This window comes from Ischnura elegans, chromosome 2 (genome assembly GCF_921293095.1).
Source record: "Ischnura elegans chromosome 2, ioIscEleg1.1, whole genome shotgun sequence".
In the NCBI taxonomy this organism is placed as follows: domain Eukaryota; kingdom Metazoa; phylum Arthropoda; class Insecta; order Odonata; family Coenagrionidae; genus Ischnura; species Ischnura elegans.
In genome coordinates this window covers 109542848-109614936 of record NC_060247.1, presented here as the reverse complement: position 1 = coordinate 109614936, position 72089 = coordinate 109542848, and the positions used below count along the sequence as shown (strand labels likewise).

Sequence of the window (72089 nt, the reverse complement as noted above, 5' to 3'; positions counted from 1 at the left end):
CACTCTATGTTTAATCATCTAGTTATTTTAAAAGAAATACGGTAAGAAACACGCTAGTTGGAAGTAGCCCAGGACGTGCACTGGAGACAAACAGTAGACTTACCTGGCAAGGGCGTACCCAGGATCATAACTAGGGGGGGGGCAAGCCATGGTCTAGGGGGGGCAAGCCAAGTGATGACCTTTCAGCATGGAAGAGGTAAATGAAACCCACATTTTATGAAAGTTATACCAGCGCTATATTAGTTATGAGATTATTTCCTTGAAAAAAGTTTTAGTTAGATATATCTTCTACTAATACATATCGTTTTTTGTGAGTTTAAAGAAAATTTTGCTGAATAGGTACTTTCGTTTCAATGCAGTACTGATTTTGCTTAAAGACTTTTGCGATTTTTGCTTCTAGGCCTCCATACTGGGTACCACATGAAATAATGAATGATTGAATTTTAAAGAATCGTTTAAGGCGTGAATCTGGTGGAAGTTATAAATATTCACAACGAAACAGCAATAACTTCACACTTTAAGGTCGAGTGATCCGGTCGCCATTAAATGAAGTCGGAAGTTCGCTACTATATGTTTCATTGTGAGACGTAATTACTGTACCTATGTGAACTTTGGGCTGATCAACTTTCTGCGCTCCACCTTTAAAATGTGTTTGTGCTTTACTCCGTATCATCATCATCTGCAGTGCTTCCAAGACTGCCGCTTTCAACCTTGATGATTTGGGAGAGGCGCGCCCCCAGGAATCACTCGAAAGAATGTGCAATGCGGGCAATAGTAAGTATCAACACTCTAGCGTTGCATTCTTATAACAAGTTTGTTAATTAATTATATTATGCCTATCATGAGACTGTGTGGTAAAATTTCAATTTGATAACCGTTCTTCCCCTTGAATTCTGTAGGTGAAAAAGATAACTGGTATAGAATGGAGTAGTCTAATTTTGACTTAATCCTGCGTTGGTCCGGTGTGCTTTTTTTGCACCGTTCCTACGGTGGTGTGAGTGGACACCCCAAATTACTTGGTGACTTTACAGTCGATACTTGACCCCTCGGTGCTCGGACCTTTGCTTCGGTTAGCTCTTCAGATACTGCCCATTTCCATTAATCAATTCGTTTTGCAAAATATTGTCTCAGAACTGCTAAGTAATTCAGTTGTCAATTCGAAGGACCTCATTGTACGCTGAAATCCACTTCAAAAATAGAAACTAGATGGCGGAATGGGCATCACCTGGAGTTAATTTATTTTCTGAGCTCATGCATAAAACCTTCGATACATATGTAATGGTTTACGTCAGAGCTAAATACGAACACAGCGTCAATATGAGAAATACTATATAAAAAAAGCAATTTTGTATTATCATACCTTCGTTAGTGCAGCTGGGTGTTTGAACACCCCAACAGAAAAACTTTATATTTTCGCACATAGATCATGAAAATGGATAAAAAAACAAATTTAAACATAAAATTTAAATATAAGGTATATGGTGTAAAGGGCAAAGCCTGAAGAAATACATGAATTAATTTTCTGAGCTCAAACATAAAATCTTCGATTTATATCAATTAGGAAATTGGCTAAAATGCTGGCGATAACTTCATTGTTAATTAGTCAGGAGAAATGAAAAAAATCATTTTCTGCAGACGTTGTATTTCTCGAACCTTGAAGACGAGCTTTAAACCTAACAGTATGGTTATAAACATAAATTACGATTAATATTAGTGTGAAAGGCATGGTTTATATTAATATTTATTCTTACTCAATAATGTTACAAACTGATCAGCAACTGTTGCTCTCAACAGGTAAATCAAATATCCTCCTGGAAAACATAGATGCAAATGGCGCAAAGCGGTTATTCGTGTTTTTGACCGTGTTTCACCAATTTTAAAAACAGAAAAAAATTAAGATTTAAGTTTCATGTAGGGGTAACAACATATATTTTTCGGCGTGCCTATTGTTTCATAAAATTTTTAATTTAATTTTAAAATTTATTTAAAAGTTAAGTTTTCAGTCAAAAACTTTTGACAAAAATCAGGATGGTAGAACATAAAAGTATATTCATTTTAGAACCAAGAAAACCATTTTACAAAAATAAAACTGGAGACATGGTTAAAAAAATAAACATAATGTTTAATATTTTTGGTTCATTTCCATTTATAAGGCCTGAAACTTTGGGGAAACATAATTTTTGATGCACTTCAATTGTATATTTTTTATATTTTCAAAATATATGGGGGGCACTTTTCACCGCCGTAACCCTCTAGACCTTTTAATTCAAAACGCCAAATTTTCGAAAAAATTTTCTTTGAATCCTAGAAAAGTGATGGTAGTATTAACCTTTTAAGGTCCATGATGATTGAAACCGATAGACTGCATAACAAAAAACATTTTAGGTGAACATTAATGCGTAAGTTCTAATAACATTTATGTGAAAACGATATCTGTAATAGTTTCTGAGATACAATTTGGGACGTCAAACATGGGACAAACGTGTCCCATAAAACACTAATTTTGTGAAAATTAAAGCACAAATGTGGAGTTTTTCGTTCTAACTCCCCAGGCGAGGTACATATAAAGGATAAATCGAAAGTCCTGTTGTAACAGACCTTCTCATTGATTTGTCATAAACTGTCAAATGTCCAACTTCGTTAACAGCATTTCAAGTGAAAGTTAATAATAATGTGGAAACTACAATATCTTAAGAATATCATAAAAAGAATTTAAAACTAGAAGCCAATCGCTTATTCTTCAATAGAACCAATTTTTACAATCATACACCTTCTCATTTCATTTTCAGAGAATTTAAAAAATTTGGGACATATATGTCCCTTGGATTTCAAAGAGTTAAACGTAATTAAAATAATAAAAAATTCGAGCAAAAACCGATAAAGCGCGGCTATAATTTTCTTGATGTTTTGGTTCCATAACCTTTCCTGTGCTACAACTTGAACGACTACGGCATGCCCACCTGTAGTTTTTACCCTGGGCACTCCCTGGTACTTTGTGAGAAAAAAATTTCTTGTGGCCACAAGAAATATGTCCAGACTTTTAAAGCACCTAATGAGTTTTTGAGACCAAAATGAAATTTTCTCAACCATGCTGACAGCAAAATGTTCAAGATCAGATAATTATACTTCAAGCACTATCATTTCCATCTCAGTTGACTTTTATTGCATTACTTTTTTCGTTTTGAATTTCGCAGCTTCTTAAAATTAAAATTATTTTTCCGAGCGAACGATTTACAAAAACCGATAAAGCGCGGCCATAATTTTCTTGATATTTTAGTTTCCTTAACCTTTTCTGTATTACAACTTGAACGACCACGGCTTGCCTCCCACTAGTTTTGATGCTGGGTACGTCCTTGTGCTACAGGGGTGGGGTTTTATGCGTTCGACGCAGAATTACTGCACGCACAGTTTAGACTAGTCCGTTTTCCAATTCGCAATTATTCACAATTCGTGCACTTTTCAATCGTCAACTTACGGATGTGACGACAGCAAGGGTGGATCCAATCGGTGAGGGCGTAGGGGAACGAAGGGTAATGCCTCATTCACATTACGATTGTTCCAGCGATTGTCGGAACTATCGTGCATTCACACGACGATTGTTAAAACCTGTGCTGCCCTCTAGTGCTGAAATCTAAAGTGAACGGGGAATTGACGGTTAGCAAAGCTGTTGAGGTATGCAGGGTCAACATATTACTGTGTTCAACGTGTATTTACCGAATAATTTTTCTTCCTCCCACATTCTTCCTTCCTAGGACAAATCCATGAAAAAAATAGAGCACGAGTTTTTGTCTTTCTCTTGTCGCTTCCTTTTCCGGTCTCCCAGCGCCTAACCATCGTTAAGTGGCAAAGTTCGGAACTACGCCAACTATTGCAAGGACATGCATTCATACGCCTAGTTCGGCCAACTATCGTTAGGACGATTGCTCGGACAATCGTAATATGAACGAAGCAGGAACGAGTGAACGAGGGAACGCGGATTCGCGGGAAGTGGACGTGAAAATGGCGGCAATGGAAAACTCGGAAATCTTGAACTGGAGTTTTAAGTAATTTTGTGTTTATATTTGAGCTCTTTTACGAAATATTATATCGGCATTGTGAATGCTTGCTCTTCACCTGCAAAAAAGTAAGTATAATTACCATCTCCGAATGTGCTAGATACCGAAAACACTTTTCTCCACAGCACGAGAAAATCTAAAGTCGTGCTTTCTCTTGCTGTCGATCGTGCAAGTCGTGACTAAATTCTTACTTACTATTTGTCATGTAAATTATCCATATTCCTGGGAGGGAAGATAGAGGACCAGTTAATTAATGGAGATCAATATTGAAGCCGCTGGGTGCCAGAAAAGTCAAAATACTAAGCAGTCTAAATTACAAACGTAAAAAAACACAGAAGCTGGGTGAAATTGATTCTTAAATCAACCACCAGATGTCCTAACACTACCCTGCGCTTCCCATTCTATACTGTCAATAGTTAGCATTATTTCCGTTCACACTTTATGGCACCAGTAGAGCATTAGTAAGGGAGCAGGGCAGGGGCGGATCCAGGATTTCTTTCTGGGAGGGGCACAAGCGAGGCCGTATCCAGGATTTTGTTCTGGGTGGGGCACAAGGATACCTCGTAATACAAAACGAACGCAATGATAATGGGACCATATTAAAAATCATGCATATTTTTGAGGATCTGGGGGGGGGGCACGTGCCCCCGTGCCCCCCCCCTGGATCCGCCTATGGAGCAGGGTAAAAGGAAGAAAGGGAACGAGGGAATGAGTGCATACTACGTGGATTGGAAAACGGCCTTAATCCCAGCGCTGTATATCGGCATTGCGTAAAGCTGCGGGAAAAAAACGTGCAAAAGCAGACCAAAATAACCTGCTTGACAAACAGTGGAGGGCAAGTATTAAATCTTCTCTCCCCACTGCAGTGGTTCTCCTTTACAAAACTATGGCAACCAGCAGCAGGTACAACACTACGACTTAGTGATGAGCGGAACTGTGATTTTCCAATCAATTCGATACCTGTGACTGCAACTCATCGTTAACGATGATTCTTAACTGTGATTGGGATCACCGAGGTGAATCACTCTTAAAAGTCAGCTGTGATTTGTGGCGCTGCTATTCCTGCTACTTTGTCCAATTCCAAGGAATGAGCTCTCCTCAAAAGGAACGAAAAAACTTATAGAAAATTGTAAAACTAGGAAAAATATTTATTTTGAGGGAAAGTTCTGATTCTGAGTTTCTATTACGATAGTTAAGTAAATTTGATATGGTAAAGGAATTGATAAGGGGCAATCATTAAAATCCCGTCGGCATTTTTAAAACATATTTTATAATAAAACCATCATGATTCAAACCGTTAGCTGTATATTTCGTACAGAATATGTTATTCATCATAAAAGATGACTAAGACATCCTTATTTTACTGTTGGTAGCATCATTGTAACTGCCGAAGCTAACTTCACCGTATTCATAGTCGCAGTGATTTCGAGTATTTGGTGATTTAGTCACCGGCAATAATCGGCTACTTCTCTTCAATCTTAGGTAGCGATATATCGCATATCACTTGGTAGCAGCCGATGGAAAAAGCCAGAAATCAGAGGGTAAAAATGCGGCCTGACTGGGACAGAGCACCTGGCCGGCAACCAGGAGGTTCTGGGTTCGTGTCCCAGTCAGGCCGCATTTTTACCCTCTGATTTCTGGCTTTTTCCATCTACCACAGCACCGTTGTCCTTGTCCTTTTTCTATTCCATGTTCCTTTCCCTTTCTTTCCTTACCTGTGAATTTATATGTATATTTGCGCTTAAGGCGTCGTGTGAATGAATGAAGTAGTATATATATATATACACAATGTTTTGGAAAAGACAATGTGTAGGAACTGGTAGAGAGGAGTGGGGGGAAGATGGACAACAGGAGGCGCGATGATTGTTAATTCTGAGATTGAGAGGGGTAGTGCATAGGCCAATATAGAAAGCAGGGCAGAAATTACAATGAAGAAGGTAGATGATGTTGGTGGAAGTACAAGTAGTGGAGGGGAAAATCGGTAGGCATTTAAGCTTGGGGAGAAAAGAGGCAGGGGGTGGAGAGAATATCTTGCAGGTTTTACATCTGGGACGATTGCAAGGTGAGGGTGTGGAGATAGTGACTGACTGCGACTTTTGGAGAGGGCGGGTGGCTTTAAATATGGTGTTTAAATTCGGTGGTCTCTTAAATGTTATCCGAGGAGTGGACGGGAAAATCTGAGAGGTGGACTTGTGTTTGGAAAGGATGGGGTACAGGTCCTTCAATATGTTTTGTAGCAAATGAGCACCAGGGAAGTAGGTTGTGAGCAGAGAAGGAGAGCAATGTTTGTCTGCGCGGGGTTTATTGAGAATAGCCGGTTTTTTTCTTATTTTGTTCATCAAGAGTTTTTCCGGGTAGCCGCGGTGAAGAAGAGAGGTGTGGAGCTTGGAGAGGAATTTTTGAAGGTCTTCGGGGTTCAAAAATTCCTCTCTACGATGAAATTTTTTTATGTGGATGCATCTCCGAAAATATTGTTTAAAACGCGATTCATGAACTAAGGAAACGATTGAACTCATGATTGTGGAACATTTTTTTCGGTCCCCTTACCAAGATGATCTTTGGACTTCGTTTTTGGCGCCTACGATGAAATTTTTTTATGTGGATGCATCTCCAAAAATATTGTTTAAAACGCGATTCATGAACTAAGGAAACGATTGAACTCATGATTGTGGAACATTTTTTTCGGTCCCCTTACCAAGATGATCTTTGGACTTAGTTTTTGGCGCCTACGATGAAATTTTTTTATGTGGATGCATCTCCAAAAATATTGTTTAAAACGCGATTCTTGCTCGAAATTACCATAACACTCTCCACATACCTTACGATACCACACTAAGCTTTCATGTACTCTAAACGCATGATAAACAATATTTTCTACCGAATGACCCTACCTGTTCACTATGAACCGATATTTTGAACTGTTCTTTTTACTGAACAGGATCAAAGTGAACGGTTCATAAAAATGAACAGTTTAACTCACCTCTACTAAGCACACCACACTTCAATTGTGGCCACCAGTGTAGTGACAGGCCAGGTGCGTAGGAATTAAGAAATGAAGTGTCTCTTCTGCAATTTCTTTCGTCTTTTCACCAGAATATTGAAAAAAAATAAGTTTTATTTACACATTTATAGCTACATATTATATTTTTGAAGTCTATTGTGATTTATGTAGTTCAAATAACAGCGTGGTATGTTTACGTGTTTAGGCAGTGGAAATGATTTCATATAAAATGGCGGTCGCTCCCAAATCGTACCACGTCTCTCCATACCTGTGCGATATAAGACGTCTTAAAAACGCTGCCGTGAAAAAATTATTCCAAAGCATATACACCTCTACAAAAGGATTGTAATTTCGTTTCAATTATTGCAGATTTTTTATCAAGCAAAAAACCTCCATCTATAATTAATGTCAAAGATGCGACTTATTTAACTTTTTTCGTTCCTTATGTTACGGGTATTTTAATACACATGTTTGCTCCTTTAAGGGATCTAAAAATAACTTTCATCTCTGTCTCTCATTGTCGTTGAAACATCATTTCCTAATTTTGGCCTCCAATAGTGCGATTTGGGAAACCGGTTGCCTAAATCGCACCGTTTGTAGAGGTTTGAAATTGAATTTTTATACATGTGTTAAACTTGGAATTGATTGTCCCCAGAAATAATGAGAAAAGTAGACATTCCTCCTCATATTAATCAGCATTAAGAACTTAAATTGCATCATTTCTTTTTTTAATTAATTCGTTTTTTTTCATAATTGGTGCGATTTAGGAAACCTTCCCCTAGGCGACGAGGCAACGACCTGTAGCGCAGCAGAGTCAACCTGGCTGTGGAACATGTAGGCTGGCTGTGGAGTAGCTAGGAATTTCGTTCACAGTGGTCCCAATTGCGAATCTAGCGGGACAAAATTATTTTTCCCAAAAAACTTAGAGCTTTTGTCGTGTAAACATTTAGAATTGCCTAATTATAGACAAAAACACAAAATAACACTATCATAGGTCTTTTCAAGGTGGTTTTTATGAAAAAAATTAAAATTTTATTTATAAAAAAATTTCGTTTTACTCAACACTTAGAAAAATATGCAGAAAATCATTTTAAAAATCTATAGTAATGCGCTATTCTTAATTTAATGAACTGATTACTTTAAAAATATACTCCTAAACACTGGAGATACACATAAAATCGTTTTTCACCGGATGTGAACTGCGGAATATTAGTCACCTTCATCATTATTACTCTCCCAACTACCTTCATCTCCGAAATTTACCGACTTCACGTCCTCCATCTCTTCAACATTACTCATTTCATTAGGAACAGGTAACATTGGTTCCCTGAGAAGCTGTCTGACATCCATCGAGAGGGAATAACAATGCCTTGGGTTCAGCGAACTAATATTGGAAACATAAGGATCAGATGTGACTAATAGTAGGTTAAAAACATCTCTAATTGTGTCCTTTCTTGATTATTTTTGCGCGTGATTTTCTTTGAATTTACGAATATGCTTGCTTCTTGGGCCTCTTCGGAAAGCATTCCAATGTGAACTAATGCAATGCAATGGGGGTAATCAATCACTTTTGTCTCATGAATTATATTTCATGTACCGTGAAAGGCATATAATACCATGAGTATGACGCATGTATATTTTTTCTGTTTTTTGAGCATACTTCTCAAATACACTTGTAATTATGGAGAAACCACAGTAAAGTGCGCTATGAATTGCTCCAAACCACTGAAATAATTCCACCCCTACTCCATTAATGCCTGATGAAATTTCAGGATTCTTTTAATGTCAAAATTCTGATACTATGTACAATTTCTTCCCGTTTATTTCGATGACCAAGGGCATCAGTAGAGAGATCTGCGCCTCTATCTTTTGCACTCCTTTCACAGTTATCTCCTAACTTTGATCTTCCAGAAATAATTTAATGGGTCTACAATACCTGATCGAAGATGGCCTAGTATTCTGCAATAAGATGTTGTTTTTATCATTTGATTTTAACTGACATAGAAATGGAAAACATATAGGAATCGTCCACTGGACGTAATTCCTTCCGAAATACAAATCTTTGCTTATATTGCTTGTGCCCGTCACTCCCATTTTAACGCCATTTAAATATCATCGTTAGTTTGAATTCATTACCAGACCGAAGGAAAGCGGCGATAACATCTCTCTGAGCCAAAATAGTGTTATTCACGAGAGCCAGTAATTTGACCTCGGCGGAAGTATCAGTATTGGTCAGTTCTTGTGATTGGGGATAGCAAGACAACTTTGAGTTCAAATTTATCTTGTATGAGGGATAAATATCGCACCGTCTCTGGTTGGCCTCTCTTCTGATGTTTACGCACTGTTGCTTGGCAGGTTTTTTCCCTGGAAAAGGACAAAGCTTCTGATGATGAATATGGTATTTGAATCAAAGGTGAAGACAATTAAGCCTTCCTATAGTTGGTAGCTCTCTTTGGTATGTTATCATTTATGTCTTTTATAATTGCAGCCGCATATTTTTTCCCAGAGCTTGGCAATGAAATCTGGCTTGCAAAACAAGGTTCTATTTTCGATATATCCTTCAAAAGAGACTGTTCACATCTACCAAAATCTATCGTATTTTCTGGAGCACTGTTTTTACTTTTTATCAAAATTACTTTAAAATAGCATCATAATTTTCCTGATGTCCTTTGAGGTATCTTCATTACGACTTTCAAATCCTAATTTATGTTCTACGCATTTAATAAATCATCTATAGTCTTTTTTCCCTCAGCAATTATAACAATTCCATGCGATTTACCGCCGGTACCTTGAATCGCTCTGAATGCGACATGATTTTCCCTATCGATATAAAAATGTAAACAATTGTAAGCCATGTAATAACTATACCATAAATATTAATAAAAATTTATACAGTACAAAACTGCAATAGTTAAAATTACAAATATTTCTTCTCTATAATAGCGTAATTTATCCCGATATTCCAGGCGTCGTCCGAGGAAATGCCCCCAGTCCCGCGTCTCAACGGTTCTCGTTTGTTAACTTCATGGAACAAAAAGGGCATTATTGTCAAAAAGCGCAAGTAGGCGCAAAATGTGATTAAAGTATCTATAACTATAAGGACGTTTCCACATGCCTTTGAAGGTTTCGCAATCCTACCTCGACATATATTTTTTATAAGTCAATTTAAACAATTGAAGTCGATAAAAAACGAGGTTTTAAAGACTGAGAGATTGCCATTTGAAATCTAGTATTTTAAAGCAATTATATTTGAAGAAAAATCACTCTAAATAATGCTATATACCGATGGCTATAAGATCCCGTTAGAAATTGTCGTTCCTTGCGTTATTGCTATCTAGCAGGTACGTGTTAATGCTAGCGAGTCAGCCACCGTCTGGGTGTAGGCGGATGGTAGGCAATCTCAATGCGTGACTTTGCAGCTGCATAACATTGTTATAACTTATATAAACGTTGTAAAAGTTACCAATCATGATGAAGCATTTAATTGCGGATATCGCGACACCTACGGCGACTTTATTTTTAAAAGTTGCAAAATTGACTTTTGTCCCGCTAGATTAGCGATTGGGACCACTGTGGGGGGGGGTCCAACACCAGGGGGAAAATTTTTTGAAAACAGGGTACCAGGCACTTGTGGAGCCTATTTCCATTGCCCTCCAAAAATACCCTTCTTCCTCTCAACACCAGTATGAATGCTGAGGTGTTCAATTAACTAAGGGAAATTGTCATAAATTTCAAGGATGAGGACAATGTTTGCACCTTGATTTTTTATGAAATGTCCCTTAAATCCTGAAAAGGTTCTGATTTGTGATAGAGGTTCTCTGGGTCGTTCTGTAGTCTCCAATGCAATTTTACGCTAATTGGTAGAAAGCCTATTTTTATTTAAATCATTTTAATTAATATCTTTTTTAACTTATCCATCCAAATTGTATTGTTAGTGAAGTTAACTTTATACATTTTTGCGTTGGTGTCATGCGAATTTTTCTTTATAATTTCGAATTTTTCTTTTTCTTTTAAAGGAATTACTGTGCTGTATTTATAGTTCCTTTAAAAATATTGAATAATCGCATTAACCATGCTGCCATTTTTTTATTTTATAGAACTGATTTCTGTGGATATCGTCTAAAAATGATGCTATACAGTGCAATACTCAGTTATGGTCAATTTAGTCATAGCTAATTTTGTTTGAAAGTCATTAAGTCCTACCATACATTTCTCATAACTTTCTTCAGTTTTTCAAAGGAAGGTGTAACTTTCCTTTAGCTTCTGAAACATTTTAAATGATGAACTCTAATTTTGCTTCTTTCTATCCTTTCTGGAGTTCATGAATCATTCGTCACAGCTACATCATGAAAAAAATATATAGCACTGAACTATTCGGCTAAGTTTTGTTATTCTCATAGATAATGTACTGGTTCGCAATGAATATTATTTTTTTCTTTTTATATTTGATTTTAATTTATGTGTGATAACCTAAGATAACCAATAACGTACTGCCCTGAGGTCTTGATGGCTCTTTCCTCCAAAACAAAATGCTATGAAACTACCCATTCGCTCCTGAGAATCAGTTATTTCGTGCGTAAGAGCTTTCGAACATTTTGAGCTGAATCAAATAGACTTGAAATAAAGGAATGGAAAGGGAGGTCGTGTTTTAGTGATTTGAATTTGGCGACAAATGCTAGGCTGACGACGCTAGTGCCATCTGAACTTAGTGTAGGCGAAACTCTTCCCTGTCAATGACGTTTTGCGTGGAGTTGGAGGTCTATGGTTTAAAAATTGAGGATAAAAATTGAATGGCCAGTTTGCGTTCACCATTGACCTGTTAGTGGTGAAAATATGAGTGCCCCATGCATCTAATGGCGGTAGGGCGAACCTCGATTTCATTCAACCATGCTTTATACTCGAAACTAAACTGTTCGAAGGTGAAGCACGAGGTCACTCCGGGGCGAAACAGAATCTGTTTCGTTACGTCCCAGAAGTTCAATTTAGCTTCGACCCGAAGTAGTTTTGACTTCGATTTATTTTCTACTTTACTTCTACTCTAAGTTTAGCTCTACCGGTTTAATTCTTTTTCGTTCTGTTACTACTTTTCGCTCCCGGCAACGAAACTATTGAAATTTTACTGGGTTTGACTTTCGTTTAGTATCTAATGCCATCTTTGGTCTTAACCTCAAGATCTCCTAGCATTCCACGACAATCACATGCGTAAGGCGTTTCCGAATAGTCATATTTTATATATATATATTTATATTTATTTAGAAATCATACAAATAGAAGTAGTGTAAACAATCTGATCATTTTTAACCACAAATCTTCTCTTACTCACAACATTTATTCAATAACCCAAGTGAAGTATTTCAAATTCATTTTTTTTTTTTTTTTAATATGTTCCCCACTCAATCGGGTGAAAACGGTCATTATTTTGCACACCGTTCCAGCTCAGATCTGCTCTTAATTCCAAATTTTCTCTTTTAAGCGACTTTTCGTCGTGAAAAAAGGGATCAACTTTTTATCAGTCGCCTTCGCTATCAACATTTCCTTGAGAGTACACACGGCAGGCTTCTGAATCTTTTATATCACTTATCATGGTAGTCATTATTTCTTCTAACTCCGGCTTTTCTGTCTTCACACGGGTCTCCACGCACTGCGCTACCTTGACTATATACCTGCAAAGAGGACAAAAGAAATTATTAAAATTATAATGTCATTTGATTGATGAATTTCAACAATCAACACGTTAATAGAGAATGCGTGAAATCTGAATTACTAAAGGAGGGGTTTCAAAGAATATTGAATACTAGCAGACCACCCGGCGTTTCTCGGGAAACATAGTACCCATTAAAGTGAGGTATAAGGACCATTATATTCATAGACACATGGCAGGGTTCGTAGGAAAGCTGAACAGCCACCAATAGAAAAACCAATTTCCTTATTCCGCACGCAGGATCAGCTTATAATCCCCTCCACAGCATTGATCGCCTTGTGTCCGTATACGTGTGTAGACCAAAAACGTCTCGTGAACTCATACCCCAACAAAAATTTTTGCACCGAGAGGTTTAATAGATGAGAGTTGTATTATTTGAGTTATGCTTTCCCTCTGGGCGAGTAAAGAGGTGTGCCTATTCGGCAGGATATCAAACCACAGAAGTTGTGTGACGTGACGTAACAAGTGGTAATAAGAAATCGACGCTAAGGACGCAACCGAAAGTAGGACTATGGGGTTCGGGAGTATGAGATGCACCTACGTACTAACCTTGGTTGTTTCTGGATTGTTGGAGTAATTAATCCATGAATAAAATCATATGTTGTTTTCATTCGACATAGTTATAAAAAAATTGCTGCTCTGCTCTTATTTTTGCATTAAACGATTTTGGGTTCCGTTTTTCGTTTATGGGAGGGGAGCGATGATGTTCAAGCATGGATGGCAAGTGAAGCGAATCGAAAATCTTTCGTTTGGACCCGGATGAAAACCATAATACGAGGCCTAGGTTTACTTTTGTTCCCGCACGAAATGACCAAGGAGCTTAGTTTCGACCCGGGACGAAACTTTACCCCGGGGAACGAAAATAAATTAATCGAAACTTCGCTGCTCATAGTTAAGATTCGATCCCATAAGTTGAGTGGAGGGGGTTAAGAGGGAAAAGTCTCGACCCATTACGTTCGACATGCGTGCAGAGAGGTTAAAACATTGATCCAAACAATCGAATGGCTATTTTCTGTTCACCATTCTCCTGTTAGTGGCAATAATATGAGTGCCCCATGCATCTGATGGCGGTAGGCCGAACTTCTACTCCATTCAACCGTACTCAGTACTCGGTGTGTTTGTCGAAACTAAACTGTCCGAAGGTGAAGAACGTGGTCCCTTCTGTGCGAAACATTATCTATGTTCCGTTTCGTCCCAGAAATTTAGTTTAGTTTCCACCCGAAGTAGTTTTGACTCCGATTTCATTTCAAACCTGAAATTAGATCCTTGGGTTTAGATCCTTTTTCGTTTAGTATCTACATTTCGCTCATGGGAACGAAACCATTGAAGTTATGATGGCTTTTCTTTCGTTTTCTTTCTATCGCCACACTTGTCTTCAAGTCGCCTTGCCGTGCCGTACGTTCCTCCAGAGTTCCCCTTAACCATCGGGTAAGGCACAGCGAGGCAAGGCGGGGTGAAATCCCCTCGCTGCGCCGTGCCTCAACCAGTGTGCGGCCGGCCTAATAGGTCCTGCAAGATTCACAGCAGCAACAGATACTTCGCTCAGCACTGACTTCAGTAAGAATAGGGTGGTTTCCTATTATTTTTTATCGCCTAAATCGAAAGATTATTACTCCTGTAGTACGAATTTAACTTTTTTAGATTTTCAAATGACGATATCTATTTTCTGCGATTAGTTGAAAAGTGAACATTTTCAAGCGTGCGAAAACGCGACGGCTATGTATGAATGCTGGGAAGAGCCTGTGTGACGTCAATCTGGTTCCCGCCTTCCGCAAAGTGGGGTGACCTTGGGGCGAGGATATGTGTGCCGCTGCGATGCAGGCTGCTAGCAGGTAGCAGAGTAACCTGCTATAGCAGGTAGCGCTTGACTTAAATAAGGATTATTAATACCTTATCAAACGAAGGAACCTTTCGGGCCATAGCCAGTTTTAATAGGTGATAATTTAGACATGTATCCCTGAGCTCTGTGCCTCATGCATGCATTGGTAATCTCAGACGATGTATAACTCCTATCTACTCGTATAGAAACTAGGTCCCCTGTGACGTCACGTGGAGTGGCATCGCATGGGAGCTAATCTGGTCTTCCTTGAATGCGGTTAAAATTGACCATTTCCATTCGTCTAAACTGGGATTTCTAAAACCAAATCATTTTTATATTATGAATACACTAATAATTAATCGGTAATGAATAGCAATCAAAGCCTTTCGCCTGAATTTCTCCGCTCATCAACCGGATTTATCGGCTTTTGGCGATGAATTAGTTTGCAATCAATGAATCGGTTGCATTCCGGCATTCTTTTTTGAATTTCACATGACCATCGCTTACCTGCAAATTTTTCCTTCTAGCCCTGGCAGCGATGTCTCACGAACATCACAGAGGTACTCATCAAGACTCCCAATGAGCTTAATTGGACTGCAGGCTCTCAGCTTCAGGTACAAATAGCCAATCTTTTCCGTATCACCCATAACTGTGAAAAAATAAGACCGAAATTAAACATGAAAGAACATTTTCATCGCAATCACATATAAAGATAAGATAATGATAGATCCCAAAAAGACTTACACTTAATAATGTCTGGACGGCAAAAAAATGGCATTCCTGACTCAAGCAATTGATCCGAAAATCTTGACAGTTCCAATCCTCTTTGAGACTCTATTATTTCAGTCATGTTATTTGCATACCTGCGTGTGCATTCTTGGAGTTCATCCCTTTTGCTTTGAGGAAAATAATAAATGCATCATTATTTTTAACGCGTTGCATACCGGGGTATTTACACGTAGAGTAATCTGAAACACTTAGGAAAAAAATGACGAGAACTTTCGCTATTCGCAGGTACGCTACGCGTTAATACACAATTAGGTAAGTTAATCATTAAATATATAATATAAATAATTACAGTGAACTATGACTAGTGCGGTGCTACTCATGATATCAGATGACATTAAGCTCAATCTGACATATCGATAGTACGGCGAATAAAAATAACAATCTTTTAAAGATATACTGCAATATTTTGAAAAAAAACCTTTTCCTTCGTGATATTTTCATGGCAATCAGACTTTTAATAGTAGGATCATAGAATTACAACGCTGGCAAAGGAAATTGTATCAAAAAATTCGCCCAAAATACTATAATAAGTAGGTCTTGATACCTGGGTTTTTCATATCCCTTCAAAGAAGAAAGTACCAGCTTAGTAAGAAAGGTATGAATCGGGCAACAAAAAGGAATTATATGTACTTATTTCCACATCCGAATGCGCGATAAAATTTTCAAGCTGATGTATGTCTAAGACGTGTTTTTCGAATAATTACAAATTGAATCTTCAGCCTGATTTTTTCTAAATAATTCTGGTTGATTATTATAATGACAGCGTACCCATTCAACAAAAAAAACAAACCCTCACCAGTTAGAGGAAGCGCATCGGTACGACACAAAAGTCACTATCAAACCAAAAATACAAAAGTTAAGTAAAGCATGCCTTTTTAAGAAACGATTATTCTATTACGCAAGTGTTTGCCAACGTTTAGGTATATTTATCTACAGTAGGCCGGCCCTTATTTTTCAGAATTGCGAAAAGTTATGTTTTCCTGGTCTCAAAATGATCCAAATGGTGTTCATATTCACGTGTTAAAATTTGGTTACTTTAAAATAACGGCAACCCGTGCCCTAAGGGCCCTAAGTACTAAGGACCCTCAATTGAGTTTTTTGGGGCCAAAAAAGCGCTATTTCTATGTAAAACGTAAAAGTAAAACCCTTTAGAACCGATTTTCTGTTTGTTCTAGCCTATATCTAAGCGTTTAGGAGATATCTTCCGTCGTAATGCAATCCCCCCCAGGGCGCCACCCCGCACCGCGGCACCGCTGAGGTATGTCCCGCACCACTTACTAGAGACTTCCCCTCAACCCGCTCCCCTCCCTCGGCAAAGACTTTGCTCCTGATGACAAGATTTACATGCTAGTGGTACAGTATTGAATAGGTTGTTCCTCTTGTGAAAATAAATTGATCTCTTGGATTGGAAGTATTGTTATGGCAGTTAAATTCTTTCTAAGGTAAGCACATTTCTTCAGAGGCTAGATCTTGACATCAGGAGCAAATTCTTTGCCGAGGGAGGGGAGGGGGTTGAGGGGAAGTCTCTAGTAAGTGGTGCGGGACATACCTCAGCGGTGCTGCGGTGCGGGGTGGCGCCCTAGGGGGGGGATTGCATTACTACGGACGATATCTCCTAAACGCTTAGAGATAGACTAAAACAAACAGAAAATCGCTCCTAAAGACTATTACTTTAACATTTTACATATAAATAGCGCTTTTTTGGTCCCAAAAAACTCAATTGAGGGTCCTTAGTACTTAGGGCCAATGGGGCACGGGTTGCCGTTATTTTAAAGTAACCAAATTTTAACACGTGAAAATAAGCATCATTTGGATCATTTTGAGACTAGGAAAACATAATTGTTCGCAATTCTGAAAAATAAGGGCCGGCCTAATATACAGTGATACCTCGAGATACAAGTGTATTCATTATTTGTTTGTGTGAACTAAGAACATATCCAGAAATTTTCATGGCTACATCTTCAGAGGTACCTATTTTGGGCTCTGTATTGATGATTAAGGGAAAATATCATTCCGTCTGGACACGTTGCTTTAGATGAGAGAAATTTGAAAAGATTTTTTTTTTCAAAACAAATACAACCCATGGCAAGAAACCCTTGATGAAGGCAAATAAATATACTGAAACCTTGGCTAACAAGTATATAGGAATATATAATTATATATAAATAATAAATGCATGATTATTTTTTTAACACGTTGCTTACAGGGGTATTTGCATGTAGAGCACTCCGAAACACTGCGGGAAAATTACGAAAATTCCCGCCATTCGTAGGTACTCTACGTGTTACTACACATGTAAGAAAGTTAAAAATTAAATATATAATATAAATAATTTCAGTGAACTATAACGAGTGTAGTGCATTGAGGGAACCTGGCTCCACATGATATCTGATGACATTAAACTCAATCTGACATCTCGATAGTACGGCGAATAACATCAACAATATTTTAAAGAAATACTGCGATATTTTGAAAGAAAAACCCTTGCCCTCGTCATATTTTAATTTCAGTTAGACTTTTAATGGTAGAATCATTGAATTAAAAGGCTGGCAAAGGAAATTAATTCCAAAAGGTCACCCAAAATACTATAATAAGTAGGACTTGATGCCTGGAATTTTCATATCCATTCGAAGAAGGAAGTACCAGCATAGCTAGAAAGGGATGAATCGGGCAACAAAATGGAATTCTATGTACTTCACGCACTTACTTCCAAATTCGAATGAGCGATTAAATTTTCAAGCTGAAATATGTCGAAGACGTGTTTTTTGAACTATTACAAATCAAATCTGCAGCCTGATTTTTCTAAATAATTCTGGTTGATTATTATAGTGACAGCGCACCTATTCAACAAAAAAGCCAAACCCTTACCACTTAGAGAAAACTCATCGCTACGACACAAAAGTCACTATCAAAACCAAAAATAACAATACTTAAGCCAAGCATGCCTTTTTACGAATTGATTATTCTGTTATTAACAAGTGTTTGCCAACGTTTAGGTACATCTGTATACAGTGATACCTCGAGATACGAATATATTTATTATTTGTGTTTGTGAACTAAGAATATATCCAGAAATTTTCTTGGCTACATCTTCAGAGGTATTTTGGGCTCTGTACTGATAATTGAGTGAAAATATCAGCCCGTCCGTACACGTTGCTTTAGATGAGAGATTTTAGAAAAGAATTTTTTCAAAACAAATACAGCCCATTGCAGGAAAACCTTGATGAAGGTATATAAATATACCAAAACGTTGGCAAATAAGTATACATGTATAGGTAAATAATTCTTCAAGACCTACCCTGCATGACACTAATCAGCGTTAACAGTGGAGGCTAAGAGAATGAAAAAATGCTCAAGTTAACAGTATGGGAATGTCTTGTTAAATGGCCTAACAGACCTAAATAAATTTGTAAATTAAAGAGCTGATTGATTTGTCACTTATCGACACGTTTCAAATTGATTTAGATTCAGAAGAAGAAATTTGGTTTTTTTATTTCGTTTTATGAATATACTTTTATCATTAAGTCTATTGTCAACTGAGTTAATTGATTTATTTATGAAAACATTTAATGTTCATTTAGTAATAATAGAAGTAATTCAGTTTTTTTCATGTTTTTTAATTACTTTTTGTTATCCCTTTATTCATTGTCAGCGCACACCTTGTTATTTAAATACCAACCTGCACGTATGACTGCAACGAGGACAAGGGCTATCAGGATACAACTCATCCGGATCTCCTCCGCTTTCAAGTACCCTCATCATGCATTGTTCTCTGTCAACTGATGCCATCTGTGAAAAAATAATTCCTGAGGATAAGCTGCTTCAAACTATATCCCATTAGTGCTTTCGAAAACTTAGAGGAAATCAATAAAAATCCTTATGGCGGTGTTTCTTTAAACAACACATAATTTCACGCTGGTTTTAATGCACATTCAGATAGCTTATAAACTGGAGTTAATTTTCCTAAATCTTTGAGTCGAAATTAATTTTTTTTTTATTCATTAGTTGGATTATATGCTTCGCTATGTGTGAAAAAAACTAGAGGTCATAAAAACTGGATAACAAGGTAGATGAAATAAAATTTACCACCATGCATATAATGCGTATGACGTGTATAACTACAGTTGTTTCAAGGCCTATGGACGATGGAAAATGAAGGGATAATGTTTAATATGTTAAATAACTAAAAATACGCGGAAATTATCCGAAAAAGTAGACTGTCGATTTCCACGTAAAAATTGTCAAAAAACGTTTTCCTTTTTATGCATATCAAAACGGCATCGATTCAAAAAACAGCGCGTATACTAAGAGATAAATTACGCGGCTTACGTAAGACGCGAAAAAGGACTTATTTATGAAGAGAAAGGGTGACATAGGTACCGTTTCTGGACCATGAATTTCAACAGGGTTATTAAGTACATTGGGTGCATTTCATTCATGCGATTCACGCGTCGACTAGTGTCGACTCACGGAGACCGTTAATAACTCTCCAATTCCTGTACGTAATGGTTTCTTGACTTGTGTCACAACAGTCGGCGATACACATAGAAAGGAACACGAAAACCGTGACGCAACTTCTACGTAGGTCGAAGAATTGAAAGCACCCATTGGGGGCGCAATACTGGGCCGCCGCTATTTGCCTTTTTCAAATAGCATCGATTCTGATTTTGAAATTTTCAACCATGTTCTATTACGCTGATTTTTACGGAGTAATGTATCACCCTGGTGAAATCTATAGTCGGAATGAAAATTGGTGTAGGGCAAATGATAGGGTACCTGATGGTCCTTGAGGACCGAGAGCAGGATACAAATTGACGATCGAAAAGAGTTCTCGAAATCGAAGATCGAAAATCAAACTCGCACAATATTTATGATCAAACTCATAAATAAACTCTATGATCGCACTTATCAAGCATAAAGATAAATTTAAAGCGGCGGAGAAGAGTTGGGGTCTCATAATGTAAATGTTGGTGATAATACATTGACAACGACATTAATGTCACTGCGGCTTTTATACTTAAATATGAAGTCGTACACATGGAATAATTAACTATGTTAGGGAAAAATTAGAGCAAGGTTCGATTCCTAATGCATGAGTTGAATTTGATGATTTATATTAAATATAACTACCTAACGTAATAGTATTTAGGCGAGGAAGAAGAACGCTCGTAAATGTGCTGATAGCACTGTCTAAACAAAAGTCTAATTTCCTTTGTATTGTTCTTTTTTAGACTGTTTTCATAGGGTGGCCACGAGGAATAAAGAGGTCAGAATCAATAACTATGTAAAACTGTGTGCAACTATGAACAAAATAATAAATGCTCTACGATTATAGTTACATGCTGATTTATATTTTTAGGCGGTGTAGACAATCTTGTATCGCCTATTAATTGGGTGTGTGTTTTTAAGCCGCTTTGAACTCTCCTCGTTAATGCCAGTTTCAATAGTTGGAACAAGTGTCTCCCTAGTTCCTTAGTCACACGAAAAAATCTGATAAAATCTTCTTTTCTGACGCCAAAGACATTCGAGCCTTTTCAGGCGGAGTAATTGCCTTTCCCTAAAGTGAATTTGCGCACGATGTGTAATCATAATAACGGACGGATAATTTTTTCCATCCCAACATCTCCATCGAAACAATTGAGTGCGACGTTCCGTGCGTAAAAATGCCCAGGTAGGGGGTCACAATCTGATTTACGCCAGCCTAATGCTGGCGTTATATTCGATGCTATATAGCAACGGATCCCAAAGTTTTTCTCTCCAGTACCCATTTTACCCCATACATTTTAGCTACGACCCCCTAAAAATGGTGCCATAATAATAGTTCACCATAATAATTGTATACATCTCGTGACCCCCAGTTTGGGAACCGCTGCTATAAAGCGACCCCAAATTCCGCTTGGGGACGCTATATTGCGATAGAGAATCAGTCTGGAGGCGTAATATTTCGCCACGAATAGCATATTCGACATAATAGCGCAGCCGCTATCTTTGACAGAATAGCCCTGCATGAGTATCACACTGGTTTATTTACTTACATGTCTCCTGTTCCTGCATTGTTGTTGCTCAATGGAGTCATCAACACGTGGTATATAAAATCCGAGTGCAGGGAGTGTGACACAAGCTGCCACTAAAATAACGGTAAGAGCATTCATTACTTTTTTACTATATTTTAGATATTCAGAGAACATAAACATTTGTTACAAATTGAGTTCCAAAATCTTCACTGTGTAACGGTGGTGGGATTATTTTTATCATTCCCAGGTAGGATACACGGAACAACATGTTTGAAGGAAATAATTTAACGGTTTTTCTTTCCCAAAAGATAATGCACATATAATAATAGATCGTAAGAGCATTCTATACTATATTTATTCGTTCAGAGAGCATGCACATTCGTTACAAATTGAGTGGTAAAATCGTTACTGTGTAACAGTGGTGGGATTTTTTTTCCCGCGTAGGATAAACGAGACATGTTTTGAAGAATCATATAACCGTTTTTTGTTCCCAAAATAAAAATATTGGGTTAATTTCATATAACAGTGTTTACCGAAGCAATACTGTGGAGCTAATGATATTGAACAAATCATCAACTGGTTAATCCAACTATTGTTTGTTTACTTTCAGAAAAGAAGCAACCACATCTCTTCTCAGCACACATTGGTACACGTTAGATTAGTCGGGGCAAATAACCAATTATGGAGCTACCAGCGGGGCACCGAGACGAATAGTTGAAATAGATATTAGCAGAATTGTGTTACAGGGGTTAGTCGACAGCAAAGGTGATTATGCACCTCCCTCTCTTAAAATTTCGAATAAATTTTGTCCCAGAGAAATTAAAGAAGATAAAATATCAAAATTGTTTTATAATTATTCCATTAAAATTTTATAATGCTATGATAACATTCTCAGGGTAATCACAGAGTTTATATCACCAGTTAGATTAAACCGATACAACATTTATCATCATCTTTACACATTGTATAACGCTCACTTCCATAAAATAGAAAGCCCATGATAGAAAAATTAATGAAATTGCCTATTTTCACTTAGAATATCGATGTATTTCGTAGTCCATAGAATTTTAATCCATCGTCGCAAACCCGTAACCCACCAGCCTTGCTGTGTAACGGTAGTTGTATTTTTTCATTCCCAGGTAGGATACACAAAACATGTTTTGAAAAAATAATATAACTGTTTTTCTTTCCCAAAACCGTTGCGTTGGCTAAGTACTATCATAAAAATTTTAATCTAAATCTTAAAAGAGGGAGGTGCATAATGACCTTTTCTGTCGACGAACCCCTGTAAAACAATACTGCTAATATCTATTTCAACTATTCGTCTCGGTGCCCCGCTGGGAGCTCCATAATTGGTAATATGCCTCCGACTAATATAACGTGTACTTCTGTGTGCTCAGATGAGATGTGGTAGCTTCTTTTCCGAAAGTAAACAGACAATAGTTGGATAACCAGTTGAGGATTTGTTCAATACCATTAGCTCTACAGTATTGCTTAGACAAACACTGTTATACAAAATTCACCCAATATTTTCCTACAAAACAGATTTGGCAGGCTAAGTATCATAGATGACCCATCTACGTATCTTACTACGCTAATTGCGCTGCAATCTTAAAGCATGGCTAGTTTTATATGTCCGATTATGACTTGATCCGGGATTAACGAGAAAAAACACCCTGGCTAAGCCACATAATTAACAATTCTCAAAACACGTTGATGAAAGATACGGTAAGCACTGAAATTCAACATAAAAAAAATATATATAAAAAATCAACAGATTATTAAAATTCCTGCATAAAAGATCCGTGAACAACTGAAAAAAATAATAACAACGTGAACAAGAGGAAGTAGCAAAAAGCAACTGAACTTTGCATTCTATCTTAACCCCACGATCAATGGTCAATCGTGATAATTTAGTCCGTGAAGTAAATAAAACGCAAAGGAAGGCTCTTCGGTTCGTTAAAAACTACTACGGGCGTAAAGATAGCGTACCCATATGTTAAGCGAATTACTCTAGGAGCCGCTGGAGACTCGGAGGTTGCGCGCTAGGCTTCGATTGCTTGAATTGCAATCTTTAAGAGCGACACGGAGAGCATAATATTAGAGCCCCACTATATTTCCAGGTACGACAGAAGCGATAAATTAAGATAGATATTTTTCCCCCGAACGATAAAGGACTTTAATAAATTCTAATAGTAATTTCGCATTTCCTTTTTGTGTGTAAACGGCTGGAGTCCTAACACCCCCTGCCACACGCCGTTTAGGTGGCTTGCGCGGTAGTATATAGATATAAATGTAGATAATAGCCTGTCCAATGAATGAAAAGGCGAGGAAGAAATAAAAATAACGTTCAAGATGGTGCCTTATCAAATACTCCATCCCTCTCGACAGTCAACCTCTTTGAAGCAGACATATATATGCACATAAACATTAACATAAATATGCACAAGGAAAATGGCGATATGCAAAGAATCCTTTACGGTTGATGTTTTCATAGTCAACACTTTGAAAGGACGCCAAAAATATTTTCATTTCATCACCGACGACCGCAAGCCGAGGTAGTCTCCTTGGCTAACACAATATATCCCATACATGTTTTAATGAGAAAATAAGTTGTTCTCAATTGCATGGCATATTATTCGTCGTATTATATGTGATCATATTTAATTTTAATAATGCAAATATTCCTTTTACTTTATTAGAAAACATGGATTTCAGTTGTTGGCCTTGATCAGGGTCATAGTGCACTTTAAAATTTCTCATTTTACATGCACAACCAAGCGCATAAAAATCTCTTACAATAAGATCAATTAACTTAAGATTAATGAATTAAGACTTGAAAAAACTACTCAAAATTAATTAGCATTTTTTATTATTGTGAACCAGATTACATAAATGCACTACAATAATTGATCAAACTATGGTAACAACCGAAGATGAGAGAAAGTTCCAGTCGGAACAGAAAGCATAATCAACTTCAACAGCAAGTGTAAATGCCACTTCCTTGATGACTTCGTGGTTATAAAAATAGCGACGGAACCGATATTTTTCCCCAAAATCTATCTTAGTAAATTCTATCATTGTAGCCACAAGGAAGAGGCTACTTCATTATAACGTTAATATTTGTATTTGCTAAAATAAATCCAAATGTAAAAAAATGGTCAAAGAACGACCATGTACCGAATGCAGTCGTCCAGTTCTTAAAGATTAATCACTTAATCCGTCATCGATCGATCACATTAGAGGTATTCCTTATCTTTAAAAATAATTTACTCACCAATAACTGTCACAAGTAATGAAGGCATTTTTCTAAGGGATGAGTTCCTCTTTCTCTCTAGTAATCTTTCACCCATCCACAAGACGGAGCGATATAAGTCCGATTTCTTATTATCCGCACAGCACACTGACATCCTCGAGCAGCGTGTCTAAATGAGACTTTATGCTGCAACAAGTATTTCCGGGATGATTTCTAATGTGCACATGTGGTGTCCTCTGTTTGCGCATGAGTCAACCATCATTTAGCGATGATTAGAAAAACCAAAGCATCACTTGCCTTATCGCTTGTTTATAGTACTTACCCTTGAAGATCAGGAAATATATGAACTTAGAAGATAGCTGAAGTGGAAAATGCGTTTTATGCCTTGAGGTTAGGAAGCATACTGATGCATTGGATTCAAAATGTATTGAATTAAGCTAGATTTACAAATTTACCTAATGCCTTGATCATTTTTCTGCAAATGTGCACTATGGGTAGAAAAAAATAATCCTTAACCGCATGAATTTTTAAATACATGACAAAAAAATATTTTTCCTCATGAAATATATCTAGAAACGCTTCAATTACTACATTTTATCAGCTTTTTCTGCTACTGTTTTTAATTTTTAAGGAAAATATGAATATCAATCACTTATGGTAAATAATGGTTCAATTAAATTATAAATTAAATGTTTGTGTATCACGTGTGATACACGTACTAATTGAAAAATTCTCATTGGCGCCCGTACCTTTACTAATTACTTTCTTATAACGATAACATAATTATATTGGTTACGCTAGAGATGGCATGAAATACTCTTCAGGTTATCATGCGGAGAACGGACTTCTTCTACATAATGAGAACCTATAACACCTGCTGACTGTTCCGAAAACCACATAGCGTACCTAGCGGCGCAGCGGCGTGTATCATATTTGATGCACCATGCGTTAGAGACGAAGAATTGTGCCCATCAGAAATAACCGGCACTGAGTGTAGTACATCATATATGATACAAAAAACGGTGAAGGGTCAAAATAAACCTCCAAAAAGGGTTAAAAAAAACAATGTCCACTGAAATGCATGAATATCTGCGCCCAGGTAAGCCTCATCATAAATTATACCGTAATATTTTATGCACTTTATACTTGTGGTACGACTGAAAAAAATACTAAATGATAACAGAAATGAGAAAATAATTTCTCCGAATAAAAAAGTGCATATTTAAAGTATGATAGAAAGTATGAGCCAACATTTTTGACCTTTAAACTTGGCACCTCCAAGTACGAAAAGGTTGCGAAATGGGTTCGACTTTGGGAAACAACGGATGGTTAAGGTTTTTGATTTTCTTAGCATTAAATAAAGTCCATTCGAATACTCATACCAGCTGATAGGATGCATTAATCGCAATAAATTTTTTTATATATTTATAAGCCAGTTCTTGAACTTAATAATGGGCAAAAAAGAGGATTTTCATTTCAAATACATACTTTAAAGAAATAAATGGTTCTCATTTTCAAACATGCATTTGCATTCTGAAATATGGATTTTGAGATATCTTAATTTAAAGATGTTGCTGCTGCAAATATGCAAGAATTACCATAAAATTTGTAACAAAAACATTTATTTTTTGGTGAAAAATACTTTTCAAAATAAAATGGAAGTGGAAGAAATTAAAGAACGTGTACTCTCATTTTTCTATTATCATTCAAAAAGATATACTTTTCATGCGATTAGAATGTAGCGACAAATGCGGGGTGATTGTTTGCCCAGTAGAAGTTTATTAATGTTATTTTAATGGAGCAGGTGAGGAGCAGAGACTATTTGTCTTAAGATAGTCTGTGAACTGAAGGAATATGCGGCAGTTTCATCATCACACGCTTCGGATTTCTTCACCATACAAGACAATTCCGATATGAATTTCCTGCGATTGTAAAAAAAATATAGTAGATAAAACGCAGACTACTTGCCTGCATTGAACAGAACACAGAGCCCAGGCAAGCAATATTAACTAGGAATGATTTGAAAACTAACACATCTTAAGCAATTGAGAACATAATAATATCAAATCCAAGAGGAGACTTTTGAAGGTTTCAGGATCAATAGTAATAGTGGAGCAATTTCCAGCAAATTGATAACACTCCAGAGAGATTTAAATTTATTGAGTTAATATTAATGAAACCAATGTTAGTATTTTGTTACGCTATCATTACTACTTAACTATATTCCTTGTTCAACCTATTTTACACGTGCCTAAGATCATCCCACGGTAGTCGTTTTTATTCTCGTTGGTCATGAAGCAGTGGTGTCATTGTGCCGGAACGCGCCGGAACGCCGTTCCGCCACTGGTTAAGAAAACACTTTAGTCAGTCAGATAGCGCTTTATCAGTTTTGGTGCCTCAAAATTTCCAGTATACACATTCCTAATCGAAACAAAAACTTTTTTAATTGAATGTAAATAATAACTCGTAATAAAAAAAAACCCTCAGAGTAATACATCACTTGTAAAAAAAAAGTTATGAAAAGTGCTTTCACGCACTGAAATTTTTGCCACTACACCACTGGCATGAAGTACAAATGCATATGCTTCCGATGGTATCATTGGTAGGGATTCACCTCAATGTTTCGCATTTTAATTGTCAATTGCATCGATAAATTTCAAGTATAAAAAATAGGGCATGAAATTTCTCGGTTTAATGCACTCTATATTTCGTACAAAAGGGCGGGGTCAGGAGGACAACCTCTCTCCCTCCGAAATGAGGAAACTAAAGTTAAAAAAAAAGTGCCGTCGAATTCATTTGACGAATCATTCGCGAGAGTAAGGCCATGGCATGCAGTGACACCCCTTCATACATAATGTTGTTCTTTGGAATATAAATCGACAGTACTATGAAGTTAACGTATGGAAGAAAGCCGCGAGGTCTTCATATCCGCCAATGACGGCACACCGTAGTACCAATCAATTTTCATTCGAGGCATTAGTTTCGAATTTAGAAGAGGTTTTTCCCTATTTAAAAAAATTCTGCAATTTTATTGGCTCAAGCAAAATGTTTTCTCCTGACAGTTAAGGAATATCACTTAAAACTGGTGCCAGGTTGGGACATTGGCTCCTCGCATCAATGCAATTTCTTGTAGCAAAAGCTAAAAGAACACGATAAGTTGGGTAACATGATTTTACGCACACATACAGGTACTTAGTGAGAATAGACCAACTGCAAAATTTACCGCGGGGGAGAGGAATTCTCAATCATCAACGCCAGTATTCCTTCCTGCATTTAAAAAATTAAACTATGAATGCTTCTTTAATTTTTTTCTTCTCTATTTTTACGCCTGTTTGATTTGCGTTATTCCTTTGGATTAATTCAGGTTTCAACACTAACCGATATGTCAATTTTAGATTTCATTGGATTACCCATGTATCTGAATCGTAGCTAATGCCAGTCACGTTAAAATGTTATTTTAAGCTATCATGTATTATGTAACATCAGGAAATATTTACTTCCAAGATCTTTTTATTTCTTTAAAAATACCATTTCTTTCCTCGTCTCAGTCCTTCAAGATCTTTAAGTAATGACATCACTCCCAACAATTCCCCGACTCACCTCCCAACAACTCCTTGGCAACCTTCCCTCCGTATTCATTACAAATGGGCATCAAATAAGACATAGACAGCAAATCAATAACAATATTCACTGATCATAAACATAATTATCAAATGTAACAATTCTAATGGTACACTTGGCCCCATGTGAGGTGGGAGCTAATAAGTTTTCCGCTTCTCGTTTATTACATGCTTTTTCTGTAACCTTATGACTCTTCAATGACACCTAAGGTTCATGAGAAATAGAAAAAATGATAGTAAATATATTTTTTTTTCATTTGCTCTTTTCAGCGGTGCAGCTAGGGGTGGGTTTCGGGGAGATAAAGCACCCCACAAGAAATCAGAATTTTTTTTGTATATGAATGCGACAAATTGTGTAACTAATATTAGGGTGACTCACAAACAAAACATCAAACTATTCACACAGCCGTAAAATTCATCATTTTCAGCGTTTGAGCCATTTATTTTGAAAATTCTCTCGGGGAGGATGCCCGAACCTTTCGCTTACCCTGGTGGTTTTACCATACCCTTAAGTCACCCAGTTTTAGTTGCGCCTAGAACCCCCCTAGCCTTAATTCGTATAGCTGCGCCCCTGACTCTTCTCTCTCCGCAACCAAAGTCTCAAAATATATGCAAATGGGAAAAATGCACGCATCACGAATTTAATTAAGACATTACAAAAGACAATAAAAAGAGACTCACGTGAGTGTTAAATTTTTGGTGGCACCTCTAAAAGATCAACACATGTTCCTAACTCTGAGAAAGGTGGTGGCGCCACCGAATATTGAAAATTGTGTGATATACGATTTCGTGTGATAAACTTTGAAATTAGCCACGTGCTTAAAATCTATTCGAATGCATTCAGCAATTTTCTGAAGTGAAGTATGTCTGGAAGAGACCTTGTTCATTGCCGACTCAGAGCTGGCTTTACGACCCATACACCATTATCCATCAATTTTAGGTCAATTGTCCACTTATAATAGTAATATTAATTCACCAAATTCCATTTTTACACACATGCGACAAGTTGTCGATTCTGCTTGCCAAGTGCTATGTTATATTTCGCTCTTTTCCCTAACATGACCTTTTAATGACCAATTTATCCTCCCAAGCTGGCCGAGGTGTCTGAAGCTAATAAGACTGAGCAAATTTTCCCTATATCATGGCGTAAGATATCACGAGGGCTATGCTCGTTAGAAAATAAATATTATAAAATAATTATAATACATTATCCCGCAAAATCGGCTGTTGAATAAATTGCATATCAAAGTAGTCCACTTCGTTTAGTTGGAAAGGAATGAATGAACGGCCATTATAATATAAGAAGTTCTTTCCCTCGTAGGCTACTTTTGTGGTAAGAAAATGTGTTTCAGTTCATTTAAATCCATGCTGGTATGGTATAGTATTTGGAGGAGGCTACCGACAGCTGAGATCATTTGAACCAAGAGTTAATGGTGTACTTCTCTATTGTCCTATTCCTCACCAAATTCCATTTTCACGCACATGCGGCAAGATGCCCATTCTGCTTGCCAACTGCTAAGTTATATTTTTTTTCTTTTCTCTAGTATCTTGATGATCAAATCATCCTCCCAAGCTGGACCGGGTGTCTGAAGTTCATACGCCTGAGCGAAATTTCCCCATCTCATGGCGTAATCTATCGCAAGGGCTTTGCTCGTCAGCGCTTGTTGGATATCAAACGAGTCCACTACTTGTAGTTTAAAGGGAATGAATGTAAGGCCATTCTAGTAAGCATAAGAACTTCTTTCCCCAGCAGGCTCCTTTTGCCGTAAAGATGTGTTTCAGTCAAATGTTATTCCATACCGGTGTGGCTTGGTATTTGAAGGATGCTACTGACAGCTAAGTCATTTGAGCCATGAAGTAAGGGTATGGAAGGAACATTGGAGAAAAACCCGGCGTCGGCATTAGCCTATTCTTTACGAAAGGCGGCAAAGGGACTTACCGACGGACGGACTAGGGGGCGACAGAACTGCGATATATCGTATAGAAAACCTTTTTAGTTTTGATTTTTCCGGAGCCCCAGTGGTCCAACGGCATACCCAACATAGAGGCACTGGTGTAGCCTGTTTTTCTGGGCAGTCTGCTGGACAGTAAAGAACTAAGGGCTGCCATATTGAATCTCGCTGTAAACTAAGGTGATATAGAGGCTTATTGATAGTTATTAGTGTTAATTGCAGACTTTTTTTTATTGCTTACAGTGTCCCTTACGATTTTGGAATGTGCTCGATGAAGGATACGAGTCTCAATGATGTTGGTTATTGCTAAATTGCATGGGTATGAAATGTATTTGTGATTGTGATGAAAATGTGAGTAATTCTTTGTTTCCTTCATTATTCCATTTTGATTTCAACCTGTGATTAGTTAACCTTTTATCATGTTTTCAAAATTTCATGGTGTCTTGTATTCCTTATATTTCAATTTGTTTTTTAATGTATTTGCAGTTTTTCTAGTGTTCAAACAACTCATAAATCACTACTGCTATGCTTTGGTTTGTGTAATGCTAATCATTTTGTTGGTTATGTATTTAATTTGCTATTTCAACTCTGTCCTTTCAACTGTTTAATTGTCATCAATTGAGCATAATTCATTAAGAGTTCTACAATGTTCACATTTCTTAAAACTTTCACTTTCATTTTAAAGTAAGAGCTATATTTCTACTATATTGGTATAAAATATTCATCACTTTTCTCGTTTTCTAATTTCGGAATACTTTCTTTCGTATAAGTGATGGATATTAACTTCTAAGAACCTTTCATTTTAAGACTCCTCTGCCAAGATATGTTATATATCTTAATGGGTACTCATCATGAACTACTTCCTACGAAATAATGTCCTTCTACTTTCATAATTACATAATTATCTTCCATGAAATGATATCCAAACTTGCGTGCTTATCTCTAGTGAAGAGTTGTTATGGTCTATGGTTTCAGGATTAGCATTTTTTTCCTTGTCCCAGAGCTATTGCAGGATACATCTACCTTAAGTAAAATTGGGTCGCCCTCTTTGTCTATAAGTGTGAAGTGTTTACTTAAGTAATGGAATCTGTCTCCTATTACGCAAAGGCTGCTCATCTCTCATCGCAATGTACTGTTGTCATCGATATTTGTTGCTTGTGCATCTCATGTGCTTGTAGAATTGTTAACTTCCACAGATTTCATCTCTAGTATGTCATATTTAAATTGTTATTGTTTTATTTCTTTTACCAGTTATTATATCAATAAATACCAATGTCCACTGAAGAAGGTTTCCGAGATCATTATTCTTACCAACCACTAGATCGCCAGTTGACTTCGTACATTAATCTTGTATTATGGTTATTAGTTTAGTAACCTGGGGAAGTTCATCAGGAAGATTTTCCTATATTCATTGCTTTTAAGTTTCTCGCAATTGCAGTAGCAATTAAGCCTGAATAGCACGCCCTATCGTGACGCGTAAACAAAGTTTGAAACACGCGCCGAGATGTGCATTCAAACTTCGCGGCAGCCGTGGACCACTGGCATAGATGGCACTGATGTATCAAAACCTATACGCATTATCCTTATGGGTATGTCGCCCCCTTGGGACGGAGTGTTACGCTCGAAATGTCCTCCACACAACATTCAAGCAGGGATCGAGCAGACTCTGTGAATTCTCTGTCACCGCTGGGATTTGAACCCGAACTCACGGCATGGAAAGCCAACACTCTAGACACAATACTTCAACGGCCACTCATCGAAACTTAAAAACCGTGGCAGGTATAAGTGTCGTTAAGTATTGTTGCGATTAAAAAATGCATGAGCACCGCATTCAGAACGAAAAAGTCTTTAATTCCACAAGTACATTTTCGTGATGACTTCCCATTCCCCAGCTGGGGCACCACTGCCACTGCCTCTCTTGCCTCCACACTGCACAGCCACCGGTGAACATTTGTACGGCTGACGCAAGACTCGCCTCCAACCTCGACAGCAGGGCGCCGCTTGGCACAGCTGGCAAGCCGGCCTAGCCGTCTTGATAATGCTGCCGTCGCCAACAAGTATAAGTGTCCATACTATAGTTTAACCACTTCAACACCCTTTGACTATCTCTCATTGTGTCTTAACCTCTTGTTCTCCTAGATAACTATGATAATCACTTTCGCAAGGCATATGAATTTTTGAATAGGCAGTATATATTTTTTTGTAAATCATACAGAGACGTATGTAAATAATTTCATCATATTTAATCATAAATCTTCCCTTACTCACAAAATTTATTCAATAACCCAATAATATAACTCAAGTTTTTTTTAACTCATATTCATTTTAAACTCATATTTTCTTAATTATGGCCCGAACTCAATCGTTTGAAACGGTCATTATCTTGCATATCGATCCTACTCAGATTTTATCTTTATTCCAAAGTTTCTCCTCAAAGCGGAAATTGGTCAAGAAAAATGGAATCATCTTCTTCAGTGCTTTCGCTATCAACAATTTCTTGAAAGTACACTCTGCAGGCGTCTGAATCTTTAATGCTATTTATCATGGCAGTGGCTAGTTCTTCTAACTCCGGCTTTTCTGTCTTCACTTGGGTCCTCGCGCACTGTACCACCTTGACTAAATACCTGCAAAGAGGACAAAATAAATGGTTTAAAATTGAATTTCATATGATTGAATGAATTTCAACCGTCGCGTGAATGGAGAATACGTGATATCTGAATTATCAGAGGGACTTGTAGGAATATTGAATACTTAAAGGCCACCCGGTGTGGCTCGGGAAACATATTACCCAATCAAGAGGGAAACTTGGAACTTTGAATTCGTAGTCACATAGCAGGGTTTGTAGGCAAGCTAAAAAGCTACCGATACAAAAAAGATTTCGTTATTCCGTGCACAGGATCAGCTTATACTCCGCTCCACAGCATTGATCGCTATGTGTCCGTACGTATGTGGACCAGAAACGTCTCGTGAACTCTTCCCCCGCAAAAAATGTTTTCGCCGAGAGGTGTAATAGATATGAGTAGTATTCTTTGAGTTATGTTTTCCTTCCGAGCGAGTAAAGAGGTGTGCCTACTCGGCAGGATATCAAGTCACAAGACGTTGTATGACGTGACGTAACAAATATTAACAGTGGCGGCTGGTGGTAATTTATCTAGGGTGTGCGTTAGAGCAGAATAAGGATGATTTAATTATATTATGTTAATACTAATCCATGAGCATCATATTTCGTCGTAATAGAATACATAGCAAGCAAAACATATCACTGGTATATTCTACCCTTAAAATTGCATGAACAGAAATAATATTAGCATGCATGAAAATAATTATCCTAAACACACCTTTACAAGTGACGGTAGGTGAAATTCATTCTCCTTTCCTTATACGCTATGAGGAAGTTGTGTAGAAAACGGCCATACAGATGACTCTGTAGACGGACTAGGATCCTGGGCGAAGGTAGTGTAGGTGGCGGCTACACCACTACACTACCTGCGAGTCACTCACCAAAAATATGCGCGTGCGCACTCGCATCGTTTTGAGTCTGCTCCCATCACCCATTTGAACTGTACATACCCCCCGCTTACTTCGTCCCGCCAGAGAACCGTCAAGCGATCGCATAGACCAAAAATGCGCCCGGCTCGATGCCACGGGATCGCACACTTGTAGAGCAGTGAATTCGAAAAGGAGATAGCTGTAGCGTTCGGAGCTTCATGTTTCTTGCATTTGCAGACAGGATTTTTATCCTTCGCGTTGCAAGGGAATAGTTTTCTTTTATAATTCATTCATATTTGGGTGTGCACTTGCTAACATGCGTATACGCACGCGCCGCCACTGAATGGTAATAAGAAAACGACGCTAAGGACAAGATGAATGTAGCACAACGGGATTTGGGAGCATGAGATGCACCTATGTACTTTAACTTTGTTTACAATCAGTGCAGCCGGCGGACAGAAAAATAGATATCCTATATTATGCATATAGAGATATAGATTTCGTGGTATGCTTTCAGAGTGCGTCAACATATGTGGTCATTTTGCAACACCCTCACTCTTTTGATGAAAAAAGTGAATTCATTCTTCGTTAAAAAAATTGCGGGTACTCGTCGAGTTAAATAAAAACTTTTGGAGTATATCGCTGCGTTAATTTTTTTATTGCCCCAACGTTTCCCAAACGATGCTGGTATCTTTTTCAAGGGAATTTTTATTCATATTTGGCAGGATATGCTGGGCTCGGCAGCATATTAGAAAAGATAGTTGTCACGGAAGCGATGGCTTCTTGCTGCGGACTTTGTCGTATTTCTTCGATCGCCGTTGGAATTCCACCCCATAGAACCCTCGCAATTCTTCGTGAAAACTTTCGTGGGTACTCGTCATGTTAAATAAAAAGGTGAAATGAAATTTCATCCTGCACTGGATCGGTCTTCAGGGTCTTCAGCGACGAGTTGTCACTGTTCACGTACTTGGCTGACATTTCGGAGGTGATGTAGCAACCCATCTTCTGGATACACCAACCGATCAACTAATCGGTCTGATTAAAAAGTTGATCGACTGGTGTGCCCATAAGATGGAGTGCTGCATCGCCTCCGAAACGTCGGCCAAGTATGTGAACAGTGATAACTCGACGCGGCTTCATCCCGAAGACGGAGATATTCCAGTGATTAATTTTAATCGCGGAAGCCTAACTTTAATAAATTTCATCCTGTTAACAATTTAACTCCATAGGAATGCGTTTGCAGCTGTCTAAAAGTACAGTAGTTTGTAGTTTATTGAGAATGATAATTTCTTTCGGATATGAAATTTCCTTAGTGAGCCTAACCAAGGAGTCACTTAATCAAGGGGATTGCATAGAGGAGGCCCAATTCCGTCCCATAGAAGGCTGATTACTGTTGAAATTTCGGCCGCATTAAATCGGCTTTCAAAAATGTCCGCGGCGCGGTGATGAGAGAAATGCGATCCACTTCTTTTTACATTATTTTGCAGAATCTTCTTTGAAAATGCAAGTAATAGCATCGGAGTGTAATGTATTTGACAAATCACATATTCATGGATGTAAATTTCGGTTGACACCCCAACACTTTTTCCGAACTGACGGCGGCTGGGTGGTAGAGAGCAAGTAGCCAATCCGAAGCGCTGTCCCTTACATCTAACCGTTCCTCTCCATTCCCTTCCCTTTCCCCTCCGCTCCCCTCCATCCGGCCGACCAGCGTTGCCAGCCTTTGGAAAAACTATACTTTCTGGGGCTGCGGGTGAACGTAGTGCGATCTCCACAGATTCAGTTTGGCAACACTGCGAGCTCGAAAGCGGTCTGCACTGCACGGAGTTAGGAGAGAGACTGCGGGCTCCTACACATTTTCTCCTGTCGCTCTTCCGTGATTGGCTAGAAGAATGGGTGGGTTTTGATCACGCTCAAGATCAGCCACCGTCAGTTCGGAAAAAGGGTATAATTATACCTTATTTCCTAGTGAAACTCGGATCACTTTGTCCGTCAGCGACGCATGTGGCGACTTTTGTAAACACATTTTAATCCGCGGTGAGTATAAACACATTTAGAGGCCAACATGAGGATCCTCTTTTGTGATATTCGTGCACTTAATATCGATTTTAAGATAACATCCTTGTTGTATTTATTACGAAGAAATCAATATTTGTCGTTTCCAGTTAGAAGATGTCGCAAGCTCAATGGGGAGTCACTTTCATCACTTCAAGGTATATTTGGGTAACGGTAGTGTGCCCTAATCTAAGGCGAGTGATAGCGATCTCTTCCTAGCGAAACCATCATGCAGGCACAGACTTAACATTTTCAAGGCTCATTCATGTGTTATCTCTTGGCATATTTCCGAAGGTCATATTTCAGGTATTCGCCGGGCAGTGCCTTCATTCGAGAATCAAATGCAAAAAGTACTTTTTTGGTGTATCGGTCGGCCTTATTATTTCTTGCTATGCCAGCATATCCTGGTATCCACATAAAGGCTAACCTGCTCCCTTTTTGACTAATTGTAAGAAATCTATTCAGTGAGTCCTCGTTTAACGTCACTTACCGTTCCTGAATAATGTGACGATAAACGAAATGACGTTAATCGAAGCATAATATCCCATGAGAAACAATGTAAAAAGTGAATATCGGCTCATAAACCTCACAATTCCTACGCGAAAAAAATGTTAGCGTATGTCTGTATGTCTGTCTGTATGTATGTCTGGGGCATTTTTTACGGTGGGAATGCCAAACTATCGCATAAATACGAGTTCCCGTCTTCATCGACGACAATAGCAGCAGTGACGTAAATCCTTCTCCATATTTTTGTATCTTCCAGCATTTGCTTTTCGGCTTCGCAATGGTAGTCGCCTGGGCATCATCATCGCTGAAGCATCGTCGCAGTTACAGGAACCAAAATTATTGTGAACTCGGCGAAAATGTGACGACAAAAACCCCGAGTTCTACACGGAAAAATGCCTTGAAATCACTTTTTTGGTTCCTGAAAACCATTATGTCAAGTAAAACCTTGCGCACCTACGCAAGAATTCATTTTGCAGAAAGTTTTGCTAAAACCGTAATCGCAATTAAGAATAAACACACCGTTTTACACTTTGCTTAGACTGACTGTACGACCGCCCACAAAACGAACAACCTGCAACGCCCGCCGCTTCGCCTTTTTTTTCGCGCGAATTTTAAAAGACTTGACGTTATCGCGAAGCGTAGGTGCGATGAACGAATGACGGTCTCAAAATTTTCGTGGCGTTATCGCGAAATAACGTTAATCGGGGTGACGTAGAACGAGGACTCACTGTATGTGTAAAAGAGGTAGAGAGAGTAGACACTTCGCATAAATATTCTCAAATAAATTATACATAATTTTCCCGATTCATTATTTCCTGTTCTATCACGTTAACCCTTTTAGTGCGGATGGCCGATGCATCGGCTTTTGCTGCTCGGGCGAAAAGTGCGGCGAGCCAATATATAGGCTCTTACGTAGTACATTATTTAATTTGCTATAACTAATTATATTGATATGTTTTATATCAGTAAACGTAAAATATTTTGTCATAATTTACCATTGGAACCACAATAATAAAAATCATGTGGTTAAAGTTGAACAAATAGCGAAAAACCACTGCCATCGATTTTTTTCTGTAAATTGCCAACTTCATCTTCTCGCAGCGTTTTCATTAAGTGCTTTACTGAAAAAATTATCCTGTCATATTAATAAGCACTTTTTCTTATATTTGGAGGGTTTTTCAAAAATTGTATCTTATTATTTAACTGCAGACATGTTACAAAATGACGTAGCTTGTTTTTAGCCAATGTTTTTCATAAACGTATGGAAAAAGTTGATACTTCCGCTGATTTCCGCCAAGTTGCTTAAGCTATGCCTTTCTATGAAGCTTCTACATTGTAAATTTTAAGTGTTATCTTGCTCATACTACCAACCCAGAATTTCACTTCGTTTTTTCGACCGCGCGGTCGACTCCGCTGCTGGCTGCGGCGGAGACTACGCGGGGATCGCCGCAGTGCGGTGCAGTTATAAGGACAGGCGAAAGATGCGGTATTTTCTAGTTTTTGAGAGAACTGGTAATATTAATAATCTTGCTTTAATGTGATCAGGGGTCTTTCCTCTTGTGTTATGCACTGCCTATAGTTAACGTTTCGTTTTAGGGTTCTTGGAGTAATTAATCCAAGAATAAAATCAAATGTTAATGGTTTCATACAACAACGGAAACGAAAGGAGCCTGGAGGGAAACGATAATACGAGGCCTAGGTTTAGTTTTCTTCCCGCATAACATTTAAATCACCAAGGAGTTTAGTTTCGACCCGGGACGAAACTTTACTCCGGGGAACGAAACTAAATTGATCGAACCTCTGCTGCTAGTAGTTAAGTTTCGATCCCAGAAGTTGAGTGGAGGGGAATAAGAGGGAATCGTTTCGACATATTACGTCTGACATACGAGTAGGTTAAAACCTGAGCTCAAAAATCGAATGGCCAGCTAGTGTTCACCGTCCTCCCGTTATTGGTAAGAAAATATGAGTGCCCCATGCATCTATATAATGGCGGCAGACCGAAACTCTACTTCTTTCAAACATACACCGTACTCGCGTGTGGGTCGAAAGTAAACCTTCCGAAACTGAAGCACGTGATCCCTCCTGTGCGAAACATTATCTACGTTTCGCCTCGTCCGAGAGTTTTAGTTTCCTTCCGACCCGAAGTAGTTCTGACTCCGATTTCGTTTCCACCCTTAATTTAGCTCTCCGGGTTTAATCCATTTCGTTTCGTTTCTACAGTTCGCTTCAAGGAACGAAAATATTGATTTTATACTGGTTTTGACTATCGTTTTGTTTCTTTTGCCATCCCTGTGTTCAAGGCACCTTGCCGTGACGTATTTTAAGGTGCGTTCATAGTGTGTAACATTTATATAAACATGTTATTTATAACAAGCTACTCGTAACATATGTTTTATTTAACACTAGCTGACCCGGCGAACTTCGCACCGCCTAACAATCAATGAGCTTACATGTAGTTACACCATTTAAAATTCAATAGCGGCTGTATTGTTTTTAATCATATTTGATTTAATATAATATAATAAGGATATAAATTCAATTAAACTACGGAAATGAGTTTCAAAATTCCTTGCCAGAAAGACCTTACATTTATTGAAGCTACATGGGTGGATCGGAGCACGTTTACGCGGTTTTTTTTTCAATAAATGTTCTCACGGTTTAACTTAAGAAATTTTAGGCATTGTGGTTTCATAAAGCAGTTAATGAAATAAAATTATACGCATTCAGTTGTTGCCTATTTGTGTTATTAACCGTAAAAAAAATATTTTTAGGTCCAAGTCTGTTGCGTAAATTTGTACTGTTCACGGGGAAGGTTAACACAACGCCAGACCGATGCTTGAGTTATGCTCAAAATCGTGTAAGAAAAGTTCCTATGAAGTAACATTTGTATCAAATGACATTAGGCGCGCCAGTTATAGTATCTCTGTTTGGAAAAAATGCTATGCGTTAGCGTGCTGCATGCGTAAACGCACCACGGTGTGCCCTACAATACGGGTTTAATGTCTTGCGTCAAGCACCTTCTGATAAACAACAGTTTTTGTTTTGTTATCAGGCGTAACATAAAGCGAATGAAGCTAAATAATGATAGCGAAGCGAAGCAGTGACGCAGCGAGGGGGGTTTTTGGAGGTTAAAACCTCCCCAAGAGCTCAGTGAATTTTTTATAAACAATTTTGTTACTAATATTAAGGGGACGGATAAGTAACAAACAAAACATATTTAACTATTCACAAAGCCGCAAAATCCACTATTTTGAACTATTTATCTTAATAAAATGTCTGGGGGATGGCCCCCAACCTCTCGCCTACATTAGCGAGTTTTCTATACCCTACAGACCCGAATTATTAGCTGCGCCTAAAACTCCCCTATCCTTATTTCCTACCTGCGCCCTTGTTTTTAATTTGATTTGTTAATAGTTATCACGAATGCAACATGAATTGGAAATTTAATACGGCATGTAAGTTGGGATCATGGAATCTTCGTAATGAGAACTTCCTCATATTTGAATTTTCCTTAGGGTAAAGTCGCTTGGATCACAATCATTATCTTTTTTTATCACCAAATGCGTTCCGTTGGATAGTTTTGGTTGGTTTAAGTTTCGAAAGATCATGAACACAGAGTCTACCATTAGCTATAAATCGTCCTGTGGTAAGCCAGGTACGTCCAAGGACTTCAAATATTCAGATAAATAGTTGTTGACTTCCTCTTCGTTTGTTATACAGCTAAAAGATTTGAATTCATGCAGAGTACCAACTATAAGATCCTAATTTACCTATTTTGAGTCATCCACATCTTCGTCTAGGCCGTCAATATTTCTCGCTCAACCAACCATTTGTGATTTTTGTGGTGGTCAATCATATTCGGGAACACATAGTTCATGAGCTCAACTTCCGATGAAACTAATTTGCACACATTCCGAGGAAATGGAATCAAACTGCTCGATTCTTTGACAGGAACACGGGCATACCGATTGTACTTTCACAGAATACTAAACTGCTTATCTACAACTTGATATGATAAAGCCATTACTTACGTGCGCTTCGCCAGTATGGCTCATGGCGGCAAAAACCCACCTTAACCTCTTCCCTACGCAGGGCGTGATTTCACGGCCTGAATTTTCTGATGCTAAAGAAGGAAGGCTGGATTTTCACGGCTTGAATTTTTCGAAGCAAAATACCAAAGGCCGTGTTTTCATGGTTTCGCGGTCAAGCATGCCAAGTGGGTCCCAACCGCCATTAGGGTCCCTCGGCGCGAGAGGTCCGACCCTTTCCAATTGTCCGTGTGGGGATTACCTCGGCCCATTCCGGCTCTCAGTGTCCCACTCAAGGAAGGTGCTCATGGTCACTTATTTGTTTATAAGTTAAAATAACTGAAAACGTTAGTCAGCCAAAGTCAGATAGACAGCCAAATTGGCTGGGAGTGGTGACCATCATAAAAACGAAATTTCGGCGTGGCGTGGCGTGTCAACAATTGCTTGGAGATTTGTTTACAAACACGGTAGTGTAGTGTCAACTCGTGCTGCGCTTATAATTAGCTCTGTGGCGGCCGCACCTTCTGCCTCGCCGCCACACCGCTTGCCCGGAGGCAACATAAATTGCGCTTCATCATCACCTACAGGCTAGCTAGCCCAGCGGTAGCGCGGTCGCCTCCAAAGGGGACGGCCCGAGTTCGATTCCCCGTGCCGGAGAGTGTAATTATTTGATTTTTCTTGCCTTCTAGAATTCCTTTCTAGAAATTTCTTTCATGTTCACGAACAGTAACATAGAACATTCTGGAAGTGCACCAATAGAATAAATACTGCGGCCTTTCGGCCGGCAAGTCAGTCTGGAAATTGGAACGGATCAATAAACATCGTTCAAACCACTGAAGTGCCTTATCATTGCTAGCAGACAACCCCGACGCCTGCTACAGCACAAATTATATATTTTAAATATGATTTCAATATTTCAAATACATTTTGCAATTTAAATATTACATTGATACGAAGTTCAGTCATTAAATAGGTAGAAACCAAACAAATAATTTAATTTGGAGTTTTGACCGACTTATCAACTGTCGTAAACCGTTGTCAATCAATTGTCGTAAACGTAATTGTGGGAAACCCGAGAAATATTCCTGCAATTTTCGTAATATTAAAAACTCCTAAAAGCATGTCCCTAAGAAAAAGATTAATTTTCTTTTATATTTTCCTATTTTTTAATGCTCCTCATGCTATCCGGAGCTAAGCCGTACCCATATCACCTAATATCATTCAAATGGGTCAAGCCATTCTCGAGTTATAAGTGTTCTAACTAACACGATTTTCGACTTTATTTTTTTTCGACTTTTATTTATATATATATAAGAACACATTTTCCAACTTCGTGGGGAAACCAAAAAATTGTTATCCAACATTAATTTTTGTTTTGTAAGGCAATGCTACATGTAACTTGTTACACGCATTTGTAACTTGATGAATGAATGCTGAATCGGTTGCCTTCCAGCATTCTCCCTTGAATTTCGAATGATCATCGCTTACCGGCAAGTTTTTCCTTCTACCCCTGGATACGATGGGTCGCGAACATCACAGAGGGAAACTGGAGTCCCGATGCCCTTAGTTGAACCGCAGCTTTCCACCTTCCGGAGTAAATAAGCATTCCTCTCGTAATCTCGACCGATTACTGCGAAAAAATAAGACCGCAAATTTAGCATAAAAGAGAAGTTTTATCTCAATCACACATGTAGATTAGACAATATAAAATCCTACAAACACTTACACTGCATAATGTCTGGACGGCAATAAAATGACACTACTGACTGAAGTGATTGTTCCTGAAATCTTACTAATTCCAATTCTCTGGGAGATGAATTTGTGTCAGTCAGGTTATTTGATAATCTGCGAAAGCATTCATGGAGTTCATCCCTTTTGCTTTGAGGAAAAATAATAAATGCATGATTATTTTTTTAACACGTTGCTTACAGGGGTATTTACATGTAGAGCACTCCGAAACACTGCGGGAAAATTACAAAAATTCCCGCCATACGTAGGTACTCTACGTGTTACTACAAAAGTAAGAAAGTTAAAAATTAAATATATAATATAAATAATTTCAGTGAACTATAACGAGTGTAGTGCATTGAGGGAACCTGGCTCCACATGATATCTGATGACATTAAACTCAATCTGACATCTCGATAGTACGGCGAATAACATCAACAATATTTTAAAGAAATACTGCGATATTTTGAATAAAAAACCTTGCCCTCGTCATATTTTAATTTCAGTTAGACTTTTAATGGTAGGATCATTGAATTAAAATGCTGGCAAAGGAAATCATATCCAAAAAGTCGACCAAAATACAATAATAAGTAGGACTGGATACATGGGTTTTTCATATCCCTTCGAAGAAGGAAGTTCCAGCAGAGTTAGAAAGGGATGAATCGGGCAACAAAAAGGAATTATGTGTACTTAACACACTTACTTCCAAATCCGAATGAGCGATTAAATTTTCAAGCTGAAATATGTCGAAGACGTGTTTTTTGAACTATTACAAATTAAATCTGCAGCCTGATTTTTCTAAATAATTCTGGTTGATTATTATAGTGACAGCGCACCTATTCAACAAAAAAGCCAAACCCTTACCACTTAGAGAATACTCATCGCTACGACACAAAAGTCACTATCATTATCAAAATATCAGCCCGTCCGTACACGTTGCTTTAGATGAGGGATTTTAGAAAAGAATTTTTTCAAAACAAGTACAGCCCATTGCAGGAAAACCTTGATGAAGGTATATAAATATACCGAAACGTTGGAAAATAAGTATGCAGGCAAATAATTCTTCAAGACCTACACTGCATAACAATAATCAGCGTTAACAGTGGAGGTCAAGAGAATGAAAAAAAACTCAAGTAAAGAATAAGGGAATGTCTAGTCAAATGGCATAATAGACCTAAATAAATTATCATCGATTAAATTTTTACTACGCTTTATTTGACTATATATAATAGCTATTGTCTCAAAACTGTGGAACGATTTGTTTAAACATGAAAAATACAGTGCTTCACTAGAAATTTTTTATAAGGAATACTTTCAAGGGACCCATACGACTGACTGATTTAAATTTTACTATAGTTGTATCATTTGTTTGTTTATCGACACGTTTTAAATTGATATAGTGTCAGGAGGAGAAATTTAGTTTTTTTTCTTTCGTTTAATGAATATTCTGTTATCCTTAAGTCTATTGTCAACTGAGTTATTAAATTTATTCGTTTATGAATACGTTTAATGTTCACTTAGTATTATAAGAAGAAATTAGGCTTTTCATACTGCTGAATGATTCTTGTGTTACCCTTACGTCTATTTTCAACTCAGAAAATTGATTTACATTCTTATTAATACTTTCAATGTTAATAAAGTGTCAAAACAATCAATTCAATTTCTTTCATATTGTTGTATGACTTTTTGTTCCCCCAATATCCATTGTCAGCGCAAAAATTGTAATTTAATGATATGTTATAAAGGAGTTCACACTCCTAGAAAAATAAATAATTTTGTTAATTATTTATATACTTATTATTAATTTTATGTACTTATTTCATTTATTTATGTAACGAGATGGATTACATTTGAAACTTGAGCCGTTGAATGTGAATACCAACCTGCACACAACACTGAGACGAGGACTCGGGCTATCAGGATACAACTCTTCCGGATTTCCTCCGCTTCCAATTGCTCTCACCATGCATAGCCCTAAATAAAATGTTTCCATCTGTGAAAAAATAAATTCCGAGGATAAACTCCTTTCAACTATACCCTATGACTGTTTTCCAAAACTTAAAATAATAATAATCCTTACGGCGCGGCGGTGTTTATTTAAACAACATAGTTTTTATCATACATTTTACGCTGGCAAAATGCACATTCAATTATCTTATAAACTGGAGTTATAGTTAATGGTTTTTGAGTTGAAATTGCTATTTTTTTAAACTGTCGTTATTTGGATTATATGCTTCACTATATGTGGAATAAACTTGAGGTCATGCAAGATGGATAACAAGGTAGCTTTAATAAATTTACCACCATGCATATAATACGTATGACGTGCATAACTACAGATGTTTCAATGCCCATTGTAGTTACACGCTGATTTATATATATTTTTAGGCGGTGTAGACAATCTTGTGTCACCTACTAATTGGGTGTGTGTTTTTAAATCGCTTCGACCTCTCCTCGGTAATGCCATTTTCATTGGTGCGAAGGCTTCCGCGGTGCGCTGGTAGCATTTTCCGGGTTGATGACAGTTACGACGCGGTTAAACCCGGAATATAAAGCCTACAATGGCATGCGGCGGTGGCAACAACGGTGCGTAAAAATGCAAAGTTAGGGAGTCGCAATCTGATTTACGCCAGGCAAACGCTGGCGTTATTTTCGATACTATTTAGCAGCGGTTCCCAAACTTAAAGGAACATATTTTAGCCCATGCGTTTTAGCCGCGACCCCTAAAAAAGGTTGTCAAAGTTTAAGTACATAGTTCAAAATAATATTTGTATACATCTCGCGACCCTTTTCCGAACGGCCCGGGAAACACCGGTTTGGGGACCGCTACTTTAAAGCGACTCCAAATTCGGCTTGAGGGCCACCATTTTGAGATATAGATTCTGGGGGGCGTAATATTGCCTCACGAATAGCATATTCGTCATAATATCGCAGCCGCTGTCTTTAACACAATAGTCCAGCATGAGTATCACAATGGTTCAGTTACTTACATCGCTCCTGTTCCTGCATTGTTGGTACTCAATGGTGTCATCAACACGTGGTACATAAAGTCCGAGTGCCGGGAGTGCGACAAAAGCTGCCACTAAAACAATCGTAAGAGCATTTTATACTATATTTAGATATTCATACAACATACACAATTGTAAAAAATGGAGTAGCAAAATCATTACTGTGTAACGGTTGTGGGATATTTTTTTTAATCCCAGGTAGTATAAAAGAAACATGTTTTGAAGAAATAATTTAACGGTTTTTCGTTCCTAAATAAAAACATTGGGTTAATTTCATATAACAGTGTTGAGTGAAGCTATACTGTAGAGCTAAGATATTGAACAAATCATCAACTGAATAATCAAACTATTGTTTGTTTATTTTCAAAAAAGAAACAACCACATCTCTCCTCAGCACACATTGGTACACGTTAGATTAGTCAGGGGTAAATAACCAGTTATGGAGTTACCAGCGGCAAAACGAGATGAATATTTGAAATATAAATTAGAAGTAATGTGTTACAGGGGTTCATCGATAGCAAAGATCATTATGCACCTCCCTCTTTTGAAATTTCGAATAAAGTTTGTCCAAGAGAAATAAAAAAAGATGAAATATCAAATTTGTTCTCTAAAAATTCCATTAAAATTTTAAAATGTTATCAGTGAATCAACATTTTCAGGGTAATCGCAGAGTTTATATTACCAGTTAGATTATACCTATACATTATCTATGATATACTTGACACATAACATGACGCACTCTGGCATAAAATAGAAGGCCCATGCTGGAAAAATCAATGAAATTATCTATTTTCACGTAGAATATCGATGTAATGCAAAGTCCACTTTATATTAATCCATTATTGCACATCCGAAACACACCAGGCGTCGCCAGGTATCATAGATGACGCTTCAACGTACCTTGCCACGCTAATTGCGCGGCAATCTTAAATCATGTCTCGTTCTGTATTTCCGATTAGGACTTGATTACTATCCAGGATTAACGAGTAATAATACACCCTGGGTAAGCCACTTAATTAAAAATTCCCCATATCACTATGACGAAGGAAATGGTAAGCACTGACATTTATTAAATAACGTAAAAAAAATCCTATCATTAAAATATCTGTATGTATGAGCCGTGAACTACTAAAGAAAAAATAACCAGATGAGCAAGAGGAAGAAGCAAAAAGCAACTGAAATTCGTATTTTATCTTAACTGCAGGATAAATGGTCAATCCTCATAATGGCGGGTCCAATGAATGAGAAGACAAGGAAGAAATCAGAATAACGTTCAAGATTGAACCCTAATCAAATTTTCCATTCCTCTCGACAATCATGGGATTGAAACTTACGCACGACAAAAACATCCACTAGAAAAATAACGATATGAAAATAATCATTCACTTGATTTTTTTCACTGTCGACACTTTGAAAGGTCGCCAAAAAATTTTCATTTCAACATCTAAGACCGCAAGCCGAGGTAGCCGTCTTGGTTAACACAGTATATCTCACGCATGCTTCGTCTCATAGATAGGTTACTCTCAATGTCATGGCATATTAGTCGTCGTATTATAAGTGATTATATGTAATTTTAATAACGCAAACATTCATTTTACTTTATTCGAAAACACAGATTTCAGTCTTCGGCTCTAATCAGGGTCATAGTGCATTTAAAAATTTCTCATTTTACATCCATGACAAAGCACAGGATAATCTCTTACCGTAAGATCAATTAATAGAACGACATAAAAAGACAATGTCTTGAACGCAGTCGTTCGGTTCTTAAAAATTAATGGCATAATCCTTCATTGATCACATTACAAGTATTCCTTATCTTTAAAAATAATTTACTCACCAATAACTGTCACAAGTAATGAAGGCATTTTTCTAAGGGATGAATTCCTCTTTCTCTCCGGTAATCATCCACCTATCCACAAGACAGAGCAATATAAGTTCGATTTCTTTCTTATTCGCCCACCACACTGCTATCCTCGCGCAGCGTGTCTGAATGAATATATATGCCGCAAAAGTATTTCCGGGAAAATTTGTCCACAGTGCACATGTGGAGTCCTCTGCTTGCGCATAAGTCACCCATTAATTAGCGAAGATTATAAAAACCAAAGCATCACTTGCCTAATCGCTTGTTTATAATACTCACCCTTCAAGATCAGGGAATAGATGAACTTCGAAGATAGCCGAAGAGGAAAATGCGTGTTATGCCTTGAGGTTAGGAAGCATACTGATGCATTGAAATCAAAATGTATTGAATTAAGTTAGATATATAAATTCATCTAATACCTTGTTGAATAAAATCTTTTGGGCTATGATGTCGGGCAAATTCTTGGGTGGCCCCAAAGTTTCCCGATGGATGCTGGTCGCCTTCTCAATGGGTTCCGAAGAGTGGGGAATTTCGAGACCCGCCGTGAACTGGACCACGTCGAAAAGGAAGTTTTCAACATACACATCATTCTCGCCAATTCCATGAAGAAGGAAGATATCGAGAGGCTCGACAGGATGACGGCATCACACACGATCGCGGCAGCAGAGACTACGAAGGAGAAGCAGAAGAGGATATTGACAAGATTACAAAATTCGCAGTGACCGTACAATCCACAAAGCGAGGCACAGGTCATCGTCAATCTCTCGAAACACCCCCTGGACCCTTCCGCCCAGTTGATGTTTCAAAAAGGATTCAATGGGGATCTTGCATGAATTTTTTTTATTTCACAGGCGGACAGAAAATTATTTTCTGAATGCAACAAAGAAAACCGCATGCGTATCTGAGTTTTCCTTCGCGAGATATTCAATGATGAATATAACGAATTTTAAAGCGCGGGAAAAACTCCCTCACCCCCCAAGCCACTGCCGACGAAGCCTCGATGACGTCAAAGGTGTCTAAAACATCACACGAAACTATTGTTGTGATTGTTTGTAATAGTGTTGCCAGCAGTTGTGAAACTTCGTTTTTTAGGCGTGTTGATTATTTTCTATTCTATTTAAAGATAAATATCCGACGATAGAGGCTCAGAAGCCCTCATATTTTGTATTATTTATAATATTAATATCTGAGAATAATGTATAAAACTGGAGCAGTTAAACTAAAAAATTTATAATACCTAACTGACATCGTTGTAGGAGTCTGAGCCACGGATGTTGGAAGGGGGATACGTTAATTTTAAGTTGATGTTATCGACGGCATATCATTCATTTAAGTATGTCATTAAAACGATTTTGATGCTTGCTAATGTCCGCTTAGCTTTTATATACAATAACTTCATCCGTTTATTCGTAGGTACCGGAGAATTCGTCGTTTAGGACTGTCTGTGCTTGTATTAGGAGGTGAATTCCAGTCAATGCAACTTTTGTTCGCTGAGTGGAGACATCTAGGAACATTTTTGTGCCAAAATAGTGTTATTTTCAACGTGACATCTCCCGTTAAGCTGCTGCTAATAATCACTGTGCCAGTGGTTTTAATGCATTGTTATTCCATTATTTTAACGAATAGTAGTGAGAAAAGTCACCTGTGTCTCTTGTGAGGGCTAATTTAAGACTTTAAATCATTGAATAAATAGTTGTTTTCATCATAACGAGCTATGCTATTGTAAGTTGTACGTGATGAATATAAGAGTGTGACAGTGACTTCCAGTTTTTGATAAAGGTATTTGCCTATTTCCCACTATATTTTTATGGTATACACTATTATATGGTTTATGGATTCACCTATATTATTGAAATAGGTTGTAGCTTGTGTGTGTGTGTTGGCAGCGAAACCGATTCACGATCTCACATGTGGATTGTGTGCAGACGGTTTTTCTGTGAATTCGTACCGTAGGACAGATAGGACTACATTATCCGCTTATTCGGCGTTTGCCAAATTCAACAGCACAGCTTACTCTAATGTCAACAGCACAGCTTACGATCGTTATCCTCAAGTATTACAAGTTTCTTTTACATTTCGATTTGCCGCCGACGTATAGCAATAATTTGTCTTAACAAATTCCATGAGGGTCGTGGCATCAATGTTGGTGTCCTAAAAAAAGGCTGGTGCCCTAACAACCCATGCCACACGCCCTTTAGGCGGCTTGCGGGGTATTATGTAAAAGCAGATGAATTTCAGGTGTACTATTCGAACGAGTGGCAACGTTATCATCCATTTTTCTGATAACTAAAATATACGTAGTGAAACGCTTTTACTTCATCATCCCGATGTCGCATTATTTATATCCCAAGTAATAATCGTGGCACAATAGCAATAGGAAAACTTGTCCAAGAATAACAGAACAAAATTAAGCGACGATGAACAGGTAAATACTCCCTAAAAACAAATTTGACAGCATGCGCTCAGCGTATTTCCCAACTCCCTACGGTTGTTTAGGCACCTATGACGTCACGCCTGGCCTCGGCAACGCTCGGGTGTCCTCGCGCAGTAGTCGGCTCAGAGAAATTTTTCTCGATTTTAAATGCAATTTTTTTATTTCTTTTGATGTTGAATGGAGAAACTTAAGGTATTTTTGCGAGCTAATTTACTTATTCAAAATAGTTTTTAGAGCAATCTGCGACCCAAGCAAGTTCCCCACTACGCGCTGACGCCAAAGAAAATTCCAGTGGTAGAAATCATTAGCGGAGTAGAAAGCGTCATTGGTAACTTGCCACCCAGCGAGGCTGAGATAGTTCGACAAGACGCCTGCCGAATCCTCATAATAAATAAGAAAAGCCAGAAACATAATACCACCGTGTCAGAGAGAGAACCCCTTGGTAAATTGAAAGAAAATGATATCATCGTGGTTTTACCAGCGTACAAAGCCAACGCGAATGTCGTCAAGAGAAAGATGTATATTATAAGAAGATACAAGAACTTCTTGCGGAAGGACCTCATCAAAAGATCGACAGAGACCAAACCTCCCGATGAAAGAGGATATTGACAGAAATACTAAAGGCTTATGTACCGAAACCAGCCGAAAGAAGAAGAATCAACCCACATAATCCGTAAGCTCCTTGTGTCTTCGGTGTGCCAAAAATTCATAAGGAAGGAATGCCCCTTACGCCCATTGCCAGCGCCATTGACTCACCAACATAAATTAGCGAAATACCTGACACCGATTTTACAGTCCACAGTAGAAGAGAAGAAATCATAAGTGAAGAACTCTCAACATTTTCTTCGGATTATTAGTGGTATCAAGGTCAAAAAAGAAGACATCCTAGTCAGCTTTGACGTGACATCGCTCTTCACAAATATTCCTTGTGACGAGGTGGTAAATGTCATCAAAGACAGATTTGGAGAAAACATCGCCAAGCTGACAGAGATTTGCCTTAAGAGCACTATCTTCCGGTATAGGAATAGTTTTTAACTTCAGACGTCTGGAGCAGCGATGGGTTCTTCTCTCTCCCCAGCAATTGCAAACATATTTATGGAACACGTAGAAGAAACAGCAATTCAAAACGCCGCCCACGAGCCTAAGATCTGGGTCAGATATATCGACGACTCTGTTGTAATTTGGACTCACGGAAAGGAAAAGCTTCAAGAGTTTTATACTTATTTGAACTGGATCAACTAAAACATAAAGTTTCCAATAGAGGTGGTGGAAGACGGAAAACTTCCATTCCTGGACGTTCTCGTGGAAAGGAAGACGGATGGAACATTGGGGCATACAGTGCATCGAAAACCAAGAGCAACAAATCGATACCTGCACGCTTTATCTCACCATCAACCAGCCCAAATAAATGGAGTGGTCAACACCTTGATTCACCGCTCCTAGACGATAATTGACCAGAACAACTTTACCGAAGAGAGTCGGAAGTCAGAGTCCATTGTTTGGGGAAATAGATTCGACGACAGAGTTATCTCTCAAACATTTAATGAAGCCATCAAAAAGAACGAGATCAAAATCAACACCGCAAAAGCCGCAAACTCATCCACAAATGACCTCAGCGACCAGAAGTAAGCCTTCCTGCCATGCATAAAGGGGACGACTGGCATAATAGGAAAATTCCAGATAAGGACAATCTACTCTCCTCACGTTCCGATAAAACTTCTCCTAAAAACCGTCAAGGATACAGCTCCACTACAAGTGGAAAGGGTCTACCGAATTTCTTGCCAGACCTGTGGGAAGAACTACATCGGCGAAACAGGCAGATCAGTCAAAACACACCTAGGGGAGCACGAGAGAGCGATTCGACTGGGGCAGTCAACAAAGTCCGCGGTAGCCGAACACGCAGCACTGGTCCACACTATCGACCTTAAGGAAGCAAAAATCTTTGCCAAAGCAAAAAGTGTTAAACAGAAACTCGTCGGAGAAGCCATTGAAATATCTAAAGAAAAGAAGAACAATTTCAACTGGGTCACCGGAATTAAAATTAGCCTTACTTGGTAACCCGTAATCAAAAAAAAAACAATCACCAACCCACTCCTACAACCTCCCACTCCCCTACCCTCACCACCTGACACAGATGCATACATACATGAATTTTAATTCCCAACTCTTCAGAATCCCTTGAAATAGCGACCAGCAGCGGTCGTGAAACGTAGGTGCCACCCAAGAATTGACGCGGCAGCATAGCCCAAAAGTTTTTATCTAAATTTACAAGTACTCGCGATAGTTTTAACAAAGAACTATCTAGTACCGTGATCATCTTTCTGAAAATGTGCTCTATGGTTTGAAAAAAAATAATATAAGCAGTATAAATTTTTAAATGCGTAACAAAAAATATTTTTCCTTATAAAATATATCCAGAAACGCTTCAATTTCTAAATTTTATTAGCTATTTCTGCTACTTTTCAATTTCTAAGGAATATAAGAACATCTATCACATATGATAAATAACGGTTTAATCAGCTTATAAATTAAGTGTGCATGCATCTGCATGTACACATACTCATTGATAACTTCTCATTGGGGACCGTAGCTTTACTAATTACTTTCTTATAACAATAACATAATTATATCAGTTACTCTAGAGATGGCTTGGAAAAATCTTCAGGTTATAATGCGGAGAGCGGACTTCTTCTACGTGATGAAAAGCTGATCACCTATGATGACCAAAAAAGAGGATTTTCATTTCAAATACATACTTGAAAAAATTAAATGGTTCTTTTTTTCAAACATGTATTTGGATTCTGAAATATGCATTTTGAGACATCTAAATATGAAGCGGTTGCTGCTGCAAATATGCAAGAATTACCTTAAAATTTCTAAGAAAAATATTTATTTTTTAGTGGAAAATACTTCTTTTCAATGGCAATGGGAGAAATTAAAAAACGTGTACTCTTATTTTTCTATTATCATTCAGAAAGATGTACTGTTCAGGGGATTTGAATGTATTGGCAGATTCGGGGTGATTCTTTGGCCAGAAGAGGTTTATCAATTTTTTTTTAGCTCCCAGCAGGTGAGGAGCAGGGACTATTTGTCTTAAGATAGTCTGCGTACTGAAGGAATAGTGCGGCAGTTTCTTGATTACAAGCTTCTGCTTTCTTCGCCACGCAGGACAATCCCGATATGAAGTTCCTGCAATTGTAAAAAAATAATAGACGGTGAAACGCAGACTACTTGTTTGCATTGAACAGAACACAGAGGCCGGGCAAGCAAAATGGACTGAGAATGATTTATAAACGATCAGATCTTAAGCAATTGATAACATTATATCATCAAATCCAAGAGGGAGACGATTGGAGGTTGTATATTGCAATTTCTTATAACAAAAGCTAAAAGAATACGATGAGTTGGGTAAAATGATTTTACGCGCACATACAGGTACTTGGTGAGGATAGACCGACTCCAAAATTTACAACGGGGGAGTGAAGTTCTCAATCATCTACAAGTAATTCTTAGCAAGTATTCTTTCCTGCATTTCAAAATTGAGTTATGGATGAATTTTTTAATTTTTTTCTTCTCCATTTTTACGTCTGTTTGATTCTCGTTATTCCTATGGATTAACTCAGGTTCCTCTTATCAAAGCTTTTTATGGGACAAAAGCTAAGAGAATACGAGACGGTCAAATTTTGGTAACTCTACACAATAATAAAGGTGATACTTCTTGAGATCATATGAGTGCAAAATGAACACAGGAGCAGAGGAGTTTTCAATCTTCAGCAAATGTTTTCTATCCTGCACAAGATGTATTAGACAGGATTTTTAAAAATTAATTCTGAGTACGTCTATAACTTTTTTTTATAATCAAGGCCAGTATTATTGATGTTATTTCTATATATTCACTCATTTCATACATATTTATACGACCATCTGGATAAGTAGTCGACATAAAAAACCGTATTTCATGTGCCTTTGACTAGAGCAGGGGTCTCGAAATTACTAGGCCACGAGGGCCACATTCCAAGTTCCTAATCGCCCCTCGGGCCGGATAGCAAAGCCGATGACTGAAGTATTCGATACATACTGAATGTCTACGGAAGAATCCGTTGGCGTATTTCTTCTTTACGAAGAGTTGAAGGTGACTTTGACGGGCAGTACAGCGCTGCAATGCTCCTAGCGGCGTCTCACATAGTTAAACGAGCGAGAGTCGCGCGCTACATGAAACAAGTGCGCGCGCCGGATCCGGCCCGCGGGCCGTATTTTGGAGACCCCTGGTCTAGAGCATTCGGAAACAGGGCAAACTCTTGGCCTAAGGGAGCACTTGACTCAAAGTTTCTGAAGTTTAAAAAAGGTCCGTTTTTTAACAAAAATATTATGGGAAATTTTGGTCCCTACAGGCATTAGCTATCCAGGGTTAAAATTTCGAGACATAATTTTTCTCCACCCTACGTATTTGTCGTTTGATTTTTTTAACTTCGCACACTTGCAATCTTGACATTTTTCGAATTTAATCCACGGAGATATTTACTGAAACTATAATTTTATATCTAATTATTTTACAAATTAAACTTACTTGTCAACGTGTCTCCACCTCCTTCGCAGAGGAAAGCCACTGTGCCTGCGAAAATACCACGATAAACCGTTCCCCCACGTCTCTCACATTTTAAAAGTACTCATAGTACTAGAACCTTACTGTTTTACAATTATAAAATTCTACGTTTACAATGCTGACTATATTTACAAAATAGAATAAAAAGATTATCTAAAAAATAATAAATAAAAACGTCAGATGATAAAAGAGAACCAGAATCTTTTTCTGAAAGGGTTATTCGTAAAGATTACTTTAGATGATTCATATATTTCTGAGCAGCTTTAGGGAGTAAATTCACTAAATAGATAATGGAACCGTCATATATTATAAAATTTTATAATCACTAGAATTCTCAGTTCTCGTAGAATTTTTTCTTACGAAATCGATGTTTTACTATTAACTATTACCTAGTTTCCAAGAAGTAGAAAAGCGTCAAAATAAATTTTCGGGGTTGCAATATCCTAAAATTTTCCGAAGACCCTTAAAACCCCCGGGAAGGAGGTCCTCGTCATGAGCTCTAGTACCCAAGAGCCGCCAATCACCCCCAGACCGCCCCTATGTGCATATGCTCTTAATTTCCTAGTATAGTAAAAATGCTCTCACGTTTATTTTAGTTGCGGCTTGCGTCACACTCCCGGCACTAGGATTTGATGAACCGTGCATTAATGACGCCTTCAATCCGCAACAATGAGGGAAAAGGGACCCAGAAATACTGAATGTAAGTGAATAAACCAGTGTGTCGCTCATGAAATCAAGTTGTGAAATGAACTTACAGTGCATCATGTCTGGATGGAAAAAACTTGGCATTAAGGACTCATTTGGCCCGCAGACCCTGGTATTACTTTAGCTCCCAAGTCATCCTCATATCAGTGGAAGCATTCCATAATTTCATCTTTTTTGCTGAGGAATATAATAAATGTATGATTATTATTACTTCACGCTCTGCGTACCGGGATATCTACATGCAGAGGAACGACGTACCTGTGTAGAGGTGTATAGAATCACAATATGTGCCAAATAGTTCATACTGCATTTGATTTAAACATGGTTAAAAAGCTAATGCTTAAAATATGACTTTAGGTAATCAAACATTACGATAGCTCCAATCATAACAAGAAATTACCAACAACAGAAAATTTACTAACAAATACCTATTATCGGGTCTGGAGTGATTGAGGGCCCGAGGTTCGGGCTCATGATGGCCTTTAGCCCCCACCTGCGCCCCCCCCCCCCATTCTGGGGTCCTCTCCAGGATAATTTTAGGAATATGCATGCCCGGAAAAGATTTTAATACCTTTTTAAACTAAAAGTTGGTGAAAAATAACATGAATAGTGAAATGAAAAATAAGTCATGAGAAAATTTGATGCATGATGGAAGGAACTTAACGAACGGCTGGAGATAGAAATCAACGAATGGAAAGATGAGCTCCGTAGGAGAGTTTCGAGAGGAAACTGTGGGGCGGCCTGGGTTATTTGCTTTTTGAATTATTGTAAGGATATAGGAAGAGGGCGTAGTGGTGATGAACGATTTCTTTTAGTTTTTCCATCTCCAAATCTAATGTTACTGCCTTAGATGTGGACATTCACCTTTCTGAAAACAACAAATTCAAAACATCGGTTCACACCAAAGCCACAAACAAACAGCAACACCTCCACTTCAGAAGTTGCCATCCACCACACACCAAGCGTTCCATCCCTTATTCCCTCTCCGTCCGGGACATAGGATTTACAACAATCCTGAAGACCTTCAAAAGTTCCTCCCCAAACTTCACACCTCTATTCTTCACCGCGGCTACCCCGAAAAACTTTTGATAAATAAAATTAGAAAAAACCGCACATTTCCAATAAATCTCGCACAGACAAATATTGCTCCCCATCTCTGCTCACCACCTACTTTCCTGGTGCTCATGTTCTACAGAATATATTGAAGGACTTGCACCCCATCCTTTCTAAACATAAATCCACCACTCAGATTTTCCCCTCCACTCCACGGATCACCTTTTAGAGACCACCTAATTTAAATACCATATTTAAAGCCACCCGCCCTCTACAACAATCGCAGTCAGTTACCACCACTACACCCTCACCGTGCAACCGTCCCAGGTGTAAAACCTGCAAGATTTTCTCTCCACCCCCTGCCTCTTTTCTCCCCAAACTTAAATGCCTACCACTCCACTTTTCCCCTCCACTACTTGTACGTCCAACATTATCATTTACCTCCTTCATTGTAATTTCTGCCCCTCTTTCTATGTCGGCCAATCCACCACCCCCCTCAACCTCAGAATTAATAATCACCGCGCCTCCTGCGGTCCATCATCCACCCACGGGAATATCATCATGATTAATCAACAACCTTATGATTGGTATGACGCTGCCCTACATTCTCCTCTCCTATTCGCTAGCCTTTTCATAACGACGTATTTCTTCTCTGGTCTCATAATGCGGCTAACTAATTTTTCCCGTCTTCTACTTTAGGTTTTTGGAATACTTCTCTTTTTCCCCCTCTTCAAACAACTTCCTGATTACTTACACGGTCAATGCATTTTATCTTCATCATTCTCCGGTAGCACCACATTTCGAAAGCTTCCATTCTTGACTTCACTACTGCTGTCAACGCCCAAGTCTCGCTACCATAGAGACACAGGATTGGAACCAACGGGGTTAAATTTTGATTTGTCAGAAGTACTATTGTGTGAAGTAACCTTAAAATACCTCATTTTATAAAGGGACTTGTTTTCTTCAACGTTTTATCCAACATACCTCTGCGACGGAATTTTAATTGTGCTGCGAGGGCAATGGTACCTATGTGCACTCCGGAGCCAACCAAAATGGTGATTGTAGCTCTTGAGGCATTAAGAGCCACAGAACCGTGCTCCAAGCTTAGCGAAAACAGCCTGTTATACCAAGACGATGGAGGTTACCGATGACTTCCATGGAGACTGAGCACTAAGCTCAATACAATGAATGATCAAGTGGACTGCTTAGAGTAGGAGGCCCTGGAGCGTCCTGAAGATGCCTGGTTTATGCTGCAACGTGAGATTTCACTGTTGAATAATTTCTCACCTATTTGATAGGGGAAATGCCACCATAGGTTCTTCCCAAGATGACCAATTCTTTCTTTCATTGGAGGGGAGTTGACACCGTTTTATTTATACTGAGTTAAAGGGGACTGAGATCAAATCGACGGATTAATGTAGCTCCGTAAATGTTATTAGGGGCATAAATTCAACAAATGTTGAATCATCACTCGCAAAACAAAATGTATCACATGTAATTCGACATAGTCACGCAAAATATGCAAATGGGAAAAATGCATGTATCACAAATGTAATTAAGACAGAACAAAAGAGAATAAAAAGAGACTCACAGGAGTGTTCAATTATTGGTGACACCACTAAAAGATCAACACATGTTCCTAATAGTGCGAAAAATCCCGGTACACTTTAACATGTTCCTAACTCTGAGAAAGGTGGTTGCACCACCGAATATTTGAAATTGGGTGATACACGATTTTGTGTTACAAACATTGACATTAGCCACGTGCTTAAAATCTATTCGAATGCCTTCAGCAATTTTCTGAAGTGAAGCATGGAAGAGACCTTGTTCATTGCCGACTCAGAGCTGGCTTTACGATCCATACACCATATTATCCATCAATTTTATGTCAATAGTCAAATTATAATTATAATAATAATTCACCAAATTCCATTTTTACGCACATGCGGTACGTTGTCCAGTCTGCTTGCCAAGTGCTATGTTATACTTCGCTCTTTTCCCTAGCATCTAAATGAGCAATTTATCCTCCCTAGCTGGCCCAGGTGTCTGAAGCTAATAAGCCTGAGCGAATTTTCACTACCTCATGGCGTAAGATATCACGAGGGCTGTGCTCCTTAGCAAAATAAATATTATAAAATAAATATAATAAATTATCTCGCAAAATCGGCTCTTGAATAAATTGGAAATCAAAGGAGTTCACTGCGTTTAGTTTAAAATGAATGAATGAATGGCCATTATAATATAAGAAGTTCTTTCCCTGGCAGGCTACTTTTGTGGTAAAGATGTGTTTCAGTCGCATTTTATACCATGCCGGTATGGTGTAGCATTTGGAGGAGGCTACCGACAGCTGAGGTCATTTGAGCCATGAGGTAAGGATATGGAAGAAAGGGTGGAGATAAACCCGGCGTCCGCATTAGCCTATTCTTAACGGAAGGCGCCGAGGCGACCATCCGACGGACGGAGTGTTACGCGTGAAATGTCCTCCACACAATATTCAAGCAGGGATCGGGCAGTCTCTGAAAATTCTCTGCCCCCGCCAGGATTTGAACTCGGGGTGGGAATCCAAGACTCTAGGCACCATACTACAACGGCCACTCATCGAAACTTAAAAAACCTGGCAGGTATAAGTGTCGCTAAGTTCATACTTTAGCTTAACCACTCTCTTTCTCTGTATTTTACTATCTCTCATTATGTTTTAACCTCAAGTTCTCCTAGCATTCTATGGTAATCGCATGCACAAGGCGTTGCTGTATTGGCAGTACTTAAATACATTTCTTTTCATAAATTAAACAAAGAGACGTAGTGCAAACATTTTAATTATACTAAATCATAAATCTTCTCTTACTCACAAAATTCATTCAATAACTCAAGTTAATTGTTTTAAAATAATTTTTTTATGTTCCGAACTCAATCGGGTGAAATGTTCATTATTTTGCACACCGATCCAACTCAGATTTTCTCTTTATTCCAAAGTTTCTCTTTTAAGCGAATATTCGTCGTGAAAAAATGAATCATCTTTTTCAGTCGCCTTCGCTATCAACAATTTCTTGTAAATGTATACCGCAGGCATCTGAATCTTTTATACCATTTATGACGGCAGTCAATATTTCTTCTAACTCCGGCTTTTCTGTCTTCACACGGGTCTCCACGCACTGCGCTACCTTGACTAAATACCTGCAAAGAGGACAAAAGAAATTATTAAAATTAGAATGTCATTTGATTGATGAATTTCAAACAACACATGAATAGAGAATGCGTGAAATCTGAATTACTAAAGGAGGGGCTTCAAAGAATATTGAATACTAGCACACCACCCGACGATGCTCGGGAAACATAGAACCCATTACAGTGGGAAACTTGGAACTTTGAATTAATAGTCACATAGCAGGGTGTGTAGGCAAGCTGAACATCTACCAATAGAAAAAACTATTACCTTATTCCGCGCACTGGATCAGCATATACTTTGCTTCACAGCATTGATCTCTATGTGTCCGTATACGTGTGTAGACCAAAAACGTGTCGTGAACTCATACCCCAGCAAAAAGGTTTGCACCGAGAGGTTTAAGAGATATGAGTATTATTATTTGAGTCATGTTTTCCCACTAAGTGAGTAAAGAGGTGTGCCTATTCGGCAGGATATCAAACCACATAAGTTGTATGACGTGACGTAACAAGTGGTAATAAGAAATCGACGCTAAGGACAGGACCGAAAGTAGCACGACGGGGTTCGGGAACATGAGATACACCTATGCACCTATACACAGGCTTGTGCATTGCACAAGCCTACTGAACCTGATGACCACGTTCTTACCTATCACCCTAAATATATCCTGAGAGACATCCACCCTATCATCAGCACAAACCACACTACATCCAGTCTACTCCCTTCCTGCTCTTCTATCAGGTACGGAGAGGCACCCAACCTGCGCAACATATCCCGATCCACTCTCCCCGACCTCCCCCACACTGCCACCCCTTCTTCTTCCTCCTCACCATGCACCCGCCCAAGATGCAAGTGCCGCTCCTCCTTTCGCTTCACCTCCCCACCAGTCATCAACAAATCTTCCTCCCCCCCCAGCTGCACATCCTTTGATGCCGTCTACCGACTATTCTGCGCTTTCTGCCCTGCATACTACATTAGAGAATGCAACACTCCCAGTCTCTGCCCGAATGAATAACCACCGCCAATCCACCAAGTCCCGCCCATTCGTTGAGTATGTTCCCCAACACTCCGCCTCCTTTGCCCCAAAACGACACGACGCATACTTTTCAACCCTAACCTAAAATAAGAACACTAAAGTGTTTCGTATTATTTTCAATAGCCCATTATATGGGCTATTCAAAACCGTTTGGTTGAATATAGTAACAAATATTAGAACGTAGGTTTCCGCGGCGATGGTGTGATCTCTGCATTCCTTCAGGGTTTACTTCCGCGTCAGCTTGTTTGTAAACAACTGGCGCTCTAGCAACTGGCAACCCAGCGCTCACTAAGTACTCCAGTGGATCTAAAATTATGGTGCACGGTATTTCCCCGCCGTACGGTATTACCCCGCTGTTCCCTAATTTTCGTGCGCTTAATATTGTTTTTGAGATACCATCATTCTTGTATTTATCACGTAGTAATCGTTACTTATATCACTCAGTCAGACTATGTCGCAAGTTCAATGGGGATCGCATTCATCACTGCATGGTATAATTGGGTAAAGATGGTGTGCCCCAATCTAAGGCGAGTGATGGTGAACTGTACTTAGCGAAATCTCCATGTAGGCACAGACTTTATGCCCTCAGCTTATCATTTTGAATGGCCACCCATGTGTTGTCTCCGGGCAAAATTCCGAAGCGCATCTTTCAGGTATTCCCCGAGCAATGCCTTCATTAGAGAATTAAATGAATAAGGTACTATTTTGGCGTATCGGTCGGCCTTATTGTTTCCTGCTCTGCCAGCATGCACCGCTATCCACATGAAGACTAACCCTGTCCCTTTTAGACTAATGAATGTGGGATAAAGGGATATTAACAATGTGTGAGTAATGTATGTTAAAAAATCTCAGCTGCTGACGTATTCATACCGGAACACTCGGATCCTAATGGATGGGTAAGTTGATCAATTTCTTTCAGAATAATCGAAACTGAATGCGACACTAACTCATGCGTGTTTCAACTAGATTACGAAAGGACGCAGCGCACAGCGGGCTGAAATTGAAAAAAGCTGGCCAATTTAAAAACGACTTTTTGACCTAATAAGAAGACACTTCGCATAATTATTCTCAAATAAATTGTACATAATTTTCCTGATTCATTATTTCCTGTTCTCTCACGTTAACAATATATATGTGGTTAACGTTGAACTAAAAGTTTGCGAAAAACAACCGCTATCGATTTTTTTCTGTAAATTGCCAAGTTCATCCTCTCGCAGCGCTATCATGTATTGCTTCACTGATAAAATTGTTATGCTATAGTAATAAGTAGTTTTTCTTCTTTTTGGAGGGTTTTTCAAAGATTTTATGTCATTATTAATTATAGATATATAACAAAATGACGGAACTTGCTTTTTAGCCATTTTTTCATTCTTCTTCTTCTAAGTAGTCAACCCTTGGGTTGGTTTGCAGTAGTCTTTCATCTCCGTCTATCTTCCGCCAGCCTCTTCAGCTCCAGATAGTTGTTGCAGCCTTTGTCCTTCATTACTTGGGTAATGTAACTCAACCTCGGCCTTCCTCTGCCGCTCTTCCCCTCTACGGTGCCCTCCAAAACTGTCTTTACCAATCCATCATGTCTCAGTAAATGACCAACCCATTTATTTCTCCTTGCAGTTAAAATATTCCACAGGTCTGCTTTCACTCCCAGTCTATCCAGTATTTCTTCATTCGTAACCCGGTCTACCCATGAAACTTTTAAAATTCTACGGTAGCACCATAGTTCAAAAGCATCAATTCTTTTTTTCTCTGCTGCTCCTATTGTCCAAGTTTCACTACCATAAAGCATTATGCTCCATACAAAAGTTTTGAGTAGATTCATCTTAATCTTGATACTCATGTTTTTTGAAACGTATATCTTTCTCTTCTTGTTGAAAGCTATTTTTGCCTGTTGTATTCTAATGCTAATTTCCCTTTTGCTTCTGGAATCCATGGTGATCTTGCTTCCTAAATACGTGAATTCTTCTCAGCATTGTTCAGCTGTGTATTACCCAAGGTTATATGTGCTGGTATTCCTGTTTTGCTTACAACGAGTCCTGCTTTTTGCTTTTGGTCCTGCTTAACTTTAGATTGTATCTAGCCAGCGTGACTTCCATCTCCCTAAGCACTTCTTGTAGTTGGTCTTCACTTTCTGCCAAGACTGCTAAGTCGTCCGCAAAACATAGCTTATATATCCTCTGCCCATGGACCTTAATTCCTGCTTCCGGTAAGTTGCTCTCTGCCTCGTCCAGTGCTCTTTGTAGGCATAAGTTAAATAGCGCAGGTGACAATGAACATCCGTGTCTCACTCCTTTTCTAATTTTGGCCTGCTGTTCATATTGTCCAAATCTCAGCACTGCAATTTCTTCTCTATAGTGACCCCTAGATAGATAATTCTTCTGTCTTTGTAATTTATCTTTGCTTCTTTCATTATCGTAAAGAGCTGCTTCCAATCAACACTATCAAAAGCTTTTTCAAAATCGACAAAAGCTATGTAGGTGTTCTTTTCTTTACTCAGTCTTTTCTCTAGTATTATTCTAATGGCAAGTACTGCATCTCTGGTCCCTCGACATTTTCTAAATCCAAATTGGTCTTCGCTGAGGAGAGTTTCAACCTTATCTTCAATCCGGCTTAGTACAATGTTAGTCAGTATTTTAGAGGCATGTGTGACAAGGCTCAATGTGCGGTATTGTTCACATCTGTTGGCTGATGTTTTCTTTGGGATTGGTATCATTATACACTTTTGGTAGTCTGAGGGAATGTCACCTTTTTCGTAAATCTCACACACTAGTTGATATAGTGCATTATGTATTTCTTCTCCAGTCGTCTTCAATAGTTCTGTTGGTATGTCATCTATGCCAGGTGCTTTATTATTCTTGAGTTTTGATAGTGCTTTGTCAAATTCTCCCCTCAGTATGCTGTCTCCTTCCTCTTCTTGATTGACTCCACCTTCGTTCTCAATCACTGTGCTAATACTAATTGTCCAATGTCCATCATATAACTCCTCGGTGTATTGTTTCCATATTTTTCCCAATTCATCTTGTTCATAAATTATTTTGCCATTTTCGTTCCGTAGTCCATTGCTTCTAGTTCTATGATTTCCAAAGAATTACTTCACTATGCCATAAGCCGAATCCATTTCATTACGTTTCATATGTTCTTCGACTTCTTGGGATTTACCTTTCCAGAAGGCCTCTTTTGCTTTTATGGTTTCTCTGTTTATTTCGTTTCTGAGAGCCCTGTACTGTATTTGTGCTTCGACTGTATTATTATTTTTCAATGTTCTTCTTTCTTCAATTTTTTGTACAAGGTCAGCAGTTATCCATTGTTTCCTGTTAATCTGCCTCCGCTTGCCTAATACTACTTCTGCTGTTGTTAGCACTCTGTTTTTTATCATTTCCCATTTGTCGTTAATAGTCTTTGGCTTCTCAGTTCTTTGTTTATTTGTTTGTTCTTTGAATAAGGAAAGCACCTATTTTTCTTTTAACTTTCCTACATCCCATTTAACTGCATACTTTGTTTGAAGCTTTTTAAACTTTAAATTACACTCTGATAAGACTAAATTGTGGTCGCTGTCAATATCTGGTCCGGCATAACTTTTACTGTCTTTAATTTGGTTTCTAAATCTCTGCTTCACCAGTATATAATCAATCTGGTGTCTTCGTTGTCCATCTGGTGCTTTCCATGTGTACCTTCTGCGTGGGTGATGTTGATACCACGTATTTGTTATTATTAAATGATATCGGGAGCAGAACTCTACTAGTCGGTCACCTCTCTCATTTCTTTTGCCCAAACCAAAAGGTCCAACAATCATTCCTTCTCTTCCTTCTCCGACCGTGGCATTGCAGTCGCCCATTATTATAACAGTTTCCTCCCCTTTTATTCATTCTATCAACTCAAACAGCATATCATAGACTTTCTCCACTTCTTCATCTCTTTCATTAGTAGTTGGCAATTACACTTGTATGAAGATAGTATCTTTTGGTTTTGTGTTTAGTTTAACGAGGATTATCCTCCCGTAACACTGTAGGTATCCTTTAACTTTCTATCCAGCTTCTTTCTTCATCACTATTGCAACTCCTCCTACTCCAGGTCTACCTTCAATTGTTCCTGTGTGCATTACTTTGTAGTCTCCGCTCCAGAACTCACCGTTATCTGGCCATTTTGTCTCTGCAACGCCAATGATATCTATTTTCATTCTATCCATTTCCATCTTACATTCTCTAGTTTTCCTGTCTTAAGGAGAGTTCTCACATTCCAGGTACCAACTTGCATATTCCTATTCTTTTTATTATTTGAAACGAAAGCTTGAGCAGTCCCCTCCCGGAGATCCGCATGGGGTACTAATCCGGAATATTTTACTAAAGCTTGTTCCATCATGACTACTGATACTTGAGACATCCAAGGATCTTTAATGCAGTAGTGTCTGAGTTCCGTTCTGCATCCTATGCCGTTGACCAATGGTAGGTTCTTCCGCCTTTAGGGGTAATTTCTTACCCCAAGGGCAAGAGGGTGCCCTAACTCCACGAACTGTGGAGGATGGTGCTTATCCCGGCATCCACTCGGTCCCCTGCCACTTAGCCCATTATTGAATGGTTGCCCGCTCTCCACCACTTGGAGGTGTGGCTCGGGGTTTCTCTGTCATTGGGCACTGTGACCAAGGGGCATTTCTCAGGCCCTCAAGATCTTGGAGAGCCATTATTTTTTCATAAAGGAAGAGAAAAAGTTGATACTTCCGCTGATTTCCGCCAAGTGACTAAAACCATGCTCTCTATACAGCTTCTACTTTCTGAATTTAAAGTAAAATCTTGCTCCTACTTTCAACCCCGAATTTCACATCGTTTTTTCGAGCGCGAGGTCGACTCTGCTTCTGGCTGCGGCGGAGAGTAGGCCACGCGACAAGCTTGTGGATGTGATATGGCCACATTCAAACTTTATTCAAATTCGAACATTATAAACCTTAAGCTGAAGATGGGACTAACTTGTCCCGTCTTCAGCTTAAGGTTTATAGAAGACTTCTGCCGACTGCACACCGGATACGGCACGACAATGTATGGCGCGGCGTTATGCTTTAAGGCGCCTCATGCTTCAAGGTTTGTATTGGTTTGAATGGAAGTGCCACACACTGCATCGGCACGGTAAGGCAAGGCAAAGTAGCGCCCTCCTGATAGCGTTCTCCTCCTGCTAGGAGATGAACATACAAGATTAAATACAGATCCATCGTTAACATTTGAATAATTACCAAATGTAAGGTCATATTAAAAGGAAAATCTTCAGGTTTGATATGTTCTAAAGTAAAAAAAAGCTTTCTTGTCTTCCTTAAGAAACGATAAAAAATGGCAAGGAGGAAATATTCCGCTACAAGTGGAGAATATATTGCAAAAACTCAATCCAATTGCGATCATTCAACCGGTATCGGATTCATATTCTCTTTTGTCAACAACGAAATGAATCATCTCGGTTTTGTGGCTAAAAGGAGGAAAATTGAAAGATATAACGCCACAAACTGTCGATACGTGGTATTCTTCGGCGTATGTTTTTCACCTCATAGGAGTAAATGATACAAGATAGTGACCTGCAGAATTTACCTCCTGAAATGGGAATCTGAGAAGATACAGCTATCACAGTCCCTTACAACTAATAACCACTTGACATGCGCCATTACTTTTTAAACTGACTAAATGAGAAGAGTGAGAGGCAATAAATTTGGTGCATGGTATCTCTACATAGGTTAAATGACCAAAAATCCCCATCCCTCAGGCAGAAATCTTCAGACAAATCGGTCTGCGCGGGGATCACCGTAGTGCAGTGCATTTATAGCGACAGGCGAAATATGTCTAGTCTGTTTACCGTAGGGTGGCTCACGGGCCCGCCGCGGCACAGGTAGCCGGCGCGCCGGCTACCTGTGCCGGTCCCATAGTTTTTATGGTAGGTCCTTTCCTCCCCCCGGCGCTCGCGGCTCGCGGACCGACTAAGGTAGCGGGCGGGCCCGTGCGACACCCTACGGTATACAGACTATAGTATAGTCCATAGTATAGTCAATACGTTGAGAGAACTGGTAACATAAATAATCTGGCTTTAATGAGATCAGGAGTCCTTCCTCTTATGTTGTGCACTGCCAATAGTTGACGTTACGTTGTTGGATTTATGGAGTAATTAATCCAAAAATAAAATCAAATGTTGTTGTTTTCATATATCAATAGTTATAAAAAATTCCGGCTCTGCTCTTAATTTTGCATTTAACAGTTTTGGGTTCCGTTTTTCGTTAATGGAAGGGAAGCGATGGTGTTCAATCAGGGATAGCAAGTGAAACGAATCGAAACTGTTTCGTTTCGACCAGGAGGGAAACTAAAATACCTAGGTTTAGTTTTGTTCCCGCACGAAGTGACCAAGGAACTTAGTTTCAGCCCGGGGCGAAACATTACCCCGGGGAACGAAAATAAATTAATCGAATCTTCGCTGCTCATAGTTAAGTTTCGATCCCATAAGTTGAGTGGAGGGGGTTAAGAGGAAAAAGTTTCGACCCATTACGTTTGACATGCGTGTAGAGAGGTTAAAACATTGAGCTTAACAACCGAATGGCTAATTTCTGTTCACCGTTCTCCTGTTAGTGGTAAAAATATGAGTGCCCCATGCATTTAATGGCGGTAGGCTGAACTTCTACTTCATTCAACCATACTCAGTACTCGGTGTGTTTGTCGAAACTAAACTGTCCGAAGGTGAAGAACGTGGTCCCTTCTGCAAGACACATTTTTTATATTTCGTTTCGTCCCAGAGATTTAGTTTAGTTTCCACCCGAAGTAGTTTTGACTCCGATTTCGTTTCGACCCTGAATTTAACTCCTTTGGTTTAAATCCATTTTGTTTCGTTTCTAAATTTTGATCATCGGAACGAAACCATTGAAATTATGATGGCTTTTTCTTTCTATCGCCACACTTGTCTTCAAGTCGCCTTACCGTGACGTATGTTAGGGTGCGTTTATACTGTGTAACATGTCATGCAAACATGCTATATGTAAAAAGTTTCCTGTAACATTTGTTTTATATAACATTTTTTTTATAACAAGAGTCCATCGGAGCCAAAAATGCTCAAATAACATGTTACAGATTCATTCCAAGCCCACTCGTCAATTAGCTATCCCCACCATGCGCCTCACCTCTTTTTTTATAACATGTTACAAATTTTACCACTTGCGGGAAACCAAAAACTTGTTATATAACACGAATTTTGTTTTGCAACACAATGTTACATGTAACTTGTTACACGGATTTTTACCTTTACTCTCAACCATCGGGGAAGGCACAGCGAGGCCAGACTAAGTTAAATTGAGTCGCCGCGCCGTGCCTCAGCCGGTGTGCGGCAGGCCTAATAATTCTTGCTAGATTGACAGCAGCAACAGCTACTTCGCTCTGCATTGAATTCAGTGCGAATTAGCCGGCATTTATTCGTTCAGAAACCGGACAAAACAGCCCTTGGCAACCGATTATTTCGCCATCAATGAATCGGTTGCCTATCCAGCATTCTTCCTTGAATTTCGCATGATCATTGCTTACCGGCAAATATTTCTTTCAAACCCTGGCATCGGTGTCTCGCGAACATTACACAGGTCATCAGGACTCCCGATGATCATAATTGGACTGCAGGCTTTCAGCTTCTGGGACGCATAAGTAGTCTTTTCGCTATCACTCATAACTGAGAACAAATAAGACCGCAAATTAAACATGAAAGTAAAGTTTCATCTCAGTCACATAAATAGATTAGATAATAATAAATCCCTCAAAGACTTACACTGTATAATGTCTGGGCGGCAGAATAATGACAGTGCAGACTCAAATAATTGGTCCATAAATCTTGATAATTCCAATACTCTGTGGGACACCATTATTTCTATCACGTTATTTGCATATCGGCGACTGCATTCTTGGACTTCATCCCTTTTGCTTTGGGAAAAATAATAAATGCATGATTATTTTTTAACACGTTGCGTACCGGTGTATTTACATGTAGAGCACAGCGAAACACACAGGGAAAAATGACGAGAATTCCCGCTATTCGTGGGTATACTAGTTAATACAGAAGTAGGAAAGTTAAACATTAAATTTATAATATATATTTATATTATAAATTTAATGTATATTATATTATGTTATGTTATGTTATGTTATGTTATGTTATGTTATGTTATGTTATGTTATGTTATGTTATGTTATGTTATGTTATGTTATGTTATGTTATGTTATGTTATGTTATGTTATGTTATGTTATGTTATGTTATGTTATGTTATGTTATGTTATGTTATGTTATGTTATGTTATGTTATGTTATGTTATGTTATGTTATGTTATGTTATGTTATGTTATGTTATGTTATGTTATGTTATGTTATGTTATGTTATGTTATGTTATGTTATGTTATGTTATGTTATGTTATGTTATGTTATGTTATGTTATGTTATGTTATGTTATGTTATGTTATGTTATGTTATGTTATGTTATGTTATGTTATGTTATGTTATGTTATGTTATGTTATGTTATGTTATGTTATGTTATGTTATGTTATGTTATGTTATGTTATGTTATGTTATGTTATGTTATGTTATGTTATGTTATGTTATGTTATGTTATGTTATGTTATGTTATGTTATGTTATGTTATGTTATGTTATGTTATGTTATGTTATGTTATGTTATGTTATGTTATGTTATGTTATGTTATGTTATGTTATGTTATGTTATGTTATGTTATGTTATGTTATGTTATGTTATGTTATGTTATGTTATGTTATGTTATGTTATGTTATGTTATGTTATGTTATGTTATGTTATGTTATGTTATGTTATGTTATGTTATGTTATGTTATGTTATGTTATGTTATGTTATGTTATGTTATGTTATGTTATGTTATGTTATGTTATGTTATGTTATGTTATGTTATGTTATGTTATGTTATGTTATGTTATGTTATGTTATGTTATGTTATGTTATGTTATGTTATGTTATGTTATGTTATGTTATGTTATGTTATGTTATGTTATGTTATGTTATGTTATGTTATGTTATGTTATGTTATGTTATGTTATGTTATGTTATGTTATGTTATGTTATGTTATGTTATGTTATGTTATGTTATGTTATGTTATGTTATGTTATGTTATGTTATGTTATGTTATGTTATGTTATGTTATGTTATGTTATGTTATGTTATGTTATGTTATGTTATGTTATGTTATGTTATGTTATGTTATGTTATGTTATGTTATGTTATGTTATGTTATGTTATGTTATGTTATGTTATGTTATGTTATGTTATGTTATGTTATGTTATGTTATGTTATATTATATTATATTATATTATGTTATGTTATGTTATGTTATATTATGTTATGTTATATTATATTATGTTATAATTATAATTATAAATATTATATTATGTTATATTATATTATATTATATTATATTATATTATATTATATTATATTATATTATATTATATTATATTATATTATATTATATTATATTATATTATATTATATTATATTATATTATATTATATTATATTATATTATATTATATTATATTATATTATATTATATTATATTATATTATATTATATTATATTATATTATATTATATTATATTATATTATATTATATTATATTATATTATATTATATTATATTATATTATATTATATTATATTATATTATATTATATTATATTATATTATATTATATTATATTATATTATATTATATTATATTATATTATATTATGTTATAATATTATATTATAACATAATATAATATTATAACATGATATTTATCTGGAATTATCTCGTCTGTTTCAAGGAATATACAGTAAAGCCATGAAAAAACATTCCCGGAAGGATAATAAAGATAATAAAAAAACTTGGATTAATAAAGAAATAATTGAAAAAATTAAAGTTAGAGACTGCCTCTATAAGAGATGGAAAAATAGTCCCTCGAATTTGAGTTATAGAAGGGAGTATCAAACTTTTAGAAATCAAGTTAATAAAGAAATCTGCCGAGCAAAAAAGATTTTTTACTATCATAGTATAATTCGTGCAGGTAATGATGCAAAAAAGATTTGGGAACTAGTTAAGTTAATCACTGGAGCAGATAAAAATAAGGAGCCTGATCATACTATTGTTAAATATTTCTCTGGTAAGATGAATTTAAAATCTGTGGTTAATCTCTTTGTAAAGCAGTTCTCAAAAGATAACGAAGAGCTTAGAATAAATTGTTCGGAAGTTTTATATGAGTATAGTCCTGTTACAATAAATAATAGTATAGTGGTAAATTATGCAACTGAAAAAGATGTTAAAAATATTCTCAAGAATATTGAAAATAAAGGACCTGGAATTGATGGGATGAAAATTAAAGACTTAAAATCTAACAGCATCTTTATACCGGTTTAAAAAAAATTTATTAACACTAGTTTAGAAAATTCCATTGTTCCTGTTGAATTGAAAACAGCTATTGTTCGTCCGGTTTATAAAAGTGGAAATCACCTTCAAACACAGAACTATAGGCCCATATCTATCTTACCTTGTATGAGTAAAATATTAGAAAAATATGTGGCAGACATGCTGTTAAATTTTTTGGACAAAAATAGAGCAATTTTTGAGCATCAATATGGTTTTCAAAAAAAGAAAGGTACAAAGGATGCCTTAGAATACTTTTCAGAGAATATTCGAAATAATTTAGATAGAGGAAAGAATGTTGTAATAACTTACATTGATTATAAAAAGGCTTTCGATATGGTTGATCACACTTTGTTGCTTAAAAAATTATACAATATTGGAGTGAGAGGGTTGTTGCTTGATTGGTTTAAAGATTATTTATTTAATAGAAAGATGGTAGTGAAAGTTCAAAATGTTGTTAGTGATATTACCAGCATAAAAATGGGAGTGCCCCAAGGATCGATTCTGGGGCCAATTTTGTATTTAATTTATGTTAATGATATGCATGAATGTATTAAAAAATGTAATTTACTTTTGTATGCTGACGACACAGTCTTGATATCTAGTCATGTCAACTTCAAAAATGCCGTCAATAATATGCAGAATGATATCAATAATATGTTAAAATGGTCCCATGACAATAATTTAATTTTAAATGAAAAAAAATCTAAAACAATGCACATCACTTATCTTGCTTCTAATGTTAAATCAATAAATATTAAATCTCACGGTCATGAATGTCTACATTCCAACATGATAACTTGTAACTGTAATATTTTAGAACAAGTGAACGAATATAAATATTTGGGTTTGATTGTTGATTGTAATTTCACTTTTAATTCTCATGTATCAAAATTGAACCAAAAGCTCAGATGCATTATGTACAAATTTTATTATCTGAAGGACAGCGTCACGAAAAATGTACTCAAAATGATGTATCACGGTCTTTTTGAGAGCCTTCTCAGATATGGCCTTACTGTGTGGGGATCATGTGGTGTGACTAATATGAAAAGATTGAAGTCCAACCAAAAAAGGATTTTAAAAATGATTCATCAAACTAACTTTGAGGAAAATGGTGGATATTCAGGTGAATCGTATTTTAAAGACCTTGGTACATTACCACTTGATAAATTGTATCAGTACATATTAATAATTGATAATTATTTTAATAATAGATACAAAAGGAAAAGAAATATTAATAGTAATATCGATTTAAGGGCTTTAGGAATGTATGAGATTCCGCGATGTTATACGCATAAGGGTTGTAGGCAATTGAAAGTTGTTGTACCTAAACTGTTTAATGATTTGAAGAGCGAATTTAAAGAGTTAAAATCTTTGAGTGAAGTAAAAAGAAAAATTAAGGCATGGATATTGTCTGGTTGTTGATAATGGAATGTAACAGTATTTTATATATTGATATGCTTAATTGCTATTAAGAATGTTTTTTTTTTATGCATAATATGTTTGTTAGTGAAATTGTTAATTTAGTAATTTTTACAAGACACAAATTGTAAAGCTTAAATTGGCACCTGCTGACAAGCCAATTTCGGCTTAGCGGGACCAGAATGTTTGTTTTCATTTGAAAATTTACACAGTTGTATAAACATTATTTCTTGTTTGTACATAGTTAAATGAATAAATAAATAAATTATTAAATTTAAAAAAAAAAAAAAAAAAAAATATTATATTATGTTATATTATATTATATTATATTATATTATATTATATTATATTATATTATATTATATTATATTATAT

At 37.6% G+C, this 72089-nt stretch overlaps 2 protein-coding genes across 4 annotated transcripts in view; both read right to left on the bottom strand.

Annotated features, from left to right (window-relative positions):
- Positions 1 to 12282: 12282 nt before the first annotated feature.
- On the bottom strand, positions 12283 to 47076 carry LOC124154348. 3 transcript variants are annotated; one of them, XM_046528022.1, is made up of 6 exons: positions 46860 to 47076; positions 21401 to 21492; positions 19045 to 19154; positions 15321 to 15472; positions 15084 to 15225; positions 12283 to 12719 (listed from the first exon to the last, which is right to left on the bottom strand). In XM_046528022.1, exons 1-6 carry the CDS (start codon positions 46885 to 46887, stop codon positions 12566 to 12568), a joined length of 678 nt encoding a protein of 225 aa, XP_046383978.1. In that variant the 5' UTR covers positions 46888 to 47076; the 3' UTR covers positions 12283 to 12565. The 3 variants fall into 3 exon arrangements, with proteins under 3 accessions (XP_046383978.1, XP_046383975.1, XP_046383977.1); XM_046528019.1 differs by lacking the exon at positions 46860 to 47076 and adding an exon at positions 24657 to 24835; XM_046528021.1 differs by lacking the exons at positions 12283 to 12719; positions 15084 to 15225; positions 15321 to 15472; positions 19045 to 19154; positions 21401 to 21492 and adding exons at positions 32038 to 32831; positions 41775 to 41916; positions 42013 to 42164; positions 43898 to 44007; positions 45005 to 45096 and having other exon boundaries at positions 46860 to 47066.
- Positions 47077 to 58476: 11400 nt separating this feature from the next.
- Positions 58477 to 72089, bottom strand: part of LOC124154347 — a 19893-nt gene continuing 6280 nt past the window's right edge. Inside the window, exons 4-6 of the mRNA XM_046528018.1 lie at positions 67639 to 67790; positions 67404 to 67542; positions 58477 to 58852 (exon numbers count right to left, since the gene is read on the bottom strand). Of these exons, the coding sequence (XP_046383974.1) occupies positions 58699 to 58852; positions 67404 to 67542; positions 67639 to 67790 (445 nt within the window). The 3' untranslated portion in view covers positions 58477 to 58698. The remainder of the gene's footprint in view (positions 58853 to 67403; positions 67543 to 67638; positions 67791 to 72089) is intronic.

What these genes read in the sequence shown, in the direction of transcription:
- LOC124154348 (XM_046528019.1), bottom strand. Translation starts at nt 24,789, where the DNA reads ATGTCAGTGTGCTGTGCGGATAATAAGAAATCGGACTTATATCGCTCC. An exon ending in ATTACTTGTGACAGTTATTG is followed by an intron (nt 21,493 to 24,656) that starts GTGAGTAAATTA and finishes CCGTTATTTTAG; the next exon opens with TGGCAGCTTGTGTCACACTC. An exon ending in CTAGAAGGAAAAATTTGCAG is followed by an intron (nt 12,720 to 15,083) that starts GTAAGCGATGGT and finishes TCCTCTTTGCAG; the next exon opens with GTATATAGTCAAGGTAGCGC.